Source organism: Hydra viridissima, unplaced genomic scaffold (genome assembly GCF_058129835.1).
Source record: "Hydra viridissima isolate aposymbiotic clone 2 unplaced genomic scaffold, HvirCarnegie_v1 scaffold_23, whole genome shotgun sequence".
NCBI classification, from domain to species: Eukaryota; Metazoa; Cnidaria; class Hydrozoa; order Anthoathecata; family Hydridae; genus Hydra; species Hydra viridissima.
This window is the reverse complement of record NW_028324322.1, coordinates 470,376-521,892: the sequence shown is the minus strand read 5'-3', so window position 1 is coordinate 521,892 and position 51,517 is coordinate 470,376. Positions and strand designations below refer to the sequence as shown.

At 29.0% G+C, this 51,517-nt stretch overlaps 4 protein-coding genes, 1 long non-coding RNA gene and 3 pseudogenes across 10 annotated transcripts; 7 read left to right on the top strand and 1 right to left on the bottom strand.

Moving 5' to 3' along the window:
- The first annotated feature begins 992 nt into the window (after window positions 1–992).
- On the top strand, window positions 993–46,326 carry LOC149876263 (uncharacterized; annotated as a pseudogene).
- On the top strand, window positions 4,719–5,430 carry LOC149876269 (uncharacterized). The gene has a single exon (XM_090075639.1). It carries the CDS (start codon window positions 4,895–4,897, stop codon window positions 5,351–5,353), a length of 459 nt encoding a protein of 152 aa, XP_089931765.1. The 5' UTR covers window positions 4,719–4,894; the 3' UTR covers window positions 5,354–5,430.
- Window positions 7,421–9,391, top strand: LOC149876268 (zinc finger BED domain-containing protein 4-like). Its single transcript, XM_090075618.1, has 2 exons — window positions 7,421–8,790; window positions 9,134–9,391. The coding sequence occupies exon 1, from the start codon at window positions 7,537–7,539 to the stop codon at window positions 8,641–8,643; it is 1,107 nt and encodes a 368-aa protein (XP_089931744.1). The 5' UTR covers window positions 7,421–7,536; the 3' UTR covers window positions 8,644–8,790; window positions 9,134–9,391.
- Window positions 8,785–17,385, top strand: LOC149876267 (uncharacterized; annotated as a pseudogene).
- On the top strand, window positions 21,438–26,265 carry LOC149876266 (uncharacterized; annotated as a pseudogene).
- LOC149876265 (uncharacterized) lies at window positions 30,031–31,367 on the top strand. Of its 2 annotated transcripts, XM_090075642.1 has the most exons (4): window positions 30,033–30,140; window positions 30,532–30,702; window positions 30,909–30,971; window positions 31,115–31,367. In XM_090075642.1, the coding sequence occupies exons 1-4, from the start codon at window positions 30,134–30,136 to the stop codon at window positions 31,276–31,278; spliced, it is 405 nt and encodes a 134-aa protein (XP_089931768.1). In that variant the 5' UTR covers window positions 30,033–30,133; the 3' UTR covers window positions 31,279–31,367. The 2 variants fall into 2 exon arrangements, with proteins under 2 accessions (XP_089931769.1, XP_089931768.1); XM_090075643.1 differs by lacking the exon at window positions 30,909–30,971 and having other exon boundaries at window positions 30,031–30,140.
- On the top strand, window positions 37,704–42,157 carry LOC149876264 (uncharacterized). 4 transcript variants are annotated; one of them, XR_016448839.1, is made up of 6 exons: window positions 37,704–37,921; window positions 38,180–38,236; window positions 38,466–38,562; window positions 38,777–40,577; window positions 40,784–40,899; window positions 41,469–42,157. It is a non-coding gene; the product is annotated as an uncharacterized LOC149876264 (long non-coding RNA). The 4 variants fall into 4 exon arrangements; XR_016448838.1 differs by having other exon boundaries at window positions 40,513–40,577; window positions 41,469–42,009; XR_016448837.1 differs by having other exon boundaries at window positions 40,510–40,577; window positions 41,469–42,009.
- Window positions 46,327–46,982: 656 nt separating the features above from the next.
- LOC149876262 (uncharacterized) lies at window positions 46,983–49,599 on the bottom strand. 2 transcript variants are annotated; one of them, XM_090075633.1, is made up of 5 exons: window positions 49,370–49,599; window positions 48,969–49,089; window positions 47,788–48,555; window positions 47,181–47,282; window positions 46,983–47,081 (listed from the first exon to the last, which is right to left on the bottom strand). In XM_090075633.1, the coding sequence occupies exon 3, from the start codon at window positions 48,537–48,539 to the stop codon at window positions 47,901–47,903; it is 639 nt and encodes a 212-aa protein (XP_089931759.1). In that variant the 5' UTR covers window positions 48,540–48,555; window positions 48,969–49,089; window positions 49,370–49,599; the 3' UTR covers window positions 46,983–47,081; window positions 47,181–47,282; window positions 47,788–47,900. The 2 variants fall into 2 exon arrangements, with proteins under 2 accessions (XP_089931759.1, XP_089931760.1); XM_090075634.1 differs by lacking the exon at window positions 47,181–47,282.
- Between the last annotated feature and the right edge of the window lie 1,918 nt (window positions 49,600–51,517).

The following is a 51,517-nucleotide window of genomic DNA, read 5'->3' as shown; positions in this document are numbered from 1 at the left end:
TCGTGATAGAGGAAAAGGTGGAAGAAAAAAATTACAGCATCAACCAGTTTAATTACGGAGTTTTTTTCAAAACTTTTTTATTTATATGAAAAAGAAACCACTAACCTGTTATTTCATTTTTAAGTAGTTACTATTTATTAAAAAAAGTGTTTTTGTAGTTTTATTTATTAAAAGAAAAGACAATCAAAGTTAAACTTTTTTCTTTATATATATATATATATATATATATATATATATATATATATATATATATATATATATATATATATATATATATATATATATATATATATATATATATATATATATTTAAAAAAGGACAGAAATATCTTGCTCTCCTTTTGATAATTATTACTGTTTTCCCGATCGGTCATATTCGTAGGTACTTAGACTTAACCAACATAGTATATAGATTTAATATTAAAAAGTGATAGGGATCAATCTGGGCCCCGATCGGTGTATCCCATTGCGTTACCCGATTGGTTCCCATCTAGAAACCAATACCAAAAACCGTTGGGATCCCAATGGGAATATGTTTCCCCAATAGGTTGTGTTCGCTGGGTTGTTTGTAATGTTTTAGAGAAGGAAAGATTGGACAATTTTTTTGACGATTTTGTTGAGTCTAAGAGTGTTAATATTTGTTGTATTAGAGCAAACCATGTTTGTATGAGTAAAATCATTAAAAACAAGTTATTGCGGAAATGTTTGTGTTTACCATTTAAAACTGATCATATAGTTATCTTATTATTGAATGATGTTAAATTTTAGTTATACTTGTAATTAAATAAATTGATTTATAGCCATGAATTGTGTACTTTTCTAAAAAAATTTTGGAAACATTCAATTTTCAGAACTAAATTTATCTGATATAACTGTTATAAATATTTTTGTTAAGTATACAGTAATTGCTTAAGAAAAGCTTGTTAGTTTTTTAGTTTTGATGTGCCAATGAAGTGTGTTCCATGTAGAAAATTCAACTTCGTTTATTTCAGATTGTTCAGCACAATTGTTATTAAAGAAGTTGGGGCATATACAAAAACTGTTGTGCCTTCTCATTGGGTTGACCCATGTAAAAGTATTGTGTTTTATCCACCACGAGGACGCAAAACTGTTGGCATCTATCTATCTGCATGGGCAGAACCTGAGGCTGGCTGGCAAGAGTTTAAACTGATAGAATATATTCTTGAAGCTGGCAGCTATGAAACTTGCCACGCGATGTTAATGTTTCAAACAGAAGATGAGGATTGATGATGTACGGCTTGAAGCGTGTTCGGCGTGTGCAATGCACACAGGCGTTAATGTTGAATTAAAGTCTAGCACTAGTACAGCTAATCAAGATGAATGTTTAAATAATGAGGTAGAAAAAAGTACTGAGAATATATCTAGCTGTAATGATTTTTGTAATATATCTGATTGGCCAGAAAACTGGCAGAATTTCCAAATTCAAAATATAGCTTCCAAAGGTCCAATACAAGCTAATATTAACCAGTACCCAAAAGACAGTTTGGGTCGATCATTTAACAAAATACATTTTCATCGAAAAACAGCAAATGGTAAATTATTTAATGAAACTGGCTTGTATATTCATCTAAAGTAGATCGGGTATTCTGTTTTTGTTGTAAAATATTTAGTAGCGATGAATTTGCCTTAGCAAAAGGAGGAACAAATGATTGGGGCCACATAAGAATAATTTTAAAAAGACATGAGCAAAGTACTGAGCGTTTTCACTGCTATGGAAAGTGGATTGAGGTTAAAAAACGGCTTTCTTGTGGTCAAGCCGTTGATTGTCTAGCTAATAAATTATACTTAAGTGAAGTAGAACACTGGGAATTAGTGCTCAAGCGAATAATCTCCATTATTTTAATCATGGCCTCAGAAAATATTGCATTTAGAGGAACTTCAGACAGAATATTCACCGAAAATAATGGTAAATTTTTTAAAATTGTTGAGTTGTTTTCAAAGTTTGATCCGGTGTTAGAGAAACATGTTAAACGAGCAGTAGAAAATCCAAAAAAGCCTCATTACTTGGGAAAAAATATCCAGCAAGAAATTATTTTATTGATCGCTAAAGCTACAAATGATAATATTTTGGAAATGGTAAAAAATGCAACGTATTTTTCCGTTATTGTAGACTGTACACCTGATACCAACCATAAAGAACAAATTTCAATTGTTCTGCGTTACGTCCACATAACAAAATCAACCGAAAGTAATAATGCTGTGTGGAAGTTAAAGAAAGTTTTTTGGAATTTATTAACATTTTGGATTCAACCGGAGCGAAGATGACCGAAGAAATGTTAATTTTTTTGACACAAAATGGCTTATCAATTATGAATCTTCGTGGTCAAGGCTACGATAATAGAGCCAATATGCGTGGAAAAATAAAAGGTGTTCAGGCTCATATTACTAACATAAATCCAAGGGTTTTCTTCATTGCATGTGTCTGCCACTCCTTAAATTTAGTCGTTGTTGATGCAGTAAAAGGAGCTATTGAAATTATTAATCTTTTATCAACCATCCAAACAATTTACAACTTTTTCTCAAGATCGCCAAAGCGTTGGCATATTTTCATATCCATGTGTTGTAAATTGACAGTGAAATCATTAAGTGATACTCGATGGGAAATCTATGTTAATGCCGTAAGTGCTTTGAAAAGCGGATTGAAAGGCATTTATTCAGCGTTAAAAGAAGTCGTTCAATCGGAAAAAGATGCACTTACACCCATAACAGCTGAATCAATCGCATTAAAATTAGACAGTTTTGAAATTATTTGTGGTCTAATAATCTGGCAATATGTTTTATCAGAAATAAATTGTACGAGCAAATTATTACAATCACAGAGCATAGATGTGAGATCAGCAGGTAGTGTGTTAAAAAAAACAACTGAACTTTTGATTTCTCGTAATTCCGAAGTTTCTTTCGCTAAATATATTTCAGAAGCTAAAGTATGCGCTATAGATGCGGATTTAACTAACGATTTTAGGCCTGAGGTAGAAAATCGGATCCGAAAAAGAACACTTTTTTTTGGAGAGGAGCCTGAAGCACCCGAGCCCATTAATCCTAAAATGAAATTCAAAAAGAAATTTTTCGACGTATTATTTACAATAGCAATTTCTTCAATGAAAGAACGTTTTGAATCATTTTCAAGTTTTATGCTACCTTTTGAACTTTTGTATGATATTAAAAAATGAGATGAAATGGAGAACAATGAACTCATAGATAAATGTAAATTATTAGAAACAACATTAACTCATAAAGAAAGCAAAGATTTTGACGCAAACGAATTACAAATTGAGCTGAAGTTGTTGTCTCGAAAAATTGAAGATGATACTAACCCAGAAAACATTTTGAAATGGATTTATAATAACAACGTTGAAGAACTCTTTCCAAATGCACTGATTGCATTAAGAGTGCTATTAACTTTGCCCGTTTCTGTTGCTAAAGGTGAAAGAACTTTTTCTAAATTAAAAATGATAAAAAAAACTTACCAGCAATCAACTATGGGAAAAAAGAATTGAATGGTTTGGCAATAATCTCCATAAAATCGGACATTGCCAAATCTATTAACCTAGATCTGTTGCGTAATGTTTTGCTAAAATCAAAGCCAGGCGAATCCCTTCCCAGTGGGCATGCGTCGTCCGCAGGACGTCCTACGCACGTTACATTTAAGTCAGTCCGTCCCGGTACGCATATATAACGTCCTAAGGACGTCCTTTCATTTCTTAATTAAATAATATAAAAACGAGCGTCCCCAGGACGTCCCTTTTTAAATAATTGTATTCGTCCCCAGGATTTACGAAACAACGGATTTTACTTGAATGTGCAGTCCTTTTTCTTTTATGAAATTTCATTAACTTAACTTATAACTTCGTAACATCGTAAATTTATCATGTCGACAAAAAGTCAAAGAAAAATTAATTTAGAGAAAAAAGCGAGGTAACTTTCATTAATTCTTTCTTTTAAATAAAGTTAGTTTATATTTTAACTGCTACGTAAGGCTATTTGCAGCTGCTACATATATCAATATATAGAAATAATAATGCTACTAATATATTGCCAATATAGACTACATTTCTCTTATTCGAATAAGAGATATGTAGTTATTCTTATGAATAAGAATACTTTTATTAATAAGAACATCTTATATGTAGTCTACGTAAAAAATAATTATTTATTTTAATTATTAATATAAATCTAAGTTTATTAGTTATTAATAAGTTAATAATAATTAATAAACTTAGAATTCTAAGTAGACTGCATTAAGCTTACAGATTACAGTCCATGTAGAAAGAATATAAAGACTACATATACTTATTCTTATCTAAAAATTAACTATACGTAGTCAACGTAATAATATATTCTTTCTACCTGGATAGCTTGCATCTTGTTTTTGTTTTGTTTTGGCTAATTCTCTTTGGTTTGCTTAGGCAAGTGCTATAATAATTCATGTTGAACTCATTTTCACTTATTACCTAGACGCATTTGTCTAATAAATTTTAAAATTGCATATGTATATATATCTTATGTGTTTTGCTTTTTTCTAAGGAAAAGGTACAGAAGTTGGCGTAATCAAAGGAATTCTGTAGTTATGTTGTCAAATGAGGCTGGATCAAAAAATGATATCAGTGTGATAGAATCTTTTGTGAACCAGAATAATATTTTGTGTGATGCAAGTAAAATATCTGAATCGAAAAGTTTTTCTTTGGAAAAAGTTAGTAATACTGAGTTAGAAAATGTTATTGATTCGTGTTCATATAATTCATTTCCTCTTCAATATAATTTATCTGAATCTGAAGGTGTTTCTTCACAAACAAATAATGTTAATGATGTTGATTTTGAAAATGTTAGTGGTTTGTGTTCAGATTTAGTTTGTGAAAATAGCTCAAATAGTTCCATGTTAGATGATGAATATCAATTTCAAAAAAAACTTTGGGGAGATATAAAATCTTTAGCTTTAAAACACTCTTTAACAAAACAACGTATAAACGATTTGATCCAAATTTTTGTTGAAAAAGGTTGTTCCTTGCCAAAAGATTCCCGTACCTTATTAGGCACAAAACAATCAAATATCATTCAATTGAAAAATAATGATGGAAAATATATTTATTTTGGCATAAAAAGCAATTTAGAGAGAGTTTTAACTCTTCATAATCATAATTCAAAAAAAATAAATCTGAAAATAAATATTGATGGAATCCCATTATGGAAATCAAGCTCCTATCAACTTTGGCCGATTTTGGTCCAATTTGGGTTTTTTAATCCTTTTGTTGTTGGGATTTTTGGTGGTAACAAAAAACCAAATGTTAAAATTCTTCTATTTGATTTCATAAGAGTTAAAAGAACTAGTTGCTAAACCAGTTCAAATAAATGGCAATCACTATGAGATATCTATATTTTGTTTTACATGTGATGCACCTGCTAGATCTATGTTAAAAAGTATTGTACAACACACAGGGTATTTTTCATGTGAGAGATGTACCATAAAAGGTTCAAGTAAAGATCACCGAATTGTGTTTAATGACCAAGAAGATGTTGTTTTGCGTACAAATGAGTTGTTTCGGGATAACAAATTTTGTTAGTCTGACAACAATGGTAAGTGTCATCAGTTAAATCAGTCACCTTTGGTTGAACTGCCATTTAATATTATAAAAGACTTTTCACTTGATTACATGAACCTTGATTGTCTTGGAATCATGCGACGAATTTTATATTTTTATAAAGGAACATTTAAAGGTGTTTTTGAAGGGCGTCTATCCTCTGTACAGCAAAATGTTTTGTCTGATCGTTTAGTTGCTTTGAACGGCATATTGCCTACTGACTTTGTTCGTCAACCAAGGTCTCTTTCAGAATTGGACAGATGGAAAGCGACTGAGTAAAGAAGTTTTCTTCTTTACACTGGCATAGTTGTTTTAAAAGATATTCTCAGCAAAGAATGTTATAAGCATTTTTTAAGTTTATCTCTGGCCATTAGAATGCTATGTGAAAAGAGTGTCAAGTGTCTTGAAGATTTGTCTTCAGCTAAAGAATTAATTTGTTATTTTGTAAATAATGCAAAGCATTATTATGGTAATACTTTTGTTGTGTATAATGTACATTCATTATTACACATCACTGATGATGTAGAGCATTTTAGCTCTAATCTACATGATGTTTCTGCATTCCAGTTTGAAAATTATTTACAAAAGTTGAAGCGTCTTGTATGTGGTAAGCATATCCCAGTTTCCCAGATTGCAAATAGGCTTAGTGAGCTTAAAGATGTATCCTGTTTGAAAGAGGTTTTTTCATCAAAGATCAATGTAGGAATTAAGGATTCCTGCTTTTTGGTTAACAATGGTGTTGTATATATTACTGAAAAAAGAAATGATGGAAGCTACAAATGCCGGTTTTATAATGATTTACATCTTGAATCCTTTTTCCATTGTTTTATTGATTCAAAAGAATTAAACATTTATAATGTGAAAAAAAATGTTCACTTTATTTATTGCAGAAAATAGAAATCAGATTTGATTAGAAAATGTGTGAGTTTACCATACAAGAGTGGTTACATTGTAATTCCTCTTCTAGAAGATCTTTAAATTAGTTTAAAAAGCTCAATGAAACATTTTTTTGCAGATACTGTTGTATATAAATTGACTAAAATTACAATATATATATATATATATATATATATATATATATATATATATATATATATATATATATATATATATATATATATATATATATATATATATATATATATATATATATATATATATATATATATTGTAATTTTAGTCAAGATCAGTTTATGGTTATTTTCTGAAAAATTGAAATAAGTATAAGAATATAAGAGTCTACAATTTCATTATTAAATAATGTTATAAACAAAGTTTTTTAAAAAATATTGATATCATTGTTTTTTTAATGATTACGCATCTAACAACAGTATTTATAAGACTATTTATCTATTGGTTTTATTCAAACTTAAAACAATAATTTAAATATTTTGCTCATAATTAGGGGTGTCCCGGATAGCTTGTTTTAAATATCCGGCCGGATACCGGATAACGGGATATCTTAAAATTATCCGGCCGGATATCCGGCCGGATAATTTTTATTTACAAAACCTATAACAGGTACTTTTTTAAGCCAATTATTCCAAAATATCACAACGGTAAAGATTCTACAATGACAAGTTTTGTTTGGAAGCTTTTTAAAATAAATGATCCTTCTGAATCAATAGCAATTTGCATTCCATGTGGAAAGCAGATAAGCAGGGGATCTAATAATTCTGGTCAAAAATCGTTTTCTACAACTCCACTGCACAATCACGCCAAAAAGTTTCATTTAAAACTATATGAAGAGGAAAGAGAAAATAATATTGAACCTTCAGCATCTTCAATTGCACAAGAACGTTCAAAAGGTAGCATGATAATTTTAAAGAAAATGTGTGAAATGAAAAAACAAATGTCTATTGAAGATAGTATTTTATCAAAAAGGATATGGGATATTAATAATGAAAAGTCAAAGCAAATACATAAAAAAATAGCCTAGATGATCGCTTTAGATAACCAACCATTCAGTGTTACTGAAGATGATGGATTTATTGGTTTAATGGCTCATTTACAGCCTAGGTATTTAATCCCAAGCAGACATTTTTTTTCAGAGAATGCTCTTCCTAAATTGTATTATGATATAAAGAAGAAAGTTTTTAATGAAATTACAAAAGCACAGTCCATAAGTTTCACTTCTGATATTTGGACTTGTTCCTCATCTAATGAAACATTTATTTCTTTATCAGGACACTGGATAAAAAATACTTTTGAACGCAAACATGCTGTACTCTATGCTTCACATTTTCCAGAATCTCACACAGGAATAAATATAGCTGGGAAATTCATCAATATGTTAGAAAGCTGGGAAATTAATTCAAAAAGAAGACATCTTTTAGTTAAAGATGGTGCTGCAAACATGTCTCTAGGAAGTAAACTTGCTCAAATAACATCAGTTCATTGCACAATTCATTTATTACAGCTTGTGATTAAGGATGCAGTTTTATCCCAAAGATTAGTAATAGATTTGTTAGCTAAAGCACGTAGGATAGCAGGCTATTTTAATCATTCATCAAAGGCATGTACAGAATTTAAGTTATTACAACAACAACAAAATGAAACACCTCTACTTTTAGTGCATGATGTCCCCACTCGTTGGAATAGTGCATACTTAATGTTAGAACGACTTCAGAAACTTAAAAGAGCAGTTCAAATATATTTAGCTGATCATAATGAGCTGCCAACATTCACATCAAATGATTGGAAATTCATTGAAGGTCTATTGCATATTTTGAAACCTTTTTATGAACTTACTAAGTTTATGAGTTCTGATATTTGTAGTTTGTCAACAGTTTTTCAAAATATATGTACTTTACAAAGATTTTTATTAAAAGTTGATCAAAAAGATGATACAGTTCAAATAACGAAACATCTTTTAGCATCTTTAAATAAGAGATTCTTTTCTCAAGATAATCTAGATATTACAAATGATGAGAGATATGTTTTATCCACCATTATTGATCCTCGTTACAAGCTCAAATTTCTTCCTATTGATAAAAGAGAGCAAGCAAGATCAATGCTATTAGAGGCTGTAGTGAAAAATCAATGAAATAAAAATGAACTTTCACCAGAAGTTATTAATATTGCTACTTGTTCCAATAATTTTACACCAAGAGCCAAAAAAAGAAAGTTGATTTGACAGAGAATGACTTTGATTCTTGCTTTTTAGAACTTGCGGAATATGAAGGAAATGGAGGTAAGAACTTTTTTCTGTTTGTAAGAAATTTTACAACAAACTTGTCGTTTAATAGTACTTAAAAACTAAATAAGAATATCAATTGTTATTATTATTATCAAAAACTAAATAAGAATATCAATTTTTATTATTATTATTATTATTATCAAAATTCATTTAATTATTATTTTATTATAACATATTACTGTATATTATCGACAACAGATGTTAGTGTTATATTTATTTAATACTTCTAAAAGTTTTGTAAGTTGTTTATGAAAATTGCTTTGCCAATTTTATCTTATTTCATAAAATATAATTACAAAATTCCTATTTTGTAATTTCATTTGTAATTATTTTTCAGAAAATGATGGTCATATAAACTCAGATCAAGTCTCTCTTGTACAAGCTGCTCAAGAAGTTGATGTTTTCTTTAATCAATCTATTATAGATAAAAACAATGATGCTTAAAATTATTGGAAATATGAAGAAAAGTTTCCGCTCCTAAAAGATTTAGCCCTTAAATTATTAGCACCACCAGCATCTTCTGTATTTTCAGAGAGATTGTTTTCTGAATATGGAAATATTTATGAGAAAAAGCGATCAAGGCTGTTACCTCAACGCGGAGGAATGTTGTTGTTTATACATCATAATGCAAATAAATTTACAAATGAGTGATAAAATCTGTAGTTCTTGTGTACAGTTAGTTCTTAATTCAATTTGAATGATATTTTATTTAATCATTTTTTAAAAATTTAATTTAGATTAATTATTTGATTATTCAAAAAGATGAACACATTAAAGTTTGTGTTCTAGGTTCTGTCATTCTGGCAATTACCAAAGGATTTGATCATGGTTAAAATGTGTATCTTTAAGACTGCAGCAATAGCTTATATAATTTTTTTTCTTATTATTGATAAACATGAAGTATCCGGTATAGCCAACCGGATAATTTTATTATCCGGCCGGATACCGGATACCGGATAATATACAAATCCGACCCGGATATCCGGCCGGATAACCTATCCGGACACCCCTACTCATAATAGTTATGAATTGCATGCAGGAACTGCCTTGCAAAATAGAGTTTTAAGCAAATATTTTTAGTATTTATTATAATTTAGGACAAATAAATATACCACTAAATTATTTATAACTTATATCAAATACTTTTTGATAGTTTTAAGAAAGTTACTATGAAGTTATTCTGTTTTTGATAATAACAAATTTAATGTGAATATATTACCTATTAGACTATTTTTTTTTTATCATTAGTATGTTTAGTTTAATAAAGGAATATTTTTCTCTGTGTATTATATGAAACAATGATAAACATGTTCTTAGCAATATATGAATATTTTTGTTTTATTTTTTTACCAATATATCTTTTAGTCAACTATGGTCAGCTCTGGTTATTATTGAAAACAACCAAGAAGTGAAAACTGTTGCGCCATGTCCTTGGGTGGATTTAGAAAATATGATTCTGTACTGGCCACCAAAACACAAATTGTTAAGTTTCTATATTTCTCGATGGTCTACTCCTGAGAGCAACTGGACAAATTTGGTGATAGTGAAAGTTTTATTGGAATCTGGGTTCAAATCAGTAGCGCAAGATATGATAAGTTTTTTGTCAACTACAGAGAATGATACAGAAGTTGACTCTGAAAAAAGTGATTCAGAAATGGAAGAAAAAATTGTTTTGTTAATTTATTTTATTAATTAAAAGTTCATAATAATTTTCGTGTTATCCAAATATGCTGATAAATTATGATCCATATTTCATTATAATTTTTCTGAAATGTTGGCAAAAACATAATTACTGCCCTACTCTATCGGACATGTAGAAACTATTATTATTTGTTTGTTTTTATGAAATTTGCAACCTTAAGACTGAGGAGACCACTACAGTCAAATAGGCATTTTGTTATACTTTTTATAATTGTGGTTACAATCCTTTCTAAACCTTTTAACCCGAACCACCATGAACTGGGCCGCTGCATAAGACCAAGTGTTTATAATTTTGTTTCCAGAGCGTTTTGTTTTTAATTTTGTTATAATAATAAAATATAATGCAAAAAGTTATTGAATTTATTTAGTTCACTTTTATAATGCTTTTTTTGAGTTTTTTGTTGTTTTTTTTATAAAAAAAACACAATCAATTTTTTTAAATAGATAAATGTGTTGCAAGTCCAGTTATAAAACGCAAGCGATCAATGGCCCTAATATCAGAAGAAGATACCTTATCTCAATTTCCACAACTGGAAACTTCCAACTTCCATACACCAACAAGTAGCTCAAAAGGTGAAAAATTACTTTAGTGTATGTCTTAATTACTTTAAGCAAATTATTTGCTATCTTTAGCTGCTTGTAAAGATATCTCCCACTATTTGAGAAATTAATTTTTTGATAATAGTAACCAACAGAGGCACGTGTTATGTTCGATTTTTTTTTTCTCTAACCCAACCAGATTTCTTTGTTCGGGTTAAAGTCACTTAGTATTAACTTAATTTTTGATAAACTTTTTAAAATTTTGTTTTTGATATAAAGTTTTATTTCCTTAACTTGTTCCAATATATAAACATATTTTAAAATTTTTTTTTTTAGGAACTGATTCTAAAAGGTTTTTTGCAATATGTCCATCACCGACAAGAGTATCTTTTTCGGTAAATCCAATAATATCAACAAAAAATACATGTGGGAAATTTAAAACATATACTGATGGTGGAACCTCTTTTAAGGAGATATCTACCAAACGTAAGCACTTAAAAGTATTTTTTTCTATTGTTCTATGTAATTTTTATATACCATAAGGTGGATATTAGACATGATGTAGAATAAGATATTGTCTGGGGTTGGGGTTTAGATGACATTGAAAAATATAATAAATACTGAGAAAGTAAATTCAATTGTTTTATATTTCAATGTCTTGCAGCCACATCCAGTCGGTCCCCAAACCCATTATAGATTCAATAGCCCTCTGGATTTTTTCTACCCTATCATGATGCCTCATGGGTTATAACTTAAGTATTAAATTATTTTGGTAATGCAAGGCTATTTCCTTATAGAATTTCAATACACTGTGCTTATGCGGCTAGCAAAATTAGAAGAAAATCAAAAAAAATTTCTGAAACACTTGGATTGCTTCGAGATAATGATATGGCAGTAAATAATGATTCAGGCAGTCTAGAAGTGCTCCAAAGCATTGCAGAATTTGAGGCAGAAGAGAGTAAACTCAAAGACAATGCATATTTTCAAAAGAAGGTTGTTTTCAATTCTTACCAAAAGTTACAATTATTTTAAACACTTGCAGATTTATAAATTTTTATACTTGTTCAAGTAATAGTTTAAGATTATAATAAATTAAGAATTTCGTTTCAAAGTATTAAAATTAAATGAATTATTTTCAAAAAATACTTTTTTTATTTTGCATGAATAGCTTAAAAACAAAAAAATTTATTAAAATTTTTGATTTAATTTCTTTGTTGGTTATTTTTACACTTAATGTTTTTAATCAAGTTTTTTAAATTTCTGTCTTGGCTAATTTCTTTAGAAAAAACATATAAAAGAAATTGGAGGAAAAGACGCAAGAACTGCAGTAAGGCTTGCTCTTGATGGAATTATGTCACGGAAAATACAGAATGGCTTTTGTCTGTATGGTTTAAAGAACAAGCATTCTTTTTCAAAGACACTTCACTATTTGTGTTTGACAGGTATATGAATGTAATAAATTTATTGTGTGAAAGTTGTTTAAATTATTTTTGAGTATAACTTCTGTTACAAGCATTTTGATTTAAGGCCAATTTTTCCTATATGCTTCTATTTTAAAAAATGTTATAGTCATCATAGCGCAATATCAGCGATATATCAAAAAGAGGCGTGTTTAATCAATTTAAAATCAGTTTAAAATCATTTTTTTGCACATTTTGAAGATTAATTATATTTTTATTTATGTAAAACACAAATAAATGTTAGTATTAAAATTTGTGATTTAGTGGCTTTCTTGTGACTTTTTATTTTTAATGTTTTGTGTTGTATGTGCACTACTTAACAGCAGCAAGGAAGATAAAGATCGATTAGATTATCACATTGGTGATATTTTAAAACGACCGATTCAAAATAAAGCAATGAGAAATCCTGTAGTTACATAATTAATAAATGGATCTTCTCGTATAAAACTGGTTCTTTCTTTGTGGTTTCACATCAGACAAGCAATATTATTTATGATTACTTTTATTTTTTCATTTTGTAAATACATTTTTTTAAATCATAAACCGTTTTTTAATTTTTCTTATTCTAGCTCATGTATACACAACCAACAGAATTCAAAACAGTTCTTCTTTATAAGAATAAATGTTTTGTATAAATGCATTATTATACTATTATTTTATCTTGTAAGGTTTTATATAATTAAACTATTTAATACTGGATAATGTATGTTTTTATAAAAGTAGCACTTACATGGGTTATAAGGGTTATAGTTGCAAGTCTTACACTTAAGAGTAAATTAAATGTTCGAAATCAACAAATGTTTAAAATGATTTTAGGACGTGCCGAAGACGTATTTTTAACTGCCTGAATAGGGATCCAGGACTTGTAGAAAACGTCCGTAGGACGTGCTATAGACGTCCTTCAAGGTCGTCCTACGGACGTCTCTTTAGATCCCCGTTGGACGGACGAAAAGCGTTTGATTTGGTACGTCTGGAGGACGTCCCTAAGTCGTCCCGTGAGACGTCCCAAGGACCAAAATGGACCTCTTTCGGACGTCCCACGGACGTCGTTTTGCCCACTGGGTTAGTAGTAAAGTTTAATATTTAAAGCAATATTTTTTATGTTTTATTTAAACATATTTTTTGTCATGTTTTTCTAATTAATTTTACTTTCGTTTTTCTACTATTATTACTTGGATTATTTAATTTTTGTTAATTTTTTTTTTTGATTAATAAAGAAATAAGTTTTAATCACAACTCTTGTTGTATAATTTTTTTTATCATAAATGAATTTAATTTGCCTTAAAATTATAATCAAAATATTATAGTTTATAAACTATAAACCTATTTTAAAATAATTTGACAGTTATAAATTAGAAAACATAAAAAAAATTGACAATGGTTTCGCTTTACTTTTAACAATAATATAAAACCATAGAAACTAGTGGCCGGGTTTTGCTTATAATATGGCTTTTTAGTACTTTATTGAAAAAAATTCAAAGGCGCCAAATTTTTTTATCACACACACAAAAAAAACCATGAGCCGGGCCTGTGTATATATATATACATCATTGGCCATAAATTATAAAACATTTATTCAAAATAAAATGAATTGAAAGCAAAACTTATTTAAACATAATAGTCTTGATACCAAAAAATGGAAAAGAATGAAACATGTTATATTATTTTGAAAAAAAGTTTGGACAAAAGTTAATGTTATTTCAAATAATATATAAGAACAACAGTTTAGAAATGTAAAACCATAAAAAAAAACATTCCAACATTTTGTAGAACTTCCTTTCACATGTAAGCATTGGTTTACTCTCTGTGGCATCGAATTTACTAGATTTTAAGTTATTTCTTTAGGCACATTGTCAAGCAGTTTCCTTATTTCAATTTTTAATTTTTCCAAGGTGATGATCTAACCATGACCATAAATTTTCAATACAATTTCAGTCAGGGCTGTTAGCAGGGCAATGCATTATCGATATTTAGTTGTCAACAAACCATTGTTTGCATATTTTTGCTGCATGGCATGGCGCACCATCTTGTTAATATATGATATTACTGTTTTCTTCTTTAAATATATCAATTAAGGGAAGAAGGCAATTATCTAAAATTTCAATATATCTATCAGCAGTAAGTCTACCTTCAAATAATTGATAGCATCCAAGTCCTGCATAATCCATGCAGGGCCAAATGCCTATACTCCCACTACCTTGCTTAGTTCGTTTTAATGTACAATTCAAATCAAATCTCTCTTAAGGTGATCGCCTTAGCATAACACGGCATTTTGGCGTATCTACCTCAACATTCATTTCGTCAGAGAATATAACTTTTTGCCACTTCCAATCAGGCCAATTTTTATGTTGACTACACCATGCAATACTTGCTTTTTGCTATTTCTTTAAAAGTCTTGGCTTCTTGCATGCAGATCGCCACATAATTATTTCAATGAAGAAATTTTCTAACAGTTCTTGAACTCACTTTTATTCCAGATGTATATTTTAATTTATAGCATTGAATCCTTGACGATAATTTTCTGTCATGTTTCATTAAACGAATTAATAAACGTTCATCTCTTTGTGCTGTTACTGCTGGCCGACCAGATCGTCGCCGATCCTTAATGTCACCTGTTTCATTAAAACGTTTTAAAATACGTGCAATAATTGAATATACAATATTTAACTTATTTACTATTTGAAGTTGAGGTAGTCTTTGGTTTCGAAGAAAAATTGATTCGCAGCGTGTTTTTTCAGAGAATCTCGACCGTGATATTAGAGTTTCATGCTATGTTTCTTTGCTCATTTTGTAACTTTTTTATTATTTAATTTATTCTTGTTTTTATTAAGACTATTTAAAACAAAAAAACAAAAAAAAATCAGAAATAGTAAATGCAGATGATAAAAAAGTAAAAATTATTGAAAAAAATCATGAATATATTACTTAAGTTTTAAAAATAAAGAAGTGAGCCTTAACTTTTGACCAACATAAAAAATAAAAATTTTATAGTAGTTTTTATCAAATTATTTATAATTAGGAGTACAAAATAAATTTTAAGCAAACCACATGTCAATTAAACAGTAAACATGATACATATTATTTAATTCTAATAAAATATTGAAAAAGTATAATAGTTTTTAAAATAATTTCAATCGAACAAGATTTTTTTTAAAAAAAAAAAAGTGAGCTCTAATTTATAGCCAATGATGTATATATGTATATATATATACCTATGTCAGTACAAGGTGGCAAGTCCAAAGCTTAAGCTTGTTGGAATGAAAACAAAATTTAAATATTTAGATTAGGAAGATGACGTTCCTTGTAAGTTGTTTATAATTAACTTTATCCAGCCAAGACTTTCCTAGTAACTTTCCTAGTAAGCTGTTTATAGTTACTTTAATCCAGCCAAGATTTATATTACTTGCGCTTCATTATCGCATAAATAGGTTATGAAGCGAAACAAATAATTATATATATATATATATATATATATATATATATATATATATATATATATATATATATATATATATATATATATATATACAATGGCGGCTCGTCAATAGGGGCCATAGGGGCCCGGCCCCACTTATATTTATTTAAGATAAAGTATTTGGTAATGTAATTATGTATATATATATATATCTAAATATGCAACTATTAGCCTAAACTATTTGTAGACAGCTTTTATAAAGATAAATAGTTCTAAGTTAGTTCTAATTTTAAACTATATTCATTTATAAGTAATATGTTTATTTGCAATTTATTCAAAGTATTGTAGCGTTGTTTTAATTTATTGCCAACAACGTCTGGGCCGATTTTTACTGGCCCTATTTATTTTGTTTGAAGTAATATTATTTTTGATGCGCGCGCAGAATTTGTTGTGCTTTCAGATGGGACGAAAAAACGCACCGCAGGGCCTCATTGAACTGGCCCTTGAAGAAAAGAACCTTAAAAACATCGCTAAGTTCAAAAATTTTATCCACCATTTTTAATTCTCAATTTTAAGAGGGAAGAATTTACTGCTGCAAAAAGTCAGAAGTTTTGTTGACTCAATCAGGTACTGTAATATTAGGAAACTTTTTAATATTAAATGTAAACATTTATTTGTAAAAATTATGTTGTAAACATTATACATCTGTTAATATTGCAATTTTACTGTGAATATTAACATTAGTTTCTTAAACTGGATATGTAGATAAAATATTTACCAAGTAGTTATTAGGAGTATAAATTAATAGGAATAAAAACATGGCAAACACATGATATTTAAAATAATGTAACAGAAATTACTGGTATAAATATTGATCTGGCATAAACATTTAAAGAAATTTGGGAGACAGTTAGGTGAAAGAAATTAATTTTTAATAATTTTCTGAAACTAGATTTTCTAGGACAACTCATTTTACTCTATAATTATAAACAGGAATAATAAAAATTATAAGTTTGGAAATTCTAAGTTCATTGATTAGTTTGGAAAATTGATTTTAAAATATCATGGAAAAGTTTTGCATTTCTTTTATAATCAACTATCTTATACATTTTATAATTTGTTTAGTGAACTAGAATTTTTAGGCATATATTGTTTTATCTATTTTTAAAAATTTTAAAGCTTGTTTTCTTTTTTTTTTACAGGGAAAAAAATTGTGACTCAGCCATATTAATGATGTCCTTGGTTTGTGTATTGTTTAGCAAGTTTATATATTGTGACACGAGAAAGCTTAGCCATTTCTACAAATATAATAAGAGCTACAAACTGTTTGCACTTTTGAAATTCTTGTTCTTTTCTCAATGAGGGATTGCTAAAGTTTATTTTTTTCAAATAGTTTATGTATTATATTTTGTTGCATAATGAATCAGTCATTGAAAATTTTTTACATTGTTTGGTGGCAGTTTAGTCATTCTATCTTTTAAGTTGCCAATTAGGTTGACACTGAACCAGAGCCAATATCAACCATGATGATAAGCATCAAGCACAAGTTTTAAAGACTATATTTTCAAGTAAAGATTAAAATTCAATATTATTATTACTTTGATACAACAAAGGTACAAACAGCTAAAACAACAGAAGATATAAATAACATTTTTTTTCGATTACAAAAACTCTACCACTGGTGGAACTGTTACATTTCATAATACAACTTCAACAATTACTGCTTCCAAAAAGGCACTAATTGAATATATATACAAAGTTTAGATTATTTTAAAATGTTGGACATTGACTGTTACCATCGAAATAAAAGAATCAGAATATTTTATTGAAATGTTTTTTTTTGGGGGGTTAAAGCTAAAGCCAAAGAACTTAAACTGTATAAATATTCATGTATTGTTGTGTATGCTTACAAACAGATATTAAGTTTTTACTTTTATTACATAAAATCGTTAAAGCATCTTTGACAATTTAAATAATCTTATGAAGTTTACTATTATTTATGACTAACATTGTAAATGTTGTATTTAAGAATTATGGATTTAATTAAGTAAAATATATGTTGTATTATGAAAAAATTCTTTAAAAAACATGTTTAAAAATTTTTTAATGTCTCTTTTTTGTTTTTGTTGACCCTTTCGTCATTCTCAGAAAACTTTATGTGAACTATCTCTGATTAATATGTAATATTAATTAGAGATAGTTAAATGTATATGTAATGTTACATTCTTCATTATGTTATCGAGTGTTAATTAAGATTAAGTGACCTTCTTGACTGAACTACTGTTGATAAAAATTTTTAAACCATGCGAAAGTCATATTCTAGTTACAATATAGTTTAAAGTTATCTTATTACAATAATTTAGGTTCATCAAAAAAGTAATTTAACATGAACAAAACTGATAGTTTGTTGGCTAAGCAATTCTCGTCATTGGGCCTTCAAGAAAAACTAGAAATCAAAAATCTTGGGGTATGCCAACCAAAAGGTGTTCGTATAATTCAAGTTGATGGTAATAAAACACGAACATTTTGTGCATGGTTTGAAAAAAAATCATGGTTAAGTGTGAGTGATGAAAAAAATTCGTTGTTTTGTTTTTATTGTGTTTTGTTTTGTGGCGAGAGCTTGTGGACAGAAAATGGCTGTAAAGATATGAAACATCTCTCTGAGCGAACACAAAAACACGAATCCATTAAAACACATATAAATAATTCGTTGCAGTTTCAAACGCTCGGAAAGACATATATTTTATCGACAATTGATGCAGGATACAGTCTTAGCATAAAAAAACATAATGAATTAGTTGACAAAAACAGACAAACATTATCGAGGATTATAGATTGTATAAAATTTTGTGGTGTACACAAATTGCCCTTAAGAGGACATGACGAAACTATTGACTCAAATAATCGAGGGGTATTTTTAGATATGGTTTCATACACAGCTACATTAGATAGTGTGTTTAGCGATCATCTTAAAAATTCAAAAATAACAAAAAATACTTCAAAAACAAACCAAAATGACATTTTAGAATGTATGTATAAAGTATACATAAAAGAAATTAAACGTGAGATTGATAAAGCAAGATTTGTTTCCTTGCAAGCAGATGAAACAACTGATGTATCTTGTCGTTCTCAGTTCGTCATTATTTTGCGTTATTTAAAAGGTTATCAACCAGTTGAAAGATTTATAGCATTTATTGATGTTAATGATAGAACTGCTATGGGTCTTACAAATGTATTAAAAGAAGAATTGAATTGTTTTGGTTTGAAAGAAAAATTAATTGCACAGGCTTATGAAGGTGCAGCAGTTATGAGTGGATTAAGGAATGGAGTCCAAAGTCTCATTAAAGAAGTTTACCCAAATGCCCATTATGTTCACTGCTATGCACACCAATTGAATTTAGTTTTGAAAAAAGTTTGTTCGTCGAATAAGCGAGTAAGAACATTTTTTTCAACTGGATTCTAAGTGGATTTGACGTGTTCTTTACATCCTCGCCAAAACGAAATGATTTACTTCGCGAAATTTCTTTTAAGCAGATACCAAGAGTTTGCGAAACACGATGGAATTTTCGTTCAAAAATAGTTACTTGCATAAAAGAAAACAAAACAAAGATTGTGGAATGTTTTAATAAAATCATAAACAATGAAGGATGGGATGATACAAGCGTGTGGCAATCTGTTGGGTTCAAAAAACGTATGGAAGATTTAGAGTTCAACTTTTTTTTATCTTTTTTTTATTCAATTTTAAAACATGTTGATATACTTTACAATATATTGCAATCAAGTAACAGCAACACTATTACAATCAAGAAAGCTTTTGAAAAATTTGAGTTATCCATAAACTTTGTGCGAAATAGCATCACTGATAATGTTCCTAGATCGATTCTTAACGATTGCAAAGAAATACCTAAAAACCAAATGAAACGAAACACATCAATTGAACTACTTATAGAAGATGCTAAAGATGCTTGGGATAAAGTTATTTTCGAAATTAGCGACAGGTTTAGAAGCATTGAAATATTTAAATTATTTTCAATTTTGGATCCGAAAAATTTCAATTTTAACAGACAACATTTTTCTCGGAATCATATAAAAAATATTCTAACTATCCAATGCTGAGTGAAGTTAAGTTGATGTCCGAATTAACCGTTTTGTATGAAAATGCTTTTTTTTGTGATATTGGCACTATTAATGCCCTATCCCAATTTATGCATAAAAATAACCTAATTGAAACATTTTCTGAAGTATCAAAGTTGATACAGATTGTTTTGGTCACACCTGTGTCTACAGTTGATGCTGAACGGTGTTTTAGTACTTTAAAAAGAATTAAGATACTTTTAAGAAATTCCACAGGTCAAGATCGGTTGAATGCATTAGCTGTACTATCAATACATAAAGATTATTTACAGGATATGGATCAGTTTAAGCAAAAAGTAATCGAAATGTTTTCTCTTATGAAACAGAGAAGAGCAGAATATTTGTATAAATAATATGCTTAAATCTTTGTTTTTAACATCATTCTTTATTTCAAGATATATTATACCTTTATAAAAATTATAGTGTTAATCGTAACTTTTTATATTTGTGACTTACTTCTAACTAAAAGTTTTTACCATAAAATTAAAATTAAAAAAAAAATCTAAAGAAGTGATATTAAAATCTGTTCAAATTATAATGCAGCACTATCAGGGCAGCTTTTACTGCTTTTTACGAAGGTTCAATTCAATGCCATTAAATACTTATGCTTTATTTTGGGAGTATGCTAGCGCTTAACTCTGTCAACCAATCGAAAAACGCTAGCGACCAAAGACGGTTAGGGATTTTTACTGACATTTGAAATAAGGTTACCGTTTTTAAGAAAAATCAAGACCAAGAAATATTTTACGCATGCGTTTTTTGCCTTCACAAAGATCGCTTGCTAATTTAAAATGTCAATAAAAATTTATTATTCTCACTTTGATGCGGTGCATTGAAGATCCAAAAATTATAAATTAGTTTACTTACATTGTGAAATGGATGATGACAATTGTCCCATGATTTACAACACTCATTGGGTAAGATTTATTTTTCTAATTATATTTTCTATTATCGACATTACTAATCTTTAGAATAAAATCTTTTTATTTATTTAGCAACTTAATGCTACTTTAGTAACTTTATTTTATTTATTTTGTAAAGTTACTAAAGTAGCATTAAGTTACTAAAGTAGCATAAAGTAATTATTAATGGCTTCTGACCTGGTCTAATAAATTGGCTACTTCTATGAAAACAACTAGCTTGTCTAGTGTTATATGGATGTAACTCCCAATTTCTTAAATAGAGAGACTTAAATATTTCGTTTTCAGTTGATGTAGCATTATGAATGAAACAGCGATTTAACTACAATTTTATTTGTACAGTGATTAATTCCAGTATTTCTATTTTGTGAGTTGACCAGTCACATTTTAAGATAATTCTCATTGCTTCGTTTTGCAGTTTTTCTAAAATGTTTATGTTTAATATCAAGAAAAATAAAAGTACAATATTTATGGTGGGGAGCAATAGTTTGAAAGGTTATCTTCTTGGTCCATTGAATTAAATATTTGCTTACCAAGTTATCCAGTTTTCTTTGCAATTTTATTTGAGGTATGTTTAACATATTCAGTAAAATTAAGTTGGTATTCAATAATGTTGCTACAATATATTTTATTCACTTGAAGGGTGACCAGGAAAAGTTGGAAACAGTGTGATGCTGTAAACACTGTAAAGAATTTTTTTTTATAACTTTTTAACAAAATATTTTATTACAAAATTTTTGTAGGGACACCCAATTTGACTCTAGCTGTTAAAAGACATAATTTACCAACATATCCAGATGTTTGTGCTAAAATTAAAGAGCATGAGTTGTTGCACACAGTGCTTTATGTTGTATCTCGCACTGGAAGCATGGAACAAAACTTTAAAGGTTGGCATACAAAGTTATTTGAATAAGTTATTTTTCTTACAATAAATCAATAACTTTATCTAATCTAGAGTTATAATAAATGTAGATGATGTTTTAACTGCTGCAAATATTTTTATGCAAATAATTTTTGGCATAATACATCCAATTTTTAGTGTATTTTAATTTGTTTATGTTTAAGAATAACCTTGTATGCTGTTTAAATTTTTCAATATAGAACTGTTGAAGAAAAATCACAGAGTGTTTTTTGAGGACAAAGATTTCCCCTACACTGGGGTTCCATTCATTTTTTCAGCGCATAGTTGTCTTGACTGTCAACAAGGAATGGACAGGAATATTAAAGCAAAAGAAAAATACAGAAAAAAGAAAAACGATGCAGCAGTATGTTGACCTATAGTTTGTTTGTTGATAATATATTTTATGTCATGTAACACTTTGAAACATTTTAAATTGCGTGCATATCTAATTTAATTCAAGTACGCTTCTTTTTATAACTTTATATATGTATACATTCCTATCCTATATAAAAACAAATTTTATATACAGGTCCTATATAAAAACAAATTTTATATACAGGTCCTATATAAAATCTGTTTTTAAAAATAAACTTCACTTGTAACAATAAGCAAAAAAATCTTACTGTATTTTTTAAAATTAAAAATTTTTGATTTACAATAATATTTTAATTTCTAATATATAGGCTGTAGATCATTATTACAAAAATAACAAAGTTATTCTCCAGGATACCAAAAAATTTGATTGTCCAGCCATGATTCATATAAAAGAAATAGTAGAATTTCCAGAGTTTAAGGTATCTTATTGCTTTATCTCACCCATGTTTTGACATTTTGTTCAAAAACATTAACCACATTTAATGTTGAACATGTATATGTCAGTAATGTAACATGTACATGTATATGAACATATACATATATGGAACAACACTTAATAACTATTTATATATAAATATTTTAAATGATTAATTACCAAAATGCCAAAATAATAATAATTTTGTATAAATACTTAGTAAATTTTATATAAATATCTTGTTCAATAATTTTTTTTTTATTCTCATAGCTCACAAGAGATACAACATGGTTAAGAAGTGAAATGTCAAAAAAACTTCATATAGCTATTTCTACCCAAGGGAATTTAATTATGTGTAGAAAGTACATTTTATTATTGCCAGATATTTCTGCTCATAAAAACCATTTGATAGGAGAGGTAAGTATCATTAATGTTTTTTGTAATTCATTTGTATTTTTATTTTGTAATTTATTTTTAGTTTAACTTAATAATCAATTTTAAAAAAAAATTATTACATGTTGTTTTCTTCTTTATTTTTTACATTTCTTTTCAATTTGTTTATAACTGCAAAATATATTTGCAATATTTTTAGACAGCTGGTCTTTATCAACCCTTTTCTGATACTCTCATTATTAAAATTGGAGATTTAGTAAAAAAGGGTATCAACACTGTTCCAGAAATGAGAAGACATCTAAATATTTTTGTTGAAGCTGAGTTTGGTTCAAATGACATTCCTCATAAAGAAAACAAACGTTACTTTCCGCGGGATAAAACTATTCGGAATCATATGATGAATGCAAGGAGAAAACTTCGTAGATCTTTAATAGATCAAGAATGTTTTCTTGATAAAATTAATGAATGGAGAATCAATGGCCAAGAACCTATGATAAACTTTCGACCAAAAGGTGTCAGCGTTCATGAAGACAATGATCCACAGCTTAAGGATTCATTTTTATTTGTATACCAAGAAATGTGGCAAAAGAGACTGCTTTTACGATATGGAAGTGAGTTACTTTTTCATGACGCCACATACCGCACAACTCGGTTTGCTCTTCCTCTATTTTTTTTAGTTGTTAAAACAAACATGGATTACCAAGTTGTTGCCATTTTTGTGTGTGAAAACGAAACAACTGAAGCTATCACTGAGGCATTGACGTGCGTTAAACAGTGGAATCCTTCATTTCAGCCTAAATTTGTTTTAACTGATTATTCGAACGAAGAAATAAACTCAATAGAATATGTTTCCAGGTAAGACTTTATTTTTCCAAATTTTCTTAAATTTTAAGCAGCATAATGTTATGTTCAAGACCCACCTCATTTAGGATGCAGTGTCCTCATTTGTGATTTTCATCGAGAACAAGCTTTGGAAAGATGGCTCTCTAAAACCAATAATGGCTGTTGCACTGTGAAAGATGCAGTTAAGTTACAACTTCACCAAATTGCAAATGCAAAAACAGAAGAGATTTGCAAAGATGCTGTGAATGCTTTCAAAGAGACAGAAGAGTGGAAAAATCACCCAAAGCTAAGGGATTATTTAAATAATACTTGGTTATGCAACCAAAAGGTTAGTTTAAATGTAATTAAAATGTAAAAAAAGAAATGTTCAATCGAGCCTTTGTACTCTAATTTAATGGTTTTTTGGAGATTTCCAATAGTTTTTATCTAAGAAACTGCTTGATATTTATAGTTAAAATCCTGGAAACGTTCTGCAATTTTAATAGCAGATATGTTGGGAAATGCTAGGACCATTTAAGAAAATGTTCCTGGAAAGTCTTGGAATTTTCATTTAATTTTTCTGTGGGAACCCTGAATTGCATTTAATTTACATTTTTTTCAGAGATGGGTGTTTGCATTCAGGCAACATCGCCTTTTGCGAAATGTCAATACAAACAATGGCACTGAAAGGCAAAATCAATCATTGAAATACAGTTTCTTAGAAAGAAGAAAAAATTCATCTCTCACAGCTATGCTAAGTATTTGCATTGAAGAGTTCCTACCTCACAATTATGACAAGTTAGTTATTTCTACTTATACCACTACTACTTAACAATTAGTAATGATATAACAGTGAGGCAAGTAAAACAAATAAAAATAATTAAACGTCATTGTCAATGTAATTTGCCAAAAAAAGGGATTTCATATCCTTGATACTAAGATAAATAAAAATTTATGCTGATAGTTATTAAAAAGAAAAGATTTTATTTTTCTATTCAGCATAAGTTATCCCATTACTTACTTAATGTTAAGTAGAAATTTTTCATTATTTTAGCTATGTGGATGAAAATAGAAGAGCACACTCATCTTATAGAAAATATAGTAATAACATTCCGATGTATTTAATAAATCCCCCACGGCCTTTAGTAAAACACTGCATGAAAATGATTGATAAACTACAAGGTATATCATTGGATGGAATTAGTGCTGTCACCAACAGATTGTAAAATGTTGCATCATTTCAGTCAACAAGTAGAGAAGTTTATCAGTGTTATCTTGGTGATGCTAAGCACTTGCCAACCTGTTCTTGTCCTTCTTGGTTTGATAGTATATATCCATGCAAACATTTTTTTGCAGTTTTCTGTAAAGAAAATCTCTCGTGGTCTGACTTTGATCCCTCTTACAGCAATTCTCCATATTTCATATTAGATCCATTGTTGGATGAAAATAAGTATTCAACTTCATCTCAGGTTCAAGAGTCAGCTGAACTCAAAGATTTAAAAAATACTCCTGTCGATGCGATGTTGTTGCCTGGCAACTTTGCGTCTGCACCATCTGAACATAGCCAGACAACTGCATGTAGTGATTGTATGAATGTAAATAGTATTCCCACTCAGAATGCAGAACATGATAAAATACAATCAAGTCATCACTCACCTGCTGCATGTCGCGAACTCTTGACTGAAATAATCAATTTGACGCATTTAGGTCAATCTCAATCAGCAACAGATAATTTATTTGATGGTCTACATAAGCTTAAGATTGTATATGCTGAATCTATTACAAAAGAACAAGGCATTATCCTGCGTCCTGATCCAAAACCAGAAACTTGGAAAAAGTCTGCTTCAAAATCTCCTAATCTTCTCAATATTCCAGTTCGGCGTAAGAGGAAAATGACTAAAAGAGTTGGTCTAAAATATGATATTATGAAAGCAGCTTCAAATATAAGTGTTATATCATTAGTAAAAAATGATTTTTGTGAATCAGAGATTGTTACAAATCAAGTGATAGACGACAGTTTGTAGTTCCTGCTGATTCATTAAAAATTCAACAATTAACATGCTGATAGTCAGGAGCTGCATGAAATTACCACTGTTAATGATTATGTGCAACTGCAAACCACTGCTCATTCTACTAAAGAATTTAAATCCTCTCTTATTGGATATTCCGAACTGAATGAAAAAGGACTGATAGAAAAAGGACTAATGCTGAATGACAATATTATTAATTATTTCACACAGATGATGTCAGTTCAGTTAAATATTGATGTTGGTTTACAGGACCCCATTAAAGGAAGAGTTTTATCTAGATTTATTTAGATTTAGCTTCATTATTTTCTTAATTGTATCAGATTTTTCTAATACATCATTCAATAAAAACATACTAAGAATGTTAACTACTATGCTTTTTAAAACATCAAATAAAAATAGAACAAAATAAAAAAAAAATTCAAAGTAATTTAAGCCATATATTAAAAATAAAGAAAACCTTTCGATCAAATAATAAATCATAGATAATTCTCTTTTATTTAAAATTAAATTCAAACCATTTATATAATTTTCGTTTTTTTTGCATAAAAAGTTTTATATTACTTCAATATTATTAGTATTTTTGTAACTTGATTAACAAAAAAAATTCCAGGACATTTCAGGTCATTTTTGAAAATAATTTAATTTTTCAGGACATTTCAGGACTGTGAACACCATATATATATATATATATATATATATATATATATATATATATATATATATATATATATATATATATATATATATATATATATATATATATATATATATATATATATATATATATATATATACATATATATATATATATATATATATATATATATATATATATATATATATATATATATATATATATATGTATATATATATATATATATATATATATATATATATATATATATATATATATATATCAGTGGCGGATCAAAATATTGACTGTAGCAAAAGTGTTTTACCAAAGCAAACAAGAAATTGTTTAATTCGGCGGGGTTACATAATTTAATCTGATCTATTAAAGAATGATTGTTTGCTTTTAACGCTTGATATAGCTCCATTTCTTTCATTAAAAAAAGTTTATAAACCATATATAAAGTAATATAAATTCATCGAAGTACAATTTTTTGCTACACTTGCTACAGGTTCTCGGATAATGACTTTTAGTTGTTATATAAGACCTCCTTGTTAATAAAAAGGTGATACTAAATATGTATTCAATATTATAAAAGCACGGGGGTATGCTTAGAGTTGTTTGAAAACATGACAAACATGATTTTGCTACAGTTGCAACACATAATTTGCCATTTTATTTCACTCCCAGTCAAAATTAAGTAGCTACGCTGCGAAATGTTTGACATTCTTACAAAAATTTATGAACATGAGAGACAAAACCCTATAAAAACTCGGGTTTTTTTTTAGCAAAAATTTTATTTTTCGATTTAGTAAAATTAGTTAAGCTACGACAGCGGCCAAAATTTGATCTAAAATTTTTCTGTTATTTTACATAAAAATATACTTATATATTTTTTTATATATGTGTGTAGAAAATAATAATAAATGTAGTCCGAGTTGACTGTAGTAATTGCTTCACTTGCTACACTCTGGATCCGATCCTGTATATATATATATATATATATATATATATATATATATATATATATATATATATATATATATATATATATATATATATATATATATATATATAGATATATACACACACCCACACACACAGTGAGTGTAGATTAATAAATTTTCTTTTACTAGTTTCGAAAAAGTTTGAAATTATCTATAAAAAAAGATTGGCTAGTCCAAAACGTAAGCTTGGTGGACTGAAAACACAATTTCAATATTTAGATGAGGAGGATGACGTTCCTAGTAAATTACTTATAATTAACTTTGCCTATTACATAATTAATTTAATCCAAGATTTTTATATCTTGAGCTTCATTCACTTATCCACATCTATCCTATGCAGACAGAATGTCTAAACTAGGTCTATGGAAACTTGAAGAACGAAGAAACAGATTGATTTAACAGAAGTGTGCAAGATGTTGAATGGGTATTCTACTACTTCATATTAAAAAGTTTTTGAATTAGCCACAAACAAAAGAACAAGAGTTCACCCACTTACACTTGTTAAGTATAGATTCAAAACTGTGGTCAGACAAAAATCTTCTTCTCGGAACGCTTAGTCAACCGCTGGAACTCAATCTAATTCGAAGTTAAAGAAAGAGAGAAAGTAGATAGTTTTTTGGATCCTGTGGCTTCTACTTCTAGTAAAATGATTGATGATGATGATAATGATAGTAGAGATAGTTGTAAATGTGTTGAAAAGTTAAGAAAATTGGTGATGGTGAAGTTTCGTTTAAAGAGATGTCAAATAAACGCGAGTTATTTTGGATAGCTTTTTATTTGCATGAAAAAAAGTATTTGTAAAATTTTTTTACAATATCATTTAACAGCAAGGGTATTTGAGCCACACAACTAAAAACCAAGAATATAAAACTGCTAATAAAAAACATTCCTCTAAGTTAAAAGATTCTTCCATGTATCTTGTAGATACATGGAGTACCCATTAACTACTTTTTGCTAATTTTTTTGATTTCATTTTTTGTTTAGAATTTCAATATGCTTAGTTCAAAGATAAGCAAAAAAATTTTCGCCAGATCCAAGATACGCAAGCGCAAATCCTGGTTAGGCTTAAAAAATTGAAGAAAGTGGAGACGTTGATTTCAGTTTGAATGTTGACAATATTGAAAAAGAGCCAATAAATTCAATTGAGAGATTCGATATTATTGAAAATATTTTAAAAACAAGCTCAAATGCAAGAAAACGCAAGGCAACATATATACTTCTATAGAAAGCGACATACGCAAACATTTTATTCCTTAAATGATTCTTACTACAACATTCTGAAATTTAAGTCAACATATGTTGACATAAATTGTTGCAATATTGCATGTTGGACGAAAGTTTTTTTCGAGGTGAGTAATTAAATTTATTTGTTTTTTGAAAAAGCACAAAAACACAACATTATAGATATGAATGCTTATCGCTTTTTTATTTCAGAATTTTATTATTATTTATTTAGTGTTTTATATTGTTTTTATTATATTTTTGTTGATTTTTTTAAATTTATTAATTTATTTTTGTTTTAATAATTTATTTATACGGATTAGCAAAGAGGAGTTTATATATATAGACTGATATGGGGAGAACATGCAAAGAGTAGTACACGCATCGACTGATTTAGAGAGAACAAGCAGAAGTTAATAACATGCGGCAGTTAATAACACATCGATGTAAGGTTAGGGTAAGGTTAGATAATGTTTTTTTATAAGAGAACATTATCTACCCAGCAAACATGTCAGCGTTGATTCAACGTTGAAAACCGGTCGCAGCGAAGAAAAAGCGTGACAGTGACAAAAACAACGTGTTTTCAACGTTGAATCCATGTCTGTTTTTGTATACTAAATCGCGGTAAATTAAAACGTTGAATAAGCACTGGAATTGCAACGTAATTTAGCTTCTCAAAATAAGACGTTAATTCAACGTGAAATCACTAAACGCAAAAAGCCGCTTTAAAAACGTTTCAAACTTTATGCTTCATCAACGTTAAAAATAGACCGCTTTTTAAACGTTACATTTTCAACGTTGAAAAAGCGTATAAATTTCAACGCATTTCATCTTCTCAAAAAGTTGCGTTTATTCAACGTTGAATAAAAGTACGCAAATTACCACAGTAAAAACGTCACAAAGTTTAAGGTTTATCAACGTTAGACAGCTGCTTTTTCAACGTAGTTAAGCTATTTATAAAACAACGTTTATTCAACGTTACATATACCAACGTTGAAAATGTGGTAATTAAAAAACATTGAAAAACTGATTTTTTGCCAACGTTAATAATATGTTGCTTTGGCAACTTTGAGGAACCCAGCAAGCAAACGACGTCGTGTCAACGTCGAAGCGAGGTTGAAATTTCAACGTTGAAATTTTACTTTCGCATTCCCTATTTTTTTTACAGATTAAGAAAGATCTTTGTTTAAAAATAAGAAAACGTATAAGAAACAATACTTTTAGACCAACTTAATGTACGCTAAACTCAATCTGAAAAATTTAAAAATGCAAATTTTCGCCAGAATCTTCCATAAAACTGGGTAAATTGACAAAGTATTTTGGGCTAATAGGAATGTGGAGTCATCGCTGAAAAAAATGTCTAATCCAACTGATGATTGGTATTAATTCAAACTTAAATACATAAAGCATACAATTAAGGATTTATTATTATGAAATGATGTACTCTTTTAACATAATGACTTTAACATCTCTCTATTTATTTACATTCACAATATTTACACAAAAATATTATTTTTTAAGGGTTCTTTCAGTTCTTCTAAATTATTTTCATATTTGCAATGTCTCAAATGTCCACTATACTCCTAAGGCGCTTCACCTATATCTCTTTGTAAAATAAATTCGTTAAAGATTTGTGTTAAAATTTTTTCTAGGTCTTTTTATACATTTAATCAGTGCTCGTTAAAATTACTTAAGATTAAGAGGTCATCCTTATTTTTGTTTCTTAAAATAACTCTTTCATATTGTAAACATAAATTATTTCCATCCTAGATGATGACAAAGAATTATGTGAGGAGTATGGAGACAATGTGACAGCTGGGGAATTGGATAACAATCAAATGACAATTAAGACTTTTACCAGCTCATCTGAAAAAAGACATGCAATTATTAAGTTAGCAGAAAAGTCTATTCCAATGCCAGTTCTACCTAAAATGAAAACAAGTAAAAGAATATATTATTGATAACACTATTCTTGCTGTTAATTAACTTTTTTTATTTTTTTTATTTTTTTTCTCTTTTGCAATAAATAAATAAAATAACCAAAGTTGTTCTTTTTCAATAAAAAAAAAAAAAGAAAAAAAAAAAAAAAAAAAAAGAAAAGAAAAGAAAGAAACGCCAATTAGTTATTTTCCTTCCTTCTTTCATAGGAGCCTTTTATGATATTCCACAAAAAGCAACGAGGAATAATTCAAGTCAAAAATTATTATCTGGTACTCTTTCCCTTCATGCTATTGTTTTACTTTTTATTTTAAATCATTTAAATTAATTTTTAGACCTTTAAAATAACCTATTAATGGTGTTTACTGTAGTAAATTTTTTGTTAATTTTTTTAATGTTAAATTGGTTTTTAAAGGTTATACTGCAACTTTTTCTATACCTGATGGCTATTTTGGACTCACTGCTTTATCAGCCAACATACTAATGCCCTTTAAGTCAACTACTACCTCTTCTATATGTGGAGGTTTTTCTGGACTCAAACCGACATTAAACAATCATTCCACTATTAGTATATCATAAAGCTCATTCATCAATGTTTCTGCTGGTATTCCTCAAACCTACATGAATTACAATAGAAGAGATTCTGCATGTGCTTGGGACGAGTTAATTAGCTCAAATATTTTTAAAGGTATGGTAGGTTTATTGAAAATAATTATTTTTTGTAGATTTTTATATAATCTCACTTCTTTTGAGATCCAGGTTGACATACTTGAAAATTTAACACATTAAGTAATTTATAAGTACTGTTGTTTTCAACTTAGGATTTCAACATAGTATTATGGAACTTGGCCCAAATAACCTTGGTAATGAATGAAAATTCTAAAAGGTTAGCAATTAATAACACCAGGATGAAAGATGCTAAAAGAGAGATACTAATGCAATTTGATGATGTTAATGTTCTATAAGAATTTGATTGCAAAATGGGAGCTGACAAGAGTTCTTAAAAAGTTTGTAAGTAATTTTTCATTAAAATGTACCATTGATTAATGTCATCGGGTGGACGTTATCTATATCTTGGGTATTGGGTGGATGTTCCCAAAAATGTCCATTGAGAGTATAGATCTTCTTTTGTGCAAGATCGCCACATTGTTCATAGAGCTATTATTTTGTATTCTATTTTTACATCAGGTGAGGCAGCTATCCTCCATTGGTGGTAACAATCAAAAGAAAAGTATTACAAACATGTAAAACAGATTAAAACATTTCTTTAATCAATAATACTTACTAGTTTTGTAAACAAAAATAGTTCCACCAATTTTTTATTTTTAGAAAGATTTTAAAATGTTGAAATTTTCTTTTGACATGTTTAATCTTGTGTTGCCAACGTTATATACCAATTCTCTAATTTTAGGGCTGATGACAAACAGATTTCAAAGTTTAATTTGGTTGGTTTGAAAGGAAAAGTAACTGTGAAATTACATATGGAAGGGTTGAATATTTGTAAAGCTGTAATTGGTAGGATATTATTTAGATTTTAAATGTTAAAAATTAGGTAAGATGCAGATCTATATTGTTTTATTAAAAACCTTTTTGTATACTACTTTTTATTGGCTGCCTGTTGAAAATAAATAAATTTAGTTGATTTCACAAAAATTAGATGTCAAACTTTTTATGCACAAGTTCATCAAAAAATAAAATAAATCTGTTTAAACGACTAAAAATTGAAAACTTCATGTATTTGTATAAAATGTTACTGAAAGATTTTCTTCCCTCCTTTCTCTGCATTTTTATTCACTTCACCAAATTTGAATATTTTTGCATTTAGTTTCTAGAATCGATTAAGCGCTGCGATGCAAAAGCTACAGACATAGAAACTCGGACGTTTATAGACTTCTGCTTGAAATATGCTCCTTATCGTTTAAATGGAGGTAAACGAAAATCCTGCAATCACAAAGTAGAAGATGAAGAAGTTCTTGAAGAAGGTGATAAAGAAAATCAAGATGACGATGACTGAGAAGTAGAGGGTGACGTTGAGTCAAATGAAAGCGAAGTGGTGAAAAAGAGAAAGAAATTACCCCCACTTGTAAATTTTTAAAAACAAATACATTTTAGTAAATGTTTTAAAGTATTATCTTTCGAAAGTTCATAAAACGTAACGTCAGTTCAACGTTGATTTTTAACGTTGAATCAACGTTGATATTTCAACGTCGATATTTTGTTTCCGAATAACGATTAAATCAACGTCCGTAAATCAACGTTGAATCAACGTTAAATCAACGTTGAAATGCTGGCTGGGAAGTAGCACATTGACAACTTTTGTCTCAATGCAGCAATGACAAAAAATAATTTGCTGTAATGGGAAGGCAAGGAAAACTTGATAGAATGCATACAGATGGTATAAAAAGTAATTTAAAGTTATATTTTATAACCTATTTTTATTGCGACTAATTTAAAACTTTTAGATTTTACATTAAATTGCATAATAATATACATAAATCTCAGGGTAAATTCGATTTATTCAGGTTATTTTTGTCTGTATTGTCATTTTATTTTAAGTTGACCATTTTCATAAAAATGTTCAACTTTTTTAAAAATGTAATTTCTAAGTTAGAAATAGTGCCTTATTTTAATAATGATGTACAAAGTAATATCAAAACTAATAAAATATAATAAGTCAGACTAAATTTAGTCTGTTAACAAATGAAATTTTAGAGACATATTGTGTGTTTGTTTGTCTTTATAATATATACATGCTTTTTATAAAATTTCACATAAATGTATATTAAAAAAAATTTTCAGCTCAATCAGTAGCAAACTTTGGACATTTTTAAATTAGTTGTTGGAGTAATAAATCATTAAAAAACTTTTGGTCGTAGGAGGTATTTTAGTGGGCAAACATCCTGTGGTAGAAAAGTTTTTCAAGCATTTTTAAAACGTGACAGCTATTTGTATATATATACATATATATTTAATATATGAACTTCAATAAATACGAATAAATATATATATATATATATATATATATATATATATATATATATATATATATATATATATACACTGGCGAGCAAAAAAAAGTGAACAGCGACTGCTTACGCATAAAATGAGAGAGCTCTGGTCAGAAACTTATACAAGCTTGTTTATTTTTGTTCGTACTATCAAAGAATTTACGTTTATCTTTCAAAGAAAACATGAATAAACTTCTAAACATTAGATATGAATACAGTGCACGTTGTCAGCAAAATCTGTAGTTGATATTAGAGCGTGGGTGAAATAGGTCGTATTATCGCTATATTATTATTATAAAAAATAAAAGGAAAAAAATGTCTCCAAATAAAAGGTAATTTTTTTTTATTTTTATTTTGGTTATTATTTATGCCTCTAACTTATTTAAAACGAAAAATCCCCTTTAATTTTGATGTTATTGGATTCTTATGAAAAAAAAAATATTCATTTAGAATACATAGTTTATCATTAAATAAATATTTTCTTCATATATTACTCTAAAAATATTATCATTTTTCTTTCACAGAGGACCTCATTTAACAATGGAACAAAAAGGAATCATTGTTGGAATGAGTGCGTCCGGTAAATCGATACGCCAAATTATTCAAATTATGAAAGCTCAAGGTGTAAACATTAGTGTTGGTGGAGTTCACAAGATACTTTCATGTCAGAAAAACAATAAAACAACAGCTAGAAAAAAAGGTTCTGGCAGACCAAGAAAAATGACGGAAAGAGATTGTCACAAGTTAAAATTCAATGTTTTAAAAAATCGAAAAACCACTATGACGCATATCGCAGAAACTTTTACGTGTTCTGATGATAAAAATGTTAGCCGATGGACAATTTCGAGGCGTCTTAAAGATCAGGGGTTCAAAATACACCCATGTAAAAAAGTACCTCTTCTTACAGCACGCCATAAAAAGGCAAGGTTAGCTTGGGTAAAAAATAAGAAAAACACAGACTGGACAAAAATATTATGGTCAGATGAATCACGATTTTGTTTGCATTCAGATCGTCCACAGATGTGCATTAGACGTAAGAACGAACAATTAAATACAGATTGTATTCACCAAACGGTAAAGGGTAATCTTGGAATTATGGTTTGGGGTTGTTTTTCTGCCAAAGGTGTGGGCAGATTGCATAGAGTCGAAGATGGATTACGAATAAATGCCAAAGAATACATTAGTATTCTACAAAAATCTTTGCTGCCCACACTGGAAGAATTAGAAGAGGATGAAATTAAATTTCAACATGACAATGCTCCTTGCCATACGTCTAAACAAGTTAAAAAATGGCTCAAGGATAACAATATCTTCCTTTTTGAAAATTGGCCTGCCCAAAGTCCAGACCTTAATCCCATTGAAAATTTGTGGGACTATATGGACAAAGAGGTCCATAAAAATAATATTTCATCTTTGGATGATCTTTGGGCAGCCATAAAACAAGTTTGGGTTACGATACCTGACCGTTTGATAGCAAATTTAATTGAGTCGATGCCGCGTCGATTAAATGAAGTGATGAAAAATGGTGGTGGCCACACAAAATATTAATTTTTTTTTTCAAAATGAGTCGTATATATGTGTATGTATATGTATTTAATATAAGCGATATGTTATATTTTATGTATTATATTTTTAATTGATTAATAATACATAATTTACTGAAAAATTGTACTGTTCACTTTTTTTTGCTCGCCAGTGTATATATATATATATATATATATATATATATATATATATATATATATATATATATATATATATATTTAATATATGAACTTTAATAAATACGAATTCTCTCGATAGTAATTTTTTATTTTATCTAAGAAATTTTCGCTAGATTATTGATACGAGCATCTTCAGCTTTAATTACAAATTACTAATAAATTAAATTACAAACAAACTTTAACGGTAACGTCACTTTTTAATGGCTTCTTTAAACTTCGCTTTAATTGGGCTTCTTTTATATTACGTAGGTATAAAAAATATGGCGTCCAGAATTTCGTTTTTACATATTAACCGTCATCTAAATTCATACCTCCATTTTTAGGTCCTCATTTGTTGAATTGAATTTCGATTGCCTCTCGAACTTTTTTTATTCAAATTTTTTGGTTTCTACTTTTAACGTCTTTATTTGATCAAGTTAGACGATATACATATATATATATATATATATATATATATATATATATATATATATATATATATATATATATATATATATATATATATATATATATATATATATATATATATATATATATATATTTATATTTATATATATATATAATATATGATATATATATACAGTAGCGTCCAAAAGTAATTGGACAAACACCTTTTTTGTTATATTTTCTCATTAAGTAAAGATTTTTAAATGAAATTTCGTGTAAGCGTGTCAATTTATACTACAATTATGAAAAACAAAACAAAAATTTCCTTTTGGGAGTAATTACTCAAAATTTTGCTAAAAGAATGGAAATGATTGGCTCAAAAGTAATTGGACAAACTAAACTCTAACAATGTTGATATAACTTAGACTATTTGAACTTCTTTTTCTGAAGGCAGATTTTTATATAAACATTTAATGATCAATAATTTGTAATGGGACATAATAAATATTTAAGTGAGGCAGTGAAAAAGTTGATTGTACAAGCATTTAATAACGGTAAGACTGTGCGACAAATTTCAATAGATATGAATATTCCACGATCAACAGTTGGTTATACATTAAAAGTTTTTCAACAACGGAGTCACTTCCAAGTATTAACAAAGTCAGGACGCCCGAAATCAAAAACTTTTCGCCAAGATGTTGTAGTAAGATCGTCAAAGGCAGATCCGCGCAAGAGTGCTAAAGATATTCATAGAGAACTTACACAGTCCCATCAAATTTCTTGCTCTTATGCAACAGTAAAGCGTCGCTTAAGACAAAACAACCTTTTTGGCCGTCGTCCTGTTAAAAAACCTTTTATTTCTGCAAAAAATCGTAGAGCACGGTTAAAATTCGCTAAAGAACATCTAAGTTGGACAGCAAACCAATGGTCAAAAATACTATGGAGTGATGAGTCAAAGTTTAATATGTTTGGTTCTGATGGTATTAAATATGTTCCACGTCCAATAAGTCTTCGAAATGATGTTAAGTACCAAGTTCCTACAGTAAAGCATGGTGGTGGTTCATTAATGGTTTGGTCATGTTTTAGCCGTGATGGAGTAGGTCCAATCTATCGAGTTCAAGGCATTATGGACCAAAACATGTATAAAGGAATAATCAAAGATATAATGCTGCCACATGCAAATAACAAAATGTTGCCTGGTTGGACTTTCCAACACGCCAATGATCCAAAACACACTTCCAAGCTAGTCATGGATTTTTTAGCTCAAAAGAAAGTTCGTATCTTGGAATGGCCGTCACAATCTCCGGACCTGAACCCAATCGAACATCTTTGGGAACATTTTGAGAGAAAAATTAGTGTTCGGAAACCATCTAATCAGCATGATTTGTTTGAGTTGATTAAGCGCACTTGGGAGGAAATACCAATTGATGTTTTAATTAATTTGGTTGATTCAATGCCACGTAGATGTAATGCAGTCGTTGCGGCAAAAGGTTTTCCAACGAAGTACTAGGATTATGCTCAGATTATATACATTATGTAACAGAATATAACACTATGTAATATTATATATATTATTTAACAGAAATCTTCATAAAAAATGCTGAAAATTTATCCTTTGTTGAGAAAGTTTTATTTTTAAACGACATACTTAGTTTGTCCAATTACTTTTGAGCCAGTCATTTCCATTCTTTTAGCAAAGTTTTTAGTAATTACTCCCAAAAGGGAACTTTTGTTTTCTTTTTCATAATTGTAGTATAATTTGACATGCTTATGCAAAATTTCATTTAAAAATCTTGACTCAATGAGAAAATATAACCAAAAAGTTGTTTGTTCAATTATTTTTGGACGCTACTGTATATTTATGTAAATAAAAAACATGATATCTAATTAGATAATCTATTATAATGGCTCCACAATCTTGGGCTTAAGTTGTTTATTTTGAAAATAAGATTGAAACAAAGGCAGTTGTTCCATCTTGTTGGGTAAAAGATTGTTGGTTATTTTGGCCGACTGGGGTTCATGCAATGAAAGCTGCCTATAATAAGTTTCCAATTGATGATTCCTGGAACAAGCTCAGAGTTAAAAGAATTAAAGTAACTGGAGGTCATTAAATTTTACTGTATTCATTTCTATTTTAATTGTGTAATATGAATAAAAAAAACTTTTGTTAATGTTTTATATTAACAGTGAAGTACAATATCAAATAAACATTTTTCTTTCTAGTTTGGTATCAGTAATATTTTGAATCTGTTTATTTCATTATTATTGCTTAGATATATATTGTAATCTGTTTACACTTATTCTACATTTTAGTTTTTACATTTATTGTTTATATATGCTTTACTAAATAATTACTAATAGATAAAGAAGTATGTGAAGGATTTAATTTCACGACTTCAGAGGAACTTGAAGAAGAATGTGAGTAATAATGTTTGTGAATAATTGTGTTTCTATTTGGATTTGTCTTTTCTTTGCTTTTTATATAGTAAAGAATAGTAAAAAAAAAAAAAAGAATTATATGTATTTATAAAAAATTGTATAAACATGCTTAATAAATTGCATTTTTTTAAAGAATTTTAGAAAAAGGTTTTTAAACAACTTTTAGAAATTAAAAATATGGTAAAAGATCTTTAAAATGTTTCTTCAGTTGTATCCGAAGATCTGCAAAGAAATGCATTGAGTTCAATAGAAAAACTTATTGAGCTAGATACTACGTTAAATGACAGTGTCATTTTTTTAAATGGGTAAGTTGCCCTGTTGCTATTGCTAGTTTGAACTTTTTCTTTATGTTGTCATGGTAAAATCATTTTTATTACGCAGGTCAACAAAAAAAAAAATTTACTGGTGTCCAAAATATTTTAATGAATTTGGGGTATTTTTGGGGTGTTTATTCTGAATATGCTATCAGTTTTGCCAGATTGGCTCAAGTTTTTGATATTTTTGGTATTTTATTTATAGCACTTGTTGGTAAATGCGACGCATCATCTCATTAATTTCTTGGGATTAGTACTTGAACTGAGCAGTTCTCAATATAGTTTTTTTGTTAATTAGTGTTCTAAAAGTTTGTTCATAGCTTGATTTTTGCACTAACTTTATGTTGTTGTTTGTTTTCCAGTGAAAAGCATGAACTCATCAAGAAGAAGTGATCTTAACAATCCAGACTCATTTTGTTACATTTGTGGTGAATATACACTGCAAAAACATAGAAGAAACATAATAGACTTCATAAAAAAAGTGTATTTGGCCTATTTTGGGGTTATGCTTGGGGACCAAACAAGTCTTGGGCACCACACATAGTGTGCAAAGCATGTATCGATTTATTACGAAAATGGAGCAAAGGACAAAGAAAAAGCTTCAAATTTGGTGTTCCATTGGTGTGGAGAGAGCAAAAAAATCATCATGATGACTGTTATTTCTGTGCAGTGCAAGGATTCAATATGCATAAGAAACAAAAATGGGAGTATCCTAACATGGAATCTGCAAGAAGGCCTGTCCCTCATTGTGAAGATGTGCCTGTACCTGTGTTTACCATGTTACCTGACCTTCCCCCACCTGATGATGATGAAATGCAGGGTATGGAGCGAAGCATTAGTTCTGGAAGTGAACCAGAATATGAAGGAAGTTTCAGAACACCTACGCAATTTACCCGAGGAGAGCTCAACGATCTAATAAGAGACCTCAACCTCTCAAAAAGTGCATCTGAACTTTAGCTTCAAGGCTAAGTGAAAAAAATTGTCTGACGCCTGAAACTAAAATTACATCTTACAGGACCAGAGAAGAAGCACTTCTTCAATCTTTCTGTGAAGATGACCTACTTGTATATTGTAAGGATATTCCTGGCCTGATGCTGCAAATGGGTTTACAAGTATATCGTTCTGAAGACTGGAGGCTTTTCATAGATAGTTCTAAAATGAGTTTGAAATGTGTTTAGTTGAACAATGGCAATCAGTGTGCATCTCTTCCAGTAGCTCACTCAACTAAACTTACAGAACAATACAAAAATGTCAAAATGGTCTCGGAGAAAATGTGCTACCATGAACATTCGTGACTGATATGTGTTGATTTAAAAATGGTCAACTTTTTACTTGGACAGCAAAGTGGATACACAAAGTATCCTTGCTTCATCTGCATGTGGGATAGTAGAGCAAAACATCAGCACTGGGAGAAACTGAATTGGCCTCCAAGGGACACCTTGACAGTAGGAGCAACAAACATAGTGAACGAACCTTTGGTGGACAGGGAAAAAATCATTTTACCACCACTTCACATAAAGTTAGGATTAATGAAGCAGTTCGTAAAGGCATTAGACAAAGATGGTAATTGCTTCATGTACATCTGCAGATCTTTTCCTGGTCTTAGTAGCAAAAAATTGAAGGCAGGAATCTTTGATGGTCCTCAAATTCGGAAACTCATTAAAGATTCAAATTTTCCTAAGGAAACGAATGATATTGAAGCTGCTGCATAGTGTAGTTTTGTGTTGGTAGTGAAGAACTTCTTGGGAAATAAAAAGGCAGACAATTATGAAGAACTGGTACAAAACATGCTATTGAGATTTAGAAATCTGGGTGTACACATGAGCATTAAATTGTATTATCTTCACAGTCACTTGGACAGATTTCCAGAAAACCTTTACAAAAGATTGCCTTTAATTATTTAATTATTTAAACATTGATTAAAGATTTTTTTGAAAGCAGGTATCGCAAATAACAAAAACTGGTGGAGTTAACTTAAAAGATAATGTAAAACGTGTTATTGAGCGGTAGGTCAATTCTCTACACCTTTCCAAGCCGAATTGGCAATTGTTTTTAACGGATTATTTAAAAAGTGTTTGCGAAATATATTTATTATATTAAATACATTTATACGCATTTTTAAGCATATCATTATATGCTTTCTTTCCTGGAGCATAAACGTTGAATTGTACAATATTGTAAATATTGATTCAAATAATTACTACCTTTTTAGGCTGCTAACGATTGAGTTGCGCTGTTTGTTAAACATGAAGGGGCAAACCAATTCCACGAACAAAACCAAACAAAAGTTTGCTATTTCAAAGACAAAATTGTATCGTGTTTTAGTTGGTAATATGTTTTATTTAAACTTTTTATGTATGCAGATTTTTACTAATACCATTTAAGTAAGAAGTTTGAATTTTATATTTAAAAGAGTGTCTCAAAAAGATACCCAGATGAAGCAGGGATTTATGAAGCTGTAAAATCAATTCTGAAATAATCGCCAATAAATTTTTGTATAAAGCAGAAATCGGAAGTTTGGATTTTTTAATGACATTTTAGGATATGTGATAATTTTGTTTATGTCCTGTGTAAAGCGCTTTTTCTAAAATATACGTTTATTCATTTAATCTTTCATTGTATTATAAATTGTTTTATTCAAGCTTTTCAAACTTAAGCAACTACAGTTGGCTAATTAGATTGCTTCAAAGAAACTGACGATAGTAAAAGTTTGTTATATATATATATATACATATTGGGTTGAGGAATAATTCATGAGCGTTTTTTTCAAATTTAAAAATGCACGCAGAAATAAAATGCATAGGCAAAATGTTTTATGTTGTTTGAAAAAGAATGTTTTGCTCTACAAGATAGTGTGTTTTGATTTGTTAGTTTTTTTTATTTTTGTGTATTTTCAGATCATTAAAATGGAATGTCAAGTGGACAAAACTGAGCATTTTCGACACCATTTGCTTTTTGCATTTAATCGAGGTGATAAGGCCGCCGAAGCTGCTCGTGAGATTTGTGCTGTGTATGGAGAAGGAGCAATGCCTGAAAGTACCGACCGCCGTTGGTTTTCGCGCTTCAAAATATGGGAATTTTGACCTCAAGGACGGATCACATACCGGTCGACCAATTGAGTTCGACGAAGAGCGATTGAATCAACTTCTTCACGAAAATCCACGTCAAACGACCAGAGAATTGGCGGAGCAGATGGATTGTGATCAAAAAACTGTGGTGAACCACCTTCACTCAATGGGCAAGGTTCAGAAACTCGGCGCTTGGGTGCCACACACTTTGAGCGAAAACAACAAAAATCAACGTTCCACAATCGCCGCCGGTATGCTCGCTCGTCATCGCTCAACACATGGTCACAAACAGCGTTTTCTTTACCGCATTGTCACTGGCGATGAAAAATGGTGCCTTTACGTCAATATGAAGCAGCGAAAAGAATGGCTCAGCCCCAATAAACAAGCATCTACGTTCAACAACTGCACCGACTCAACGAAGCAATTCAGCAAAAAAGACCAAATAGGCGAAATGGCGTTCTTCCGCAACACGACAACGCCCGTCCTCACATCGCCAATATGACCAAAGCCGCGATTCAAGAATTCGAATGGGAAGTGCTGCCTCATCCTTCATACTCTCCAGACTTGGCGCCGTCAGATTTTCATCTGTTTCGATCGCTTTCGAACGCTTTGCGCGGTGTATCGTTCAATAATGACGTGGAATTGAGGGCTTGGTTGGACGAATTCTTTGAGTCAAGACCGGGAGATTTCTATCGCCGAGGCATCGAAAAACTTATTGAACGATGGAAGGAAGTCGTAAACAACAACGGAGAGTATATTATTGATTAAATCTTTGTAGTTTTTTTGTTTAAAACAAATTTGAAAAAAACGCTCATGAATTATTCCTTAACATAATACATACATGTATACTATATAAGTTTATTAAAAATCATACTAACTCATTAACATTTTTTTTTACGTTTGCTCTCAGACCACTAATGATAAAAGTTTTATTTTTTAGTTTGGATTCTGTATCTCAATGATATCTTTGCTTATCGATACGATATCTTGTAAATTGTATTTTTATATTGTATAAATATATATGCAGAAACTCACACACACAAATCTTTAAAAAAATATTTTTATTTTTATATATATCTATGAATTGTATATTTTAGGCTTTTTTATATTTATCATTTTATATTACTGTTGTATTAAAAATCAATTTTGGAAATATTGCAAGTGTAGAGTTCAACATACAATTTTGTTTTATTTGCCAATTCAATATATATACATACATATATATATATATATATATATATATATATATATATATATATATATATATATATATATATATATATATATATATATATATATATATATATATATATATATATATATATATATATATATATATATTTATTTATTATAGCCACGATTAATTACGTTTAATTATATTTCGCGATATTTTATACAGCGCATTAAAGCGTTGCTTCAACGTTATATTTCAACCAAGGACTACTATACGGCAGTACGCGCAAAATCGATTTCCTGACTCCGCTAGCAAAGGCCATTGTTTTTATCAAAGTTGTAGTGTTCTTTTACTTTCCAGTAATAATTTTTGAAAATCTTTTACTTTTATTATGGTGAACAAATGTGGCGTTGTAAATTGTAAAGGGAATTATAATAAATTTAATAAGTGTCGTGTTTTTAAATTACCCAAAGATGAAGTTGAGAAACAGAGATGAATTAACGTGCTTCCTTCACGTAAAAATTTTATTATGGAGCCATCTAAATTCTTTAAATGTGAAAAAAATTGGCCTGAAAATACAGAAATGATAAAGGTGCCTGGTGGCTATACTCGACAAGCTTGTGCACCAAGTATTTTTAATGTTCCTTTTTCTTGTTTACCAACACCAAAGCCTGTGCTTCGCCTATCTAAGCCTGTGGATCAGCAATTGAAGTATTTCATCAAAAAAGATAAAATTCGTTTTCTGATTTTCGTCCTGACACCGAATTACACAAAAAGTATGAAAATATAGTAATATCTCGACAAGAGGATAAATTCTTATGCATTTTTATGTCAAAAGATTTCAAAGAGAGTTTTATGACAATTATTGTTTATGATAAGTGTACCTTGTGCTCACCACTAACCTTTTCTGCTTTTAAACATGGAATTAGTGTTTCATTAGGTAATATATTGAATCCAAACAATGGCTTAATCTTCTACTCAAAATTTTTCGAAGCAATTAATTTAGTTCATAATTATAAACTCCATGTTGATGATGTCATTGAAAAGGTGTCAAATACTCTTTCAGAAAATGAATTTGAATTGATGATATTAAGCAAAAGATGATGATATTAAGCAAAAGAAATTGAATTTCATTACCTATTTGTACGTTATTGGACGTATTTCGTGCCCACTAAGTAGGTTAGGTATTTGGTCACTTATGGATTAGGGTTAGGCCTGCAATCTTTTAAATAGAAGAAAAAAGAAAAATATTAATCATCTGGTCATGCGTTTTATCGTTTACTTTCGTCCAACACTTTATGGAAAAAATGTGTTGTGCGAAAAACATTTAGGAGATCCATATATATATATATATATATATATATATATATATATATATATATATATATATATATATATATATATATATATATATATATATATATATATATATATATATATATATATATATATATGACAATATTTATTACCATAATGTTATTTAAATTTGGTTCAATATTTAACCGTGTTTTTATTTTATTTTTTAAATTAATTATTAAGGTTACTCAAATGAGAGCAGTTGGAGGAGCGACTCCACGGAAAACGATTAAAAATGTTTTGAATGCAATCATGACCCAAGGTATTCAGGCGTTGTTTAGCAAGGACGGTAGAAAAGGAAAGAGAAAATTTACAGGCATTGCTTATTATAAATGCATAAAAGGTGAGCATTGAATGCGAATTTGAAGCTATTGCATCTTACTTAAGACTGAATATTTTTGCTAATAGTAAGTAGAGGAACATGAAGCAGTAGTTCATTGCTTATTTTCTGCTACTCATTGTTTGTAAATATATTTGCGGTCGTTTTCGTTTTAATTTAGTTTTTTATGTACGACTTTCCAAAACCAATAACATAGTAATATAAATTTTTATTGCTCTTGCTTTTTTTTAATATAAATTGTTATTGGGGTATGTGAGGCTCCATAGCTATGGTGAAAACAACTCATCTAGGAGAAAGAAAACTCTAATATCAAATCCCCACTTTAATGTGGTATGGGCAGGAGGAGCTCATAAATATTGGCTCGTAATATTTTGTACAAAAGGTTTACTTGGAAGGGCATCTAGTTGTAAAATTTGTATCAAATTATACTTAATGTAATTCTCATTACGAATTAATACTTTGGAAAACCGTCTAAGCCATATATGTGGAACCATATGGTTCCACATATATATTGCTAAGACGGTTTTCCATATTACCAATTATAGAATTTATAGAATTCCATAGAATCATACTTTAGAGTTTAAAGTACATATGTAATTAAATTTTATAATAATAATTAATATTATTTTAAATAATCTGTTGATTTTTTTGGTTTAAATTTTACTTTGCTTTTGATTTTAATTGGAATTTGTTTCGATTTTCTAAAACCCTATATTTGAAAGACAATTTTGGCATAAATAATATTTTTTTAGAAGCCGTTGTTGGTGACAAAGTTGGTTAAGATTCAAGCAGCATCGAGGGTGCCATTGGCGACATTGAAACCAGCCAAAAAATAATGCCTTTGCAAGATTGTATTTATTATATATATTTAAGAATATTATTCATTTTACTTTTTGTAATGATTTTTGTCATCAAATGTACAAAAAACGTTCAATGTACGTTCAGTTTACGTTCTGAACGTCCTAACCTTTTTTGAACCAAAATAATTTTCTTTACTCAGCGTGGAACGTTCAAAAGACGTCTGAATTACATTCGGAAAGTGTGCAGGAATAAATTAAAGTACAGATCAAATAACCAGCTAAACTAAAGCTAAAAACCATAATGGAAATAACTTAGTTAAATATTTATTTTTATGGTTAACTTTCCGTAGATATTTTAACATTTAGTAATTGTTAACTGCGTTCGCCATTTTTTTTGTATAAATATGAAAATTCTTTATTAAAATTGATAAAATAACAAACGACTTTCATAACAAATTGTTTATTTCGAAAACTATTAAAAGTAATTCTTAGTTATTATTTACAACTTTTTTCTATGCTGATTTTATATTTTTATCAAATTTATTATTTTCTATAAATATTAAATTTTATATAAATATATTTATGATATAAACTGATGATATTATACACACTAGCAAAAAGCAACCCGTAATACGGGTTATGGTAGGTCTGTTACTTAACAGACGGACCATATTAATAGTGGCAGTTTTCCACAATTTAAAGTTGCGAAACCTTAACTATACCCTTTTAGAAAAACGCCTTCAAATTGACAAAATTAAACCATCTGTAAAATTAAAATAAAAAGCATGCGGATGTAAAATAATTTACCAATTATTCAACATTATTTAAGTAATTTACAACTGACGTAAGTCACATCAGTGTAGGGCAGAACCATTTTCCTCGACATTATTAAGTTCAACACAATATGTTTTTGGTTACTAACACAAAATAATAACACTTTATCATGCTTTAAATTGACGAAAAAGTAAGGCTATATTCTTGTTATATTTTTTATAACATGAATTTTAATAAGATTAATATTAGGCAAACGTAAATTATACATGATTTATTAGTTTTTTGGTATCCCCTTGATACATTTTTCTTTAAAACAGGAAAATGTCTTTAAAACGTTAAATGCACATAGCCAAATAAATTTATTTAAAATAACTGACCATTACTATTCATGGCACTTATCTGACCATTTTTATATATATGTCCTCTTTGTTTCAATAGCTTTTAGTAAACGGTAACTTACTACCATTTGCTAAAAATTCCTTTTGTTACTCGAAATTTAATTATCTTAAATATTTTGACACTAATAAAGGACCTCCCTTCCCCGTTTTTGCCTTAATGGTGGTTAGGAGAATAGTTATTTTTATTAAGAGTAGTCAAGTTTTTGATGAAGACCTTTTACCAGAATAATGAAATGTAAAACAATGATTTACGTGTATAAGAGTTTTTTCTTTTTAATATTTATAAGATTTAAACATATGTAAGAATTTTTTCTTTCCTCAAAAGTGTTGCAAATCCAAACTAAGCTAATTAATTAGTTAAAAACCTTATAAAATTTAAGCAACTCGATATTTGAAAAATGCGCTAAACTACAATATTCACCACCCATTTAAAAAGATTCCCTAAATTACGTACAGCAAATTATTAGGCTTAAAATAGAGAAAATTTAAAAAAAATTGCACTAATTGCATACATTTATATCATTTTAACTGACCAAAATTTACAATAAAAGGTAATCAGGTTTCTTTTTATAAATCGTATAAATGCGTCAATCGTAAATCCTAAAGAAAAAAAAAAAAAGGAATTATGATACTATAATTACAACAACAAAAAAAACAAACAAAAATAAAACACCACATAAAAACTGAAAATCGATTTACCTATTTATAGTAACCCATTTTGACATGGCAGTTAATATAAACATTTATCGAAAATGTAACAATAAAATCTGTTTCGAAGTACAAAAGGAAGGATTAACAATACTATAAAAAAAAAAAAATCAAATTAAGATATAAATTGCATTTTTAGCATAATGTTGTCTTGGTTTCCAGTAAATAAATAAAAGCAGTAAGTTCCAATAATGAAACTACCTATTATTCATTTTTTACAATAGTCACCAACATGAAGGTGTCTATTGTTAAAAATGAATACCAACAAAACATCACAACAAGAACACATAACAATAGAATATTTACATCCTTGATCCTAAAATCCAGTGAAGATAACAAAGCAAATTAAAATATGAAAGGCAAAATTAGAAAACCAATTTAAAGTTAACTATATTTATCTTTTTACTAAACATATAAATACATAAAAGTATATTTGTTTTTATGTTCAATATTAGTTATTCAATTACTTCAAATTTAGGACATGAAAACACCCTAGCGTTAAAGATCAAGGTTGCATACTCTCATACACATTACGCTAAACATTAACAGACATTATTATGTGTTTTGAGAATAATTAAAAAAGGCTAGACAACACAACCTAGCTCCAAAGCAGTAACTCCGCCTGGCACTAAATGCTGCCAAGTCACAACTCTGCTATAAGTACATCGCTTGGCTGGCAAGGTTTTCAATCTTGCTCAACATAATGCCAAATCACACCACTTTGAAAACATGGAAACAGCATAATTTAAACATATATACAACTATGAACAAATATGGTTTTATATAACACATTTGATTAATAATCTTTTCAATTTGATGAAGAGTAGCTTGTTCAGCTATTAGAAGTGGGACTGAGTGGTGACTGAAATCTTCCATCATAAAAAAATTGTATGTATTCCAGAGATGTAAAGGATTGTCAGGTTCACAAAAGGTCAAAATAATTGAAAACAATTGTCTAATTTTCTTTGGCGTACGTGTTAAAACCGCCTCAGAAAGAGTATTCTGCCATTCAGTGTCATCTAACAACAATTCTTTCAAAACACATGCTTCACGAAACGTTTCAAGGACAATACCATTAACAGTATGCACATCCTCCCAAGATGTTGCTCCTTTTGCTTGCAAAAGTAACAGTTTAAGAAAAAACAATTTTTCAGTTGGATTAACTTTATACATTCTTACTATCATCTTATTACCACCCCTTTGTCTAACCTTCCATTTACAATGTTTATCAAATATAAAGTGATAAGGAATGTCTACATAAGAATAGCAATGTGCTCTTTCATTTTCAGTATTTAACTTAAACCATGCCATTAGGTGCATATCACGCTGAGCTGCACGATCTAAAGCCATTTGTTCTGCTCCTTCTCTAAAATACAATAATTAATTTTCAGGTAGATGTTTACCAAGTCACAGCACTTTGAAAACACAGAAACAACATAATATAAGCATATGTACCAACTATAAACACAATAAATGTGTTTAAACATGTATATAAGGTTAAATACATTCCTTATATACATATTTAAACACATTTTTAAAACAATTGTATAACACATATTAACACATACACAAAGAGTAAAAAAACACTTTACATTATTATAAAAACATTATTATAAAAACACATTGATAAAACAACTATAAAGCACTTATTACTACATACAGATACATATCAAATAAGCATATATGCAAACAATAAACGTGTGGAAATAAAAATTTTAAAAATGATGCGAGAAAATTTAAATAATTACAAATTATATATTTACAAACAATACTCTTTACCTTCTTTTATTTCTTCATAAGAACTGTAATCCTCATAACAAAATTTAACCTTTACATACAATAACATGTGACATGCCATGTCAGTGTTGGCACAAAAGTTTAATTTACTTTTCAAAATTTTCTAAAAAAGAACAAAAATAATTAATAGCATCACAGAATTTTCAATGTAATAATAACCATTTTATGGAAATAGCATAAGTATAACTTTAAATAACATACATACCCCTATTTCCCTTCTAAAAAATGAGATAATAAAAACAAAACTGCAAAAAGAAAAACTAAAACAAAAAAAATATAAACGATTTAAAAAATTGAAATCCTTTCTACTTTATCTAAATAAAATTTAAATCCTTTCTGCTTTATCTAATAAAAATGTATATATAACTATTTTATATACTTACTTCAATTATAAGATGATCTTAACTATTATTATTTATCTTCATATGATTCTTTATGTAATATATCTAAACTAATAATTAAATTCCAAAAGGAAGAAAGTTTTAACTCGCTTCATGGATCTTTCTCCAATGGCCGCGTGCATTTAAAGAACGCGCTCTTTCAAAGCCTAGTAACTAATGACGAAACGACGACATTAAACATTAAACATTAATTTTTGTAGGAATTATATTATGATACATACATACATACATACATATATATATATATATATATATATATATATATATATATATATATATATATATATATATATATATATATATATATATATATATATATATATACACGGATTCTCTTTTGTGTGCCATTCTATCAGGTATAGCACTAGACGATGGAGAATTAAATAATACTGGACTATGACTATTTTCTCCTACAACTTCTCTTATTCTATTTGATACTCTTTCTAATACATTTGCTCCGCCGTTTTCTATAGCTTCTCTCATTAATTGGGTAAGTATTCCATCCATGTTATGAAATTAGCATTCAGTGTATTTGCGTTTGTTGTTGTTGTTTTTTTTTGTGGGTTTTCTTTTTTTATTCGTTGTTTTTTTTGTGTAACTACTAACTCAAAAGTATTTTTGCTCATGCTCATCGCTCATCCCATAATCCTCTATTGACGTCATGTGCGCTCATTAAAACCCCGCCCACTTGCGCGCGCATGACGTAATGAGCGCACATGACGTCAATAGAGGATTATGGGATGAGCGATGAGCATGAGCAAAAATACTTTTGAGTTAGTAGTTAACGACCAAGCGAACGAAATGGAGGGTATAAATTTTACGCAAAATTTATTCGATGAAGAAAACTCAGAAAACGATGAAATACTGGCAAAATTATTATGTCCGACGCAAGATATAGTAGAAGAGCAACAATTTGAATTGCAACAACATATAAAAGATTATTTAAAAGGCAGAGAAAATAATTCAGAAATCGTTTTTCAAATAAATAAAGACAAACTTTTACCTCAACATAAAGAACAAATTTCAAAAGACAGAGCGAAACAACAAGAAAAAGAGGAACGAAAAAAAAGTGAGCTTTTTTATTTAGATCCAATTCATAAAACATTAGATTATCTGCAAGAATATATTTCATACTTACAAGACAGTGGTAGACTTAGAAAAGCCAGTTTTTTTTCACCAGTGGAGAACGAGATATTAATTAAAAAACGAGAGAATATTCAAAAATGGAAAACTACATTAATAAATGTTCCCTCGTACTTTTTTATGCAGCAAGCGATCAGGAGAAAGAATACTGCTGTACTCCTGTCCACATTGTTACATCTTTTAATTGGGTCGGCTCTTTCTTCGGACTCGAAGGGAAAAAGATCTTTGAATGCATACATGAAGGTTATTTTTAAATGTATATAATATTAATATATTAAATATAATATTAACATGGGCGAATACTTATTTTCAATTTATGTTTAGGATGCAATATGGGAAAGCATTGGCACACTATTGTATTGCTACCGTCAGACAGTACAGGGTGCCCTATTTCAACAACTAGAGCAATTCGCTCGCGGTACTTTGCTGCTTGCAGTAAAGGTAGATGTAAACAGACCAATCGAATACGCGCTATCGGTCTTGATGGAAATTTCGAAGCATGTTGTGATGAATGCAAACGACAAGCTGTACAAACTTGTGGGGCCTGCTATGCCAGTAGTAGGTCCTCAACTGAAGGGGATTGCCTTGCTTGCGAAAACCATTTTAGACTGTACAGCATTAAATCAGAGGATCATCTCAGAAACAGTCTTCAGTATTGCGCAATGCGATACTTATATGCATCAGGAACATGTGCAGAAGGCTGCGGCCAGTGTGGAAAATGTTACGAGCATTCTGTCGATCCTCAAAAAGGGTCCTTGTATCATAAAACCTTTGACGACAGATTTAACGTCAATAAACCAACCTACGATGAATATCGCGAATACCTTAGAAAAAAAAGAGAAAACGCCAACTCCTTTGAAGAAGGTAATTCGAGCAAACGACCTAAAAGATATCACGAGTCGGACGAATTTTAACAAGGTAGTTTTTCCTTCTGCTTCACCAATAATGACTATTTCAACAAGTAGAAATGCAACATCTGATTTTCTT

Excerpts from the sequence above, each read along its gene's own strand:
- LOC149876265 (XM_090075642.1), top strand. Across the intron at positions 30,703-30,908 it reads TCTACCTAAAATGAAAACAA|GAGCCTTTTATGATATTCCA; the intron begins GTAAAAGAATAT and ends CTTCTTTCATAG. Across the intron at positions 30,972-31,114 it reads AAGTCAAAAATTATTATCTG|GTTATACTGCAACTTTTTCT; the intron begins GTACTCTTTCCC and ends TGGTTTTTAAAG.
- LOC149876268 (XM_090075618.1), top strand. The coding sequence starts at position 7,537 with ATGATCGCTTTAGATAACCAACCATTCAGTGTTACTGAAGATGATGGA.
- LOC149876269 (XM_090075639.1), top strand. The coding sequence starts at position 4,895 with ATGTTAGATGATGAATATCAATTTCAAAAAAAACTTTGGGGAGATATA.
- LOC149876262 (XM_090075633.1), bottom strand. The coding sequence starts at position 48,539 with ATGGCTTTAGATCGTGCAGCTCAGCGTGATATGCACCTAATGGCATGG.